Source organism: Ammospiza nelsoni, chromosome 6 (assembly GCF_027579445.1).
Source record: "Ammospiza nelsoni isolate bAmmNel1 chromosome 6, bAmmNel1.pri, whole genome shotgun sequence".
Classification (NCBI taxonomy): Eukaryota; Metazoa; Chordata; class Aves; order Passeriformes; family Passerellidae; genus Ammospiza; species Ammospiza nelsoni.
Genome location: NC_080638.1, coordinates 59260325 through 59323902, shown reverse-complemented (window position 1 = coordinate 59323902; position 63578 = coordinate 59260325). Strand labels below are relative to the sequence as shown.

The 63578-nt window shown below is 41.1% G+C and overlaps 1 protein-coding gene across 1 annotated transcript; it reads right to left on the bottom strand.

The window, feature by feature from the left end:
- Positions 1-34370: 34370 nt before the first annotated feature.
- C6H14orf39 (chromosome 6 C14orf39 homolog) lies at positions 34371-57191 on the bottom strand. Its single transcript, XM_059474918.1, has 17 exons — positions 57143-57191; positions 56792-56848; positions 53736-53862; positions 50044-50133; positions 46432-46619; positions 45941-45983; positions 45245-45365; positions 44001-44095; positions 41617-41756; positions 41068-41147; positions 38829-38917; positions 38671-38735; positions 37506-37573; positions 37071-37210; positions 36416-36551; positions 35210-35267; positions 34371-34573 (listed from the first exon to the last, which is right to left on the bottom strand). Exons 1-17 carry the CDS (start codon positions 57189-57191, stop codon positions 34371-34373), a joined length of 1749 nt encoding a protein of 582 aa, XP_059330901.1.
- Positions 57192-63578: the final 6387 nt, after the last annotated feature.

Below are 63578 nucleotides of genomic sequence, written 5' to 3'. Positions count from 1 at the left end.
ATTCTCACCCAGCTTTGCTCAGTGCTTTGCCTCTTTATGGTCTGGATTCTGCACACCCTCGGCAACAGAACTTGTCCCTGGAAGGTGCAATCTCTGCACCTCCTGCTCCTCCACTGCAGGAATCATCTTCCTGCCCTTACCAGTGCTTCCCAAACCCTTTCCTGTGCCTGTGAACCTTTAATTCACAGAAAAACCCAGAGAAGTGGGGGGGGGAGGGCTGAGGGAAGGGCCTCTCACCCCAGATGCATCCCCCCGACACGACTCAATGTACAGATGAGTGTTGGCACGAGGCAGTGCACATTGTCAGGATTTTAACATGCTCTTTACAAGGAGGCAAGCCCCTGTCTCTGCTGGGAGGGGTGGTGTGCACTTAGCAGGTTGCTGGTGTTATGTGACATGGACATGTACACATGGAGCTTGCATGGCTGAGCCTGTTGTGTCACAGGCCATCTCCTCAGCCCTGTGAGCAGCTGCAGAGCCACTTCACCGTCACAGCCATTAGCACTTCACTCCTTAAGAGCTTAATCTTGCAATCCTTCCTGCTGCTGCTAGCCCTTACTCACGTGAGTAAGCAGATCTTCCACCTCAGCCCTTGTAGCTGTAAGCTGCTCCCTGTTCCTAGAAAATCCTCGGTGCCAGGAGGCTTTCCAGCCACAGTGGTGTTGCTGTCATGCTCTTTACTATAATATTATTCCCTAAAAGCTGCCTCATCCCACCCTCTCTGGCCTGGCTCCTCAATGGAGATGTGGCACAGAACCTGCAGGTTTCAGTTCCATGGGCTCAGGGGCTGCATCCTGTGAAGTGCTGAACATCTTTGTAATATTTATTCCCTAAAAGCTGCCTCATCCCACCCTCTCTGGCCTGGCTCTTCAATGGAGATGGTGACACAGAACCTGCAGGTTTCAGTCCCGTGGGCTCAGGGGTTTTGTCCAAGGAGCTGCATCCTGTGAAGTGCTGAACATCCTTGTCAGGTCCTGGTAGGGGCTGAGCGCTGGCCAAAAGGGGAAGCACACACAGGAACCCCAGTGCCACTCCCTGAAAATCATTCCCATGCTGAATTCCTGCAGACAGCTGGAATTAGCTCTGGTCATCAATAATTTGGGGGATTATTTGGGAACCCTCCCAATTTAGTGGTTCTGTGCAGTCCCAAGTCCCTTAAATATCACCTCTGTATAAACCACATGCTCCAACCCTCTGAAAATTCCCATTCTTAGGGAAATCCAGCTTTAGAAAATGCAGGTGTTACAGCACCTGTTTTTACTCAGGAAACACATTAATGCAATTAACTTCCCAAAGCTTTACTGTATGGGGAGGGGTGTGCTTAGGAGCTGTGAGCAACAAGTGCCTCTTTTTCTTCTGCAGTCAGAATTAGGGGACAAAAAAAGTTCCATGGGTGGTCCACAGGGAAGGGAGGAATCTTTTCCTTTCTTTTTCTTTTCCCTCCTCCCCAAACAAGCAGCAAAGAATACACTGCCTTCAGCAGGCAGAATGTCTCTATTTACTTTTAATTGCACCTTTCAGCAAATTTACCAACTGCTCCTTTGCCATTTATTTGCCAGGAGCTGGGGTGTGAAGGGTGGTTATGCAAAGTGTGCTCTGGGAGGGTGGTGATGCCCAACCCTGGGGCTTGTTTGATTACATCCAAGTCCTGTGTGAGAGGGATGAAAATAAAGCCAGGAAGCCCTATGAGGTTTTGTTTTCTTGGTTCTTAGAGAGAGCAGCTGCCCACATTTGGTTGGGTTTGAAGGGAATTGAGTGTTTTGTGCCTGCAATACAAGGTCACAGGTTCACAGACCTTTATGTTTAATTGACCCCTTCCCATCTGAGGCCAAGTCTCCAGGCAGGTATCAGTGGTCACACCAGAGTTATTCCCAGTGCCAGCCCCTTTAGCTGTCCCCTAGAGCTGGGTCCCCACTGGAACAGGCTGCTGGATGACCTGGACACTGTGGGAGAGGTCTTTTTTGCACTCTGATATTTCAGAGCGCTCCCATGAACAGGGATGTCTGTGCCCAAGCCCAGGTGGATTTTGGCTCCACGTGAGGAGAGGAGCAGCTGGCCCAGGTCAGCCAGTGATGCTCTGTGGCTGGCACAGATGAGGATTGGGAACAGAGGTGGAGTTTCAGGGAGCTGGCTCACCCTTGACTTTGCTGCAGGCTCCCTTTGGGGTCTTGCCCATGGCACAGAGGTGTCTCTGCTGTGTCTGAGTGTCAGGTACCCCGACCTTCTCTGGGACATTTTGTGTCACCACTGCTTTAGAATAAGATGTGGGCAGAGGGGAGAGGTTCCTGCATCCCCTTCAATGTTCATCCCATCACAGATCAGAGGGGAGTGAGCTCCATCTCCCAGCTCTGCAGCAGAAGCAGATCCAGAGCCCCATGCCTTGTCCTGGGTTGGGGACACTGTGACATCCTGGACAGACTGACACCACAGACAGTGTGTGACACCCTGGACAGTGTGACACCATGGACAGACTGACACCACAGACAGTGTGTGACACCCTGGACAGTGTGACACCATGGACAGAGTGACACCATGGACAGTGTGACACCCTGGATAGAGTGACACCATGGACAGTGTGACACCATGGACAGAGTGACATGCTGGACAATGTAACATCCTGGATAGAGTGACACTCTGGACAGTGTGACACCATGGACAGTGTGACACCCTGGACAGACTGACACCATGGACAGTGTGACACCATGGACAGTGTGACACCCTGGACAGAGTGGCAACCTGGACAGTGTGACACCATGGACAATGTGACATCCTGGACACTGTTACATCCTGGACAGTGTGATACCCTGGACAAAGTGACATCCTGGACAGTGTGACATCCTGGACAGAGTGACATCCTGGACAGTGTGACATCCTGGACAGTGTGACACCATGGACAGTGTGACATCCTGAGCAGTGTGTGACATCCTGGACACTGCGACACCCTGGATGGGGTGACAACCACAGAGAGAGTGACACCATGGACAGTGTGACACCCTGGACAGAGTGACACCCTGGACAGTGTGACACCATGGACAGAGTGACATGCTGGACAATGTAACATCCTGGATAGAGTGACACGCTGGACAGTGTGTGACACCCTGGACAGGGTGACACCATGGACAGTGTGACATCCTGTACATCCTCTCTGCTTGCCCTGCTCGCAGCCTCCAGAGGAAGGAACCCCTGCCCTGCTCAGATAACACTGAGCCCTGTGAGCCACAGCTGAGGATGGGGATTGGGCCTTCCCAGGTCCCTTCCAGCCCAAACAATTCAAGGATTCTGTGAAACCCAACCTGTTGGGAGTGGAACCTGTTCAGAGGGGTAGCTCAGCTCTGAAGTGTTTCTACACATCACAATTACCATTAACTTTGCAACCATTTTGAAAGGGAATTTGCTGTTTTGGAGTGTTGGATTCACAACACCTTCAGGACTTGTGCTCCCAGTCTGAGTATGACTTGGACACACCTAAAAAAGTTATTTAACAAAATAGAAAAAGGCTGACAGGTTAAACTTATTTTTTACCACCAGATCAGCTGGATATTAATGTTGAAAATGTTTTCAGGTGTGTATTTCTTCCTGGGAAAGTAAAGCAGGTACAGGTGTGACTTTAGCAGAGCTGGCCAGAGATCCAAGGTAGGTTAAGGGCCAAAAAAGGTTTTAAGGGGCAGCCCCTGCCTCACCAGGACTGAGAGTGCATCTCTGAGTGAGCATCTCCAATAGAGTTCAAACTGCAGGGATGTTCTGGCAATCTAGTGTCCTTCTGGAACCTCACTACCTGAGAGAAAGCTGGTTAAAACCCTTCCCTGCCTTCTTTTTATATTCCTCCAATGGTACAAAATACAACTTCCTTGGCCAAATTTTTATATATGTTGCAATTCCATTTTAAAAATGTTAAATTTGATATGCTACAAATACAGGCTTGTATTTTACACATTGCTACTTTTTAAGCTAAGTTTTTTTCAATACTTTTTTTTTTTCCAATTTCTCCCGCCCTGGATGTGTGTTCAAATGTGCCATTTCCTCCCGAGTATTGTAAATTTTGCACTGTGGGCAAAGACGCCTCAAAAGAATAAGGTTTTTCAGGCAAAATATCCAGGGGACAATATCTGCTTTCATAAAGCTCTGAACATGCTGTTTGCCATCTCCTAATCTTATTCCTATTTTTTTTCCCCTTTTTTTTTTTTTTTTTTTTTTAATGCTGCTGGAGACCAACTTCTGGTGGCAAAGTCCTTGTACAGAAAAAAGTGACTATTTTAACCAATAGCCTGAAATCACACATTCTTTCATTGAAAACAGTTAATTAGGAATTGAGCTCTGAAGTTAATTTCACCAAGGTCATTCCCTGTTCTATTGGGCCCAGTGACCCTGTCTTAAGCAATCACAGCATTAACATACAAGGTTATAGCTTTCTTTTCAGTTGATGACATAATCTCTTTAATTGGTGTCAGGAGGCCTGCTTATGAAAGGACCATGGAAAACACCTATAGACTATAATTTTACTTTCCCCATTCACAGGGCAAATGAAACAAGCCTTAAGAATGTACTAGAGGCTCATTACATCCCCCAGCCTGTCAACACAAAGCCCCTCCGTTCCAGCCAGGGCATTAGCAATGATCAATTCTGTTTACCCCCAGCCCCAGCCCGTGAACTATTAACCTCTTCAGCAAAACTGGTGAATAGTAAATGTCAGATAATCCTCTCTGAGAAAGTTAAGAGGGTGGATAATGCATTTTAATTGATTAAAACTTGCACGGACAAAAGTTTAAAATATCAACAGGAGAATCCCTCGCCATTCCTATTTTTGGTCAGACGTGATCCAACTATTCTGGGTTGACCCTGGTGTCCACTTTAATTTTAGCTTTTCTGAGAGAAAACTTCTCTAAAAACTATACCTGAAAATTCATATCCTGCTTAGCAGAAATTCTGCTTTTAGGAGAAAAGATCCCCTTTGCAGCTTGTTTGCTTGGGCTACCCAGGGCTAAACCAGGGCAAGATTTACACTGGTTGTTATTGGAGGTGCATTTCAACAAATATCCCTGCAGACCATATTCAAAAAGCTCCAGAAACTGTGTGAAAATACTTTTTTCTGTGTTCTTTAAATTATTTATTTCTAGGAGTTATTGCTTTGTTTTTTTTCTTTTTTCTTCTTTCAGTAGTTTGGAACTCTTGCATGTTCTATGACAGATCCAGCTCCCTCACAGGGAATTTTCTTTGTCACATCTAGGAAATCTGTCTGAAGCACTCTCTGAATGACAATCTTAAATTCTATAGTAACCAACACTGTATTGTTTTTGAAGAAAACAAGGTGTATTTTCCCTGCACCACAATTATTCACATTTTTTTCCCTATTGCATTCCTCTAATCCTTCTGCTATTCCTGATTTTTATTTTCAGTGTCTCTTGAAGGGGTTCACAAAGCCTCCTTTCCTACTGCTGCTCATTACCTTCTGAACATTCCCAGCTCCTGAAGACCTCCCTTAAGTTCATATTTATCAGTTGAAATAAATTCTTGTATAATTTATGTTATATTTTCTGATTGAAAATAATTTTTATTCTTTTTTGAAAGGGGAGAAAATTTATTGAAAACAATCTGATTGTTTCTAAAGGAACAAAAGTTCTCTTTTAAGAGAGAGAACCTAAAAAATAAGAGTCTGTTTTTTCTTGGTTGTGTCTGAAGAACACATTCATGTCAGCCCTTCCCAATCCTTTAACTTGAATAGGCTTTGTTATATTCTGTGTTATATTCAGGGGGTTATAGATACAAGCAGGGAATGTGTTTTACCATCCCTGGAAATATGGAAATATGTAATTTATAGGGTAAATGATGGTCTTTGCCTTTCATGCCTTCCCTTTCTAGGAGAGCTGAGGGTGGAAACTGCTGAGCTTGAGCAAATTCCCAGTGGGTTTGTTTTCCTGGGATGAAGTTTTGTACCCACCAGCCTCACCCTGGCCAGCTACAATCTCCCAGTTATGCTGCTCTGTGAGCTTTATGTCATAAATCATACAAACACCTTTCCATTTTCTCTCAGTTGGAGCACCAAGGGGTTTTTTCAGTCTTTTGTGTGGCTTTTTTGGAGGAGAAATTGCACTGCTGCATTTCCTGGTGCACAGCCACCTCTCTGTTTTTTATATTGTGAACCAAAGGATGGTGACAAATTTTTTAGCAGGGGTGGTTTTAAACTAAAAGAGGGTCAAGTGAGATTGAATGTAAGGAGGAAGTTCTTGCAATGAGGATGGAGAAACACTGGCAAAAGGTGCTCAGAGCAGCTGTGGATGCCCCATCCCTGGAAGTGTTCAAGGCCAGGTTAGATGGGGCTCAGAGCCACCTGGTCTGGTGGAAGAACTCCAGAAGATTTTGGGCATTACCACTGGTTCATCCGGAGTTGCGCAGTTGCAGACTCAGCTGGTTGATGTCAGCAGAAGAGCTTGACATGATTTATTGCCATTTTCTGCTCTTGTGGAGCTCCCAGGATGTGGTAGGGTCCTTGGCTGTGGTAAGGTGGACAAGCTGCGCCCACTTCCACTCCAAAGAGCTGAATGTGCCCAATGAGACTCAGACTCCTCTTCAGGGGCTTGTTTACTTCTGCTGAGTTTGCTGTGGGCTGCATGGGGCTTTAGCTTCTCTGCCATTACCTTTTCTCATTCTGCTTCCTTCTGGACTCCAGATGAGACCTAACAATTATTCTCAGGAAGGCACTGCTGGTCCAGCTCCCTCAGCTGGGGCAGCCACTCTGTGAGCAACACTCACCCAAACTTCTGCCATGGGCCATAGTAGAGTTCTTTGTGTCCAAATTCAGATCTTTTAAACTCAGTCCTTTTTTATTCTTGGTATTTAGATAATTATTATCTCAGAGCATGGTCCTGACCTGGATGCAGAGGTGGGGATGTGTATGTCTGGGAATGCAGTCAGGGAGCCAGAGTAGGTTTAGCTTGGACATGAGGAAGAAGTTCTTGGCTGTGAGGGTGGTGAGGCACTGGCAAAGCTGCCCAGAGAAGCTGTGGCTGCCCCATGCCTGGGATAGCTCCAGGCCAGCCTGGAAGGGGCTTGGAGCAACCTGAACTAGTGGGTGACATCCCTGCCCTTGGCAGGGGGTTTGGAAAGGAATTATCCTTAAGATGCCCTCAAGCCCAGACCATTCTGTGATACTTGAGTTTGCTGATAACTTACTGTGTGGATTTGGGAATAAAACAACCCATTTCCTCAGACAGTGCTGCTCCTTAATCAGCCACAATTATAAAATACATTCTGCCCTCCACACCTCAGCTTCCATTCAGAAGTAAGGCACCTTCCCTTCAACACAGAGACACTCCACAATTTTCTTATTCATCTCCTCTTTTTTTTTTTTTTTTTTAAACTTGTTTAAGTCTTGAGGAGCCCATCTTGCCCATTCAGGCACAGAATGCGTGTGCGTGCATGCGTGCGTGTGTGTGCTCCCAGTGAAAGGAAGGGAAAAAAACCCCACAGGTTTGAGTTTGTACAATGTTTGCCCCTTTTCCCAGCAGGGATGGGTTTTGAGAGCCAGGAGACAAAAAGCGTGGCCTCAACAAGCTGAATTTAAAAAAGAACATCATTTTCGTTATGTAGTCAATCTCAATTACAAGCAAATGTTTTCTCTGTTGAGACTTTTCTCTTTTCAGAGCATTATGCAAGGCTCTTTTGTGGGTTGAGAGAAAGGATCAGTGGTCAATAGGGAGCAGAGTGTTGTGTACAGTGGATTTTTGTATCCTTTAGTCTACTACATAATGCGTTTTGTCAGGAGAACAGCCCAACATCCTGAGCAGATTTGCTGAATTAAAGAGCACAGCAGGGATAGGAAACTTGTTGCTAGGTGACTGACAACTGCTGCATGTCACTATCTCTGCGCCGGAGGTTACTCTTCCCTTTTCTTCCACCACTCAGCCTTGCCTTTTAATCTGCATCTATAATTAACTCTCTTAATACCACACAGCCATTTCTCTCCCTTTTGCTTCACGTGGTTCTCCCCATGTTATTTCATCTCAAAAGGGGAGGATGGAAACTGTTTAATTTTTGTGCTTTGCTTGGTGGGGAGAAGTTGGGCGCAGCGTCTCGTGTTGGGGCTGGGATGAGATGGCTCTTAAAAGGCATTTCAGGAGATGTATGCTCTTTGTTCATCCTAATGCCCAGTGAAACATTGCTGTGTTTACCATCCTCTCTAAAGCCTGTTTGTTTCAATTCATCTTAATTGAAACGTGATTGCTTTTAACTGTTTAGGTTTGGTGACCTTCCAAGCTCTCTCGCTTGTGTATTTTGCAAAATAGATTTTTCTTTATACGAGGCTCTTTCTTCAATGACTGGAAACCCAGGGCTGCATCTGGCCTAGATTTGTAGTGGCAGAAGTCAACCAAACAGCAAGGGTTTACCCTGCTTCTTTTCACTCTCATTTTTGCTCTTATTTTTCACCCGCTGATCAGCCATTAGCTGCATTTGTGAAGGTCCCTGTTGTTCTGAGGATGGATCTGTGTTAGAGAATTACACCCCATCAGTCACTCCAGAAATACATATATTTTAATTTTAGGTTTTATTCCAACAGCTAATTCAAAATACAGGGTTTTTTGATGAATGGTCTAATTGCAGATATGGGATTATTTTCTTGGGGTTTTTATTTAAAAAAAGAATGACAAGAAAATGTGCTCCACTGCTTTTTCCTTGCACTCTTTCAAACAGCACCTTTTTTTCTTCATTTTCTGTGCATGTGTTTTGGGGAGGCTCAATTCAGAAGTTCCAAGGAATTAAACCAACAAAAGCTCTTTTTTCCTCTCGCAGGTTTGCAATAAAGCTGCGATCATGGGAAGTGTGTACCTTGGACACTCTTTATACTGAAAATTAGACAGCAATTTAAGAAGAATGGCCAGGCAGATGGGAGAAGTGCTGCTGGTGAAATTAGGTGGCAGTTGTTGCTTCTGGGGGACTGTCCCCTCTTTGCTCAGTGGAGTGCTCGACTTGAGCAATTTAAAGGAAAAGGAAGGAAGAAAAATCCCAAAGACTCTTAAATAGCTGCTTCTAAGCAGGAGCTCTTTCCTCACCAGTGCAAAAGGTTTTACTGACAGCAGGAGCTGCAAATTGTGTCAGTCTCCATCAGCTTCTCTCAAAATGGTCCTGTGGGGGCAGCCTTGGTCACCAGGAGTGGGTGGATTAATGAGCACCACCTGATTAATGTCCATGAGGAAGATGTTCCACAAGGGCATGGAGTGATAGGACAAGGGAAAATGGCTTTAAACTGACAGGGGACGGGGTTAAATTAGAATTTAGGGAGAAATCCTTGACTATGAGGGCAGGGAGGCCCTGGCACAGATTGCCCAGAGAAGCTGTGGCTGCCCCAAGCTGGTCCAAGGCCAGGCTGGATGAGGCCTGGAACAACCTGGGATAGTGGAAGGTTGCAGAGATCATCTGCCAGGCATCATCTAGATCCAACCACCCCCTCAAATGATCCCTCCAGATCATCAATTTCTAACCCTCCTGTTGGAGCTGGGATGGTCTCTCAGGCCCCTTCCAACCAAACCATTCCACAATTCTGTGATTCCACGAGCTTGGACCTCAATTTGTATCTTGGGATGAGTGGAGTGACTTTCACCTATAATTGTTGGCAGAGCCTGAGTTGAAATATTCACAATCACAGATCAATATTGAAAACCTGGTGATTAAATTACATTCTGTTAGTGACAGGGTCAAGCTCACAGCACCACCCCAGCCTGGGGCTCACGCTCTGAGCACAGAACAAGTCCTTGCCTTTCCCTCCCTGCCTCTGAGGGCGATGGACACACAAATGTTCTGGCAAAGAAAAGGGAAGTTCTGCAAAGTATCTAAAATTGCAATTGTCCTGAGTGCAAGCTCTAACCCCAGAGAAAGCCCCTGCAGCATCCATTCATGTTTCCTCCTCACATCCTCAGCTTCCAGCTCCCTCTGAGTTTTTCCAGTTTTTAATGCAGCCCTTGTTGGAGATGCAGCTGCTGCCACAATCTGTCTCTGCAAAGCAGAGCCCATTCCAGGCACCAAATCCAGGCACGCATGGGAGAAGATCTGGGAAGGTGAAAGGAAAGGTTGAGGAGAAAGGTGACAATGACAGAGAGGGGCAGCTCCAGCCTGGTCCCTCTCACAGCACTGACCAGTCTCTGGACACAAAGTCTGCCCAAAGTGTTTTTGCCAGGTGTTGCACATAAAATGTGATAAAATCCATGACCCTGCTGCCCGTAGCTGTGCTGGAATTGCAGGAAGGTCATGAGAGAAATGGGAGATGTTCCTCAAGGCCAGGTCTGGTGTGCAGTGCAAGGTAATTATCAATTATCTTCCAGGCTTCTCCAGGAGGGTTCCTGCCATGCCTTGCCTGTGAAACACAGGGAGATGATGGAGAGCAGGAATTCAGATCATGGCATTATCTACCCTGAGGTGACACCTGCCCGTCTGCTCTGCCCCCAGGAAGATGAGATTCAGTTCCTCTCTCCAGTGAGGGGAGTGGATTCCCCATTCACATCCCACCTCTCTCTTTTCCCACCTTGCCACACAATGGCTGCAATTAATTGGCTGTGCCCTTCTTTGTGCAGAGGCAGAGCACTTCTCCTTGCTGTGGGTTTGTTTTCTAACCTGGAAAAATGGGGGAGAAACCTTCATGCCATAGCTGAGACAAAAAGTTAGGAATTGTGTGAGGAATGGGACTGAGCCACCACACCTGCTCTGCACAAAAATGCAGGTGTGGGATTCGAACACACTCCCAGGGACACAAAGGAAATGCTACTTACAAAAGATAAAATATAGAGATAAAAATACAGAAGTACTACTTATCCCCTGTCTCTGCTGGGAAAAGCAGGAATCCTAAGGGTACAAGGAGAAGCGTGGAGACCCAGGTCTGGAACAAGCAGGGGAAGCTTTTCTTCCTCCATGAAGGTTTTTTTTCATAGTTAAGAGCATAAATCCAGATTTAGAGATGTAAATTGGAGATTACAACATGTGTTTCATACCCCAAACTATCCTTGACCCAGAAAAAGGAGGAGCAGCTCTGCATCTCAGGGCTTGCTTCCTGACTCATCTTGATCTCACTTATTAATAAATTTATGGACTCTGAGATGAGTTGGCCAGACTGTGTTCTTGTCTAAATTTAGCAGTCAATTTGGTTTATTGCTTCAAGGCTGCACTGAAGAAGAATCAACAAAAAAAGCATCCTTTTTTTTTATCACTGGAGTTACAAGTGCATTTGTGTGAAAATGGATCTGAGCTTGGAAATAACAGCAATTAATTATTTATTAAGTGCACATTGGGGATGGGCTTTTTTAAAAAAAATCCACCACATTGCACCTCTTTTCCTCAGCATCTCTCATTTCTCCTTTGGCTGTTTGTTGCCCGTATTTTGCCCTGGTTTTTCCAACACCATTCCCTGGCCCCAAAAATGCTCCTGGAGGCTGTGGGGAGGAAGGGATATCCTCTGACAGAAGGAAAAGAGGTGCTCGTGGTGAGGGACTGATGCTGGAGCTTTTTCTGGGCAGGTTTCTGTCATTTCAGGGGCCTATAAAGCATCTCACATATTTTAATCTGCTCTGCTGAGAAATAAAATTAAATCGTGCAGTGAAATCAATAGGACCAAGTAAAAACATATCTGGAGCCATCTGCTGCCTAGTTAGAGCACAAAGAGAGACAGTTTCCCAAATTACTCTTTCAATGGAAAATGAGCAGCAGGTTTTATAACAGAATTTCATCTTGTGGGAAACCAATCAGAAATGCTTTTGTACCCGAATTTAGTGACTGGCTGCATCCCTCATCATCTCTCACTGAGGCTCCAGCTCTGGCAACTGTGAAAGAGTCTGCTGTTTTGTTTTGTTTTGTTTTGTTTTGTTTTGTTTTGTTGAAGGGAAAAAACCCAGTGGGAATTGGATTAAGATCTCCCCTCCTTGCCCCAGTTCTCAGTCATGTGAGGAGTTGTTGGTTCAGGGTCTCATTTTAACTCATTTCCAAGGCTGAGGTCTGTGGGAGTGATGAAAACTCTCCCTGTGTCTCCCCTGTGTGACCGTGCTCACAGGGGTCCCAGGGTGAAGGAAGAGATGAGGATTTGACTCCATGTTTCAGAAGGCTGATTTATTATTTTATGATATATATTACATTAAAACTATACTAAAAGAATAGAAGAAAAAGTTCTCCACAGAAGGCTGGCTAAGAATAGAAAAGAAAGAATTATTACAAAGGTTTGTGGCTGGGACTCTCTGAGCCAGCTGACTGTGATTGGCCATTAATTAGAAACAACCACACAAGACCAATCACAGATGCACCTGTTGCATTCCACAGCAGCAGATAATAATTGGTTACATTTTGTTCCTGAGGCCTCCCAGCTTCTCAGGAGGAAAAATCCTAAGGAAAGGATTTTCCATGAAAAATGTCTGCGACACCCCTGCAGCCTCTGGTCTCTCTTTTTGAGCTGCCAGGTTGCTCAAAGGCCCATCCAGGTGGGGTTTGGACATTCCCAGGGATGGGGCAGCCACAGCCTCTATGGGCACCTGTCCCTACCCTACAGTGAAAAAAAATCCTACCGTTTAATCTAAACCTGCCATTTGTCAGGTAAAGCCATTTTCCCTTGTCCTATCACTCCACACCCTCGTCAAAAGTCCCTCCCCAGCTCTCCTGGAGCCTCTCAAGGCTCTGGAAGGAGTTCTAAGGTCTCCTCAGGGCCTGGAATGTTCTGTTAAGCCCAGGGTTTTCCTGCTCTTTATTTCAAAACACTCAGGAATGGCAGAAATGCAGAAAATTATCAAAACTGGAATTTCCATTCATTATTTTCCCTGATCAAACATTAAATTCTTAAGAAATGTAACCAAACTTATGTTTGTTTATGCAGTGGGGAGCTCTGCTACCATTAAATTAGTTGTGACATTTTAATGTAATTAGACAACATTAGTGTCAGATAAGATTCATTAATGGACCTTGATCTTTGGTGGTTGTTCGAAACTGATTTTTGCAATGGAAATCTATGTTGGATGGAGGGAAAAAATCATAAATTCACCTTTCTGCTAAAATGCTCAGCTAATTGACATAAGTACATTAATGAGAGCAACACACACTAATAGGATTATGTCAATATTCCCCCTGCATCAGTTAGAGACCCAGCAGCAATGGTCATTAATTATTGCTTTACAGTAATCCTTGGCAGCTTTTGTAGGAGGTGGATTGCCCTCCCTTCAGAAGATCTTTCTGCTTTGTTATTTTCCACAGATTTGGGGCTTTGCTATTGTTTCTACCAATGGAGAAAATTTCAAAACTTCAAGGCTGGGTGCCTAAAATTGCTCTCCTAAATCTATGCTTTGATAACTGTCCAAAACAGAGTTGTGTTTTTCCTTCTCAGGCCTGAAATTCCAAGACATCAGGAGAAACATTTAAAATACTGATGTTTTTGAAATCAGAATGTAACTGTGTTTGAAGGGGATTTGCAAGACCAGGAAAGATATTGGTTCAATTCTCACTAAAAGTCAGATTTTCTAAAGAAATGTATATAAATCTGTTTTAACATATTCAGGCTGAAAATTTTGTCTAAAGATTTTAGCAGAATTACTTCGAATTTCTGCTAACACTTTAATATCCTTTGTCTGGCTGTATTAAACCAAAAGAAAATGTTTAAACCACTGAGCTTTAGATATGATCCAAAAGTGATAAAACCTTCCTGATATTTTAGAATGAACTTGGTTTTGTAATGTTAAAAGCAACAGTGATATTTTATCTTTAAACAGCATTCGTTTAGTGATCCTTGTTTATCTTTTTACACCAGGTTTTGTTTATCATGTCATTCCATTTATTTTTATTCCCAATAGTGTGAAATAAAGCAGCCAGCACACAGGGCTGCTCAGAGGGCAGAATTTTAGTCACATTTCTAAATGAGCAGAGAGTATCTATATTTATATAAACCAGCAGAGATAGGGACAATAATCCCACTGCTGTGTACTGAAATGTGCAGCAATTTCTCTCTACAGCTCCCAGAATCTCTCCTTCCAAGTTACAAGGGACAGGACAAGAGGAAACGGCCTCAATTTGTGCCAGGGGAGGTTTAGTTTGGATATTTGGGGAAATTTCTCCCTGAAGGGTTTGTCAGGCACTGGCACAGCTGCCAGGGAAGGGATGGAGCCACCATCCCTGGGGATGTGTAAAAGATTGTGGATGTGGCACTTGGGGACATGGGTTGGTGGTGGCCCTGGCAGGGCTGGGTTAACAGCTGGGCTGGGTGGGCTTGTAGGGCTTTTCCAAGCTGAATTATTCTGTGATTCACAATCCAGGAATTATGCAATGGTTTGTGTAATTAAATGCAGGTTAAAATGCAGCACAGGGTAATGGAGCAATGCTGTAACATCAGATTGTGGTGTCTCAGCTGCAGTTTCCTTGGTCCCCCAAATTTCTGCCCCCTCTGCCTCCCCCAGCTCACCTCTGCTCAGCTGAGGTGCTGCTTGGCCAGATGTTCACATCTGGACACGGGGAAGCAGCTGTGCCCTGCCTGTCCCTCCTCCCCCAGGGACTCACCTGCCTCCCCTGCTCCTCCTCAGCAGACCTGCAAAGAAATCAACATTTCAGATGTGATTGAAAGCAGCCAGTGGGGCCCAGAGCTGGGCCAAGCACTGTGTGGTTCCCTCAAAAACAAACCCAATGAAAAGGTGAGGTTTATCCTTCCAAAAATTAGAGTGAAGGGTCAGACATGCCCAAACATCAGCCTCAGTGCTGAGATTTTCACGAAACCAGCTCAGGTGTTTATTGTGCTGAGCCCTGAATGTGAGCTTTGAAGAGATGCTGGCGGTGAATGGCACAAGCTCAGAACAGATCTAAGAGAGAGCCAGATCCAGAGAGGGGAGGGGGAAAGCAAAATTTTGCTGCATTCCCAGTCTGCAAAAGAATTGGTATCCAACAAAATGTCTGGGTAGGCAGGTACTCAGATAGAATGCCAGGGGAGCCTGAGGGCCAGAAAGATTTGCTGCTAGGAGCATACAGATATTTGCTTTTGCTCTGTTTTGGGTGATGGCTCTAGTTAGAGCATCATCTCTGCAACCAATATAATGGCCAGTGGGGCTTTTTCTGTTGTCTTATAGCTTACACAAGTACCTTGCATGTGTGCAAGGGAGCATGAGGAGCAGCTGTCTGCCTTTAAAACCACTTTGAAATCCCCATGCAGGGGAGATCTCTGCTCCTTGCTGTCCCAGCTCACACAAACTGCTCTGCTCAGGCAGCTTCAGTAATTTGCCTGGTCAGAGGAAGGCAGGGAGTGAGTGGTGAACACTCTCCCATCAGGGGCTGCAGATCCTCAGGGATCTGTGTGTGATGCTTCAGAGACCCACCAAGGGCAATTAAGAAAAGCCAGCCTTTAAAAGGCATGAAATCTCAGTGCTTGCTCCTGCTGGAAAAAGAGACATTTATGAGTGAAAACAAGCTGAAAGTGGTTTTGCTGAAAGAGCTTCACTGAGGAGAGTCCCTGACTGTGACCGTGTTCACAGGGGTCTGAGGATGAGGGAAGAGAGGAGGATCTGACTCCATGTTTCAGAAGGCTGATTTATTATTTTATGATATATATTACATTAAAACTATACTTAAAGAATAGAAGAAAGGATTTCATCAGAAGGCCAGCTAAGAATAGAATAGAAAGGAATGACCACACAGGTTTGTGGCTCAGTTCTCTGTCCGAGCCAGCTGACTGTGATTGGCCATTAATTAGAAACAACCACATGAGACCAATCCCAGATGCACCTGTTGCATTCCACAGCAGCAGATAATCAATGTTTGCATTTTGTTCCTGAGGCCTCTCAACTTCTCAGGAGGAAAAATCCTAAGGAAAGGATTTTTCATAAAATGTGTCTCTGACGCCTGACCTCATGAGCCACATCCCAAAATTCTCCAGTGTCCAGGAGTCCCCAGGCACAAATCCTGTCCCATGGAGGTCTGTGAGCTGCTGATGGGACATTGAGGGCTTCCTGCTGGGGGCAGGGGACCAGGAACTGTCCCAGGCTGACCCAAACCCCATGGAATCAGAATGGTGTGGGTTGGAAGAGACCTCAAAGACCACCCAATCCCATTCCCTTTCCATGGGCAGGGGCAGCCTCCAGCAGACCAGGGTGCTCAGAGCCTCATTGGACCTGGATTGACCATTCCCAGGGATGGGGCATCCAGAGCTTCTCTGGGCAAGCTGGGCCAGTGCCTCACACTCTCACAGGGAAGAATTCTTCCTGAGCCCTAAATCATGGCTAATTCCTCTTCCAGAGTCCTAAATCATGGCTACCCCTCACCCTTTCCTAGCCTGATCCCCTCTCACCCACCATGCCCTGCTGCTGGAGTCAGAAACACCCAAATCTCCATTTTCTCCTCACAGGGTGGGTGAGACCCCTCTGTAATTTACCCACAGAGCCCAAAAATGACTCCACAGCAGGCACTGAGGTGGATGGGCTGGGAAATCAGGGACAAACAGCACTGGAGACCCACATTTGGACAGGATGATGCAGGGAGGAGCAGCAGTCCCCGTTGTCATGTGCTGAGCGGATGAAGGTACCAAGGGTTTTGTTTATTTAAGGTCATGGAAGAAAAGGGGTCTGCAAAAACTGCTGGAAGTCAGGGAGGGGATGACTCTGTGAAGCACCTGGGGAGGGCTGTGGGTGGTGGCAGGAGGGGAAAGTGCAGAGGAGCTGGTGCAGAGGGCATGGAAATGCGGGGAGAGCGGGAATGATGCAGGGCGCGGGGACAAGGACAAGGAGCTGGAATGAGATGCAGCAGAGAGAGGGGGAGTCAGTGAGGGGCTGTGAAAGGCTGGGCTGATCCTGGCAAAGACAGAAAAGGATTTCAGCAGCTCTGCTCTGACTGGGAGGGAGGATGGAGAAAAGGAACTTTTATTTAATAACTAATAAGTAAATCATCACTGTGGATTTTTATGAGTGCAGAGTTTAGCCCCTTCCTTTGGTTTCTCCACACACACAAATTTTGATTCTTGCCATTTTTGGGAACAGCTCTGGTATTTTATCCAGCTTTGCTGTCGTTTGTATTGAACTTTTCTTCCTCTGCCACCTGTGTGGTAAATGTCTTTATTTCATCTTGACTCAGAAATGCTCAGGGCTTACTCTGATGTCTCTTACTCCAGCTCTCTGTTGCTGCAAACCCATCAGTAACATTGTGGCTGCCCTCAGTTTTTTACAGATGTAAATGAAAGAAGAGTTAAGCCTTGTCTTTGGATCAGGAGGCCTGACTGCCTTTTAATAGAAGCATAATGAAACCATCAAGAGTTTTCATTCAATTAGACTTTTTCTCCCTCTGGCAAATGATTATAGCACATTTACAGAGTAATGGGCAATTACTTTGTACTCCTTGTCTGTTGACATGCTATTAAGCCTGCATTTTCTGTCCCTAACAAAGAGATCAGATGGAATTGTTAGGAACTACAAGGAATACATAAGAACTACCAGAATAAATTTAAGCACAATGAATATGGATCTGTTAGTGAGATGCATGATGTGCAGTGGCAGATTCCTCCACTCCTTTCTGCTCTGGGGAAATATCAGTTACACATTCTTCTATCCCTTCATACATTAACTTTAACTTTTCCTCCCGTGTCAAGAATGATCTCTGTGCTGAGTGGGTGTTGATTCTACATTGAATCCTGTGCTTGTGAACATGAGCCTGAGAGGCGCAGTGAGGACTCAGAGGGAAGTTTTGCCCCTGGAAGATTTGAAGGTGTGTATTGGTGGAGGATTTTTAAACCTGCAACTGGCAGGCAGGAGCAGGAACTGATGGAGTCACTTCACTTATGAAGCACAGAGGATGGCTTTAGCAATGCTGATATTTTCTTTAGCTCAATGACATTTCTTATCCAGCTTCTGGAGGACATGGAGCTTCTGCTGCCTTGGGATGTCCTGGCAGGCAGCAGGCAGATGAGTTCAGCTGGGTGGGTGTTGCTGAGTGCACATCCCTGAGAGTCAGCAAAGCTTTTACAGGGGGATTTCAACAGGAGAAATCCAACAGATTCTCCCTCAGGAGCAGCAGCCTGCAGCATCCACTCTGCCTGCACAAACTGCTGCTGCTGCTCTGGGGCTCTCCTCTCTCAGCACCAGAGATCCTGTAGGGATGGCAGCACCTCCCTAATCCTGCTCATCCTGCTGCAGGGCTCAGGTCCCAGGATGCTGTTAGCTGGGAGGTCAGGAAGCATCTCTGAGTTGCACCACCCCTGGTTGTGGTCATCAAATCTGCAGAATTACCCTGTCTGGAGATGCATTATACCAGTATTGGCTGAGTGAAATTCTGTGGGATATGAAATCGTGGGAAATTCTGTGGGACATGAAACTGTGAAATTCTGTGGGACATGTAATTGTGTGAAATTTTGTGGGACATGAAAATGTGAAATTCTGTGGGACAGGTACAGGTTTTTAGGTGGATCTTCACCTAAATGCTCCTCTCCCAGCCCTTGTGGTGCTCCAGCTCATTCCAGCTCCTGGCAGCAGCAGCGTGGTCATGTTGTCACTGACACTTAAAGGGTGACAAAGTGCACACAAAGCCCTTCTTCACCTGCCTGGCTTTGGGCTCTTTCAGTATCCCCTGTGATCACACACCCATGAGTGGGACAGGAGAAACAAAGCCACATCCTGTCATGGTCAGGAATTCGAGCACATGTTGGTAATTCCTGCCTGGGCATGCAACAGGATCAGTTCCCAGCTCAGGAACCACCTTACAAGGAGCAGCTCTGAGCACCAGGGATGGAGGAGTCACCCCAACAGAGACATTTCTCAGGTGCTCCATCCCCAGGCTCAGGGGAGTGGGACAGCTTGGTCTGGGACTATTCCCATGGCAGCAGAATCTCTGTCAGGACTGTGTGGGATCTGAGGAAGGTGGTGAGATCAGCAAGACAAAACCACAAAACCACAAAACCTGCAGGTCTGAAAGACCATTTCCAAGGCTCTGAGAGGATTTTTTTCCACAATTATTGACAGCTTTGGGTTTTGGGGATGTTTATCCACAGCTTCCTTTGAAACATCCACATGCGGATGGATTGTCATGCAGGTTGAGTTGTTGCCTCTGCTGATCTCCAGAAAGCTCTCAAGCAGTGGGGGATTTATCACAAAGTCAGGCTTAAACTGATGACAGGCTTGAGGCAAAGAAGGAATCTGGGCATAAATCTGGCAGACATGTGCCATTGGTTTAGGTCTACTAACTTTAACTGTTTTTTCTCTCTAACTTTCAACTTTTACCTGCAGAGTGTGGTAAAATATCCTCTCAGTGTCACCCAGGTCCTCACTGCCACACAATAAAGGTGTTAAACACACTGAAGGTGCAAATTTAACACCCTGGGGTGGTGTTAAAATCACTGTCAGTGCCACAGAGGCGGGCAGGGACAGTCCCTGGCGCTGTGTGCTGTGCTGGGTCTGTCACCACACTCACTGTGACCCCAGTGGGGGATTTTGGTGAAGTGGGGATCCCTTTCCATGCCTTCTCCCCCATATTTGTATGCACGTCTCTATAGAATAAGAGTGCAAACCTCTGTGCTTCTGCCTGCTGTTGGCTCTTGTCTCTTCTTCCCAAAGGTTTAAGCATGACTTTTTTTCATGTTCTGCCTAAATCATCCATTCCACAGCCATCTGTCACAGATTTCATTTCTAAGTCAATTACCTGGGTTTTCTGAAATCAAATACCTGTGTACCTTCTGTTTTCAGAGTAAATATGAATTTCATTGTATTTTATTACTGTTTAATAGCACCAGGGACACGATGTTTGGAGGCAGCCTGAACTTTGATTCAAAATGTCAGTTCTTTTTCTGAATAGCTCCATCAGCTGGAGACCTTCCCCATCAGCTCTTTCATAAAGCAAAAGGAGACAAATGGGCAGATAAGCTAACCAGGGAAGAAAGAGAGATTCCTTCCCTTGACCTAGAAGCCTGGCAGGACCTTTTCTCAATGCATTGCATTCTGTAGTGGTTTTCACTATTATGCATATATTTAGCAACAGCCCCTCACCAACCTGCAAAGGGAATAGGGTGGTGAAAGATGGAATTCAAGGGAGGAAAGAAGCACCAGGGATGTTTTGTCTCTGCTTTTATATTTCAAAGATTGCACTGGCATATACACAAGAATTTCTCTCCATTGTAACATGGGACTTCGTATATTTTAAAACCTTTGGCATCTCTCCATTAATTTACTTCCTGTGACATTTCTGAACAAAACTCACTTCAAATTGCTGTCAGGATCAACCCCAAATCAACTCTAATTATAAACACAATGAAGAATGTAACACAGTGCAATGAGGAATGCAGGGACCCACTGGAGAACACACACCTGAACATTCTCATCCTCCAACTAGAGAAAGATCAGGAAAGGCTTTGCCCAGAAGTTGAATTTTGTCATCTCTTAGGCAGGTTAATTTTGCTGGGTTCCTACCTTGCATTATTCTGGTTTACAAATATATTTCTGACATCTCGAGTGCTTGGCACCTGCTGGTGTTCAGATTCTCTAATTTAAACACCTGCTGGGGAAAAATGCCTATAACTGTCCATGTGTTGTCCTTTTGGTTCAGCCCCCATCTGGTCAAAGGCAGTTCATTCTGAATTTTGAAGTTTAGGTAGCAGAGAATTAATCCCTGGATTAACCTGAACCTCCAGGGAGTGTTTGATCTTCAGCCATCACCACCAGCCCTGACCTGGCAGGGTCCTCCTGCAGCTGCAGCATGAATTCCTGTGCAAGGGGACTGGAAACCCAGTTTGTGGACTCAGAGCTGGTGTTTCTGTAGCATAAGACAGGAGGCAGCCCCCGAGCAGCCAGACTCAGAGGGGAGCTGAAGTAGAGCCACATGAAAAGTTGGCATTTATGGTGTCTCATCACTGCATTCAGCACTGCACACATCACTGCAGATGAACACTCCTGTGAAAACTTCAATAAACGGAATAAACCAAGGCCTTACAGGTGCCCAACACAGACCCTGTCTGTGCTCTTGTGTTGTCCAGACCCTGAGCAGTGAGGAGAAGCCTCCAGGTGAGCCCCACACACCTCCCAAGTCCAACAGCTCCAACTGACATTGCTCCTTCAAGGAGTTTTGTATTAAAAAGAAAACCCAACTCATTTACAAGGTTTTCAGTCTCTTTTAACAACTTTTAGAAGCAAGAAGTGTGACTCAGGTTAATTCTGTCCTTGGCTCTGTATTAATCCCAGAAATGAGACCATTCCCTTGCTTATCTACAAGCTCTGTTTCAGCAGTGACTGAGAAGTCCAGAACACTTGGTAGATGGCGCATTCAGAGCCCAACCTTTCCACAGGGGAAGAAAAAAGAAAATCCAAACCTATTTTTCTTTGTCAAAGTGATTATTGATTGGCTTAAGGCAAAGCTGGGGAGGAACCATATGGGGATGTCTGTTATACGATTGGATTAGTGCTTGGACCTAACCCCTCTCCAGCTCTGTCTCCAGGATCAATGGAAGATGCTAAAGAATGATTAGCCTTGCAGCTGGGTTGTGTCTTGTGGTTCTTCAGCCACAGAGGGGAGAAAAAATGATAAACTGATCAGGGGATTTAGAAAAATTAACATCGTGTCTATAAAACACCATTTTATTGCTTCCTATACTGGGAATATTCAGCCTCTCACAAATATCAAACAAAGGTTCTTATTTAGTTCAGCTTGCTCTTCTAGCCTAGCAGATGCAAAATCTTAAATGTTTTGGCTGTAATTTTGCTTGTAAAAATTACCAGAGAAATAGATCAGGGTAATTGTTTTCTTAAATGATGGAGATGCACTGATTTTACTCAAAAAAACCACAAATCCATGAGAACATTATAAAGTTTTCTCTGTATTTTTTTTCCAAAATATACTACCTTTCCTTTATTCTGCTTTTAGAACACAGCACAGGGCTTTCCTGCTTGCAGATGAATGTGGAAAAATAGGGTTTAGCACAAAAGGACCCCCTACCTTCTAATACTAGGGATGGCTTGGGTTACTAATCCCTATTTCTAGGAGCAGATGCTGATTGTCCTATTAATCAAAGCAAATCATTAGGCATTAATTACACTTAGTAACAGAATAATTGCTTGGTTTACCTAAACTGTGGTAGGAATGGTTTGTTTTTTTTTCTTTCTGAGCAGGATAAGCCTATTTAAATGATGTCACAAGCACACACACAAAGCACAATGAAAGTAGAGCAGAGTCTGGTTTGTTTTGCACATGCAGGAGGTGAGCTGCTCTTGGAAACAGCATCTGTGGGGCAAAGAAAAGACCAGTTCAGAGATGTTCTGGCACAAGGGATGATTGTTGAGATGTAAGAGAAAATAGTCAATAAATATTATATCTTGATTGCTGAAAATTCTGGGAATTGGGGGTTTTTCTGCCTCCCCAGCTGAGGATTGGATGCTGGGTGATTCAGTCTTTCCATTAGAGCATGGGAAGGTGAGTGGCTCAAATACATCCCCAGTGTTAGCAAAATACCTTCCCTGATCAAATAAAGGAAACAAAGACCCAGGGGTATGGTCTGACAGTGATTATCATCTTTAGTGTGTTCTTTTATCAGAGTTTATTTGCTGGGGAGAGGGAGGCCCTTTCTGGGAGTTTGGGGCTGTGACAAAAGCTGATGTGACCAAACTCGTGCCCACAGCACCCACAGCAGCTCCAGGCGCTCAGAAAGGGAAGAGCCCCAGCATGAGTGCACACCTTAAACGTCCCAGTGAGCAGTGTTGGCTCTTCCTGCCAGCAGCTTTAGAAAGTCCATGTCCTCCCTGGAAAGAAGGACTGTGCTCCTGCTGAATAAAAATAAATAACAAAAAATAAATAAAACCCAAAATATTTTTCTCCACCAAAACTTAGAATTGCTTGCAGCAGATTTTCACTTAAAACTCCTGGAGCTAAAAGCTCAGCACAGCTTCACAGTATTTATTCCTCATAAATGTTCTATGATTGTGGCATTTCAGTGACGTATGGGTCTGTTTTCAGTGGAATCCTGGGGTGAATCATGTTTGTGCATTATTAAGATCATAATTCAGCTTTATCAGAGTCATGACTCCATGCTCAGAGGATAAGCCTTTATGTAAGAGGCACTCAGCTTGCTTCCAGGAAAAGATTTATTGTACCCTGTTCAATATGCACCTCAAACAACCAAAATACGCACCATCACAACTGAAATTACATCAAATTAACCACCTTAGCCTTTTCTCCCACTTGTTCAGTCTAATAAAAATATTGGAGCAGCCTGCCCAGGGAAGCTGTGGAATCACCATCCCTGGAAGTGTTCAAAAATGTGTGGGACCTTGTAGCACATAAAAATAACAATTATGGTGACAAAGCCATTATTAATACATTAATTTTTACACCCTTGGAAAACAACTGATAGTGGGAGACTGTCCAGAGACAGCCCAGCTCTCCAGAGGTTACATAAAACAAATAAATTTAGAGATTTGCCATTGACCTAAATAAAATAAGACTGGCCCCAGAAATGGTGACATGGTTGTTAATTATAAGTTAATTGAATGGCACTAGCACACCAGGATGTCAATGCCCCATCCCTTGAAGTGTTCCAGGCCAAGCTGGATGGGGCTTCCAACAACCTGCTCTAGTGAAAGGTGTCCCTGTCCATGGCAGGGCTGTTGGAATTGTCTTAGATCTTCTTTAAGGTCCCTTCCAGCCCAAGCCATTCTGGGGTCCTGTTAGAGGCTTAAATCCACCAGTTTATTCGGACTCTGCACTGATTCCACACCTTTCTGCACCCACATGTGCCTTGGGAAGCAGGAGCTGACAGCTGAAGTGGAACAGGGATTGTGCTGCTTCCATGTGCACACACCTCTGCTTGCACATATTCAGTTTATGAAAACAAAGTTCTTGTGCTCATAAGGACACAAATAGCCAGATCTGCCAGATAAAAGAGCGTGTGAGTGGTGCTTGTACCGGGCTGTAAGTAACAGCAAGGGGAACAAAGCTGAAAAGCAACTTGTGCTTTGTCCTTGCCCTGCTTTCCCTGGCTCTGGAGTGCAACCAGACTCAGTTAACATTTGACTTCTTATTAAACAAACTCTTCATACAAAACAAATTTATCACATTATAAATATTGCCACTTATGGATAGCTGTCTCAACAAAATCACTTGTTGGAGTTCAGCAGGTACTTTTGGCCGTCACAAAGAGATGGAGAAAGAAGTGAGCTCTGAGTTCAGGGATTTTGCTCCATCCTTTACAAGAATCCCACCACACTGACAGGGGCATCCTCCATTTGGTGTCCTTGCATTCCCAGGAGTGTATCCAAGACCAGGCCAGCTACAGGTGCTGTTCTGCAGCCCCTCATTCCCTGGAGCCTGCAGGGCTGGAGCAGTGCCTGGATTAAGTGCAGCCCACTTCACAAACCCGCTCGGGCCTGCCCAGGTCAGCCCTGCACAACAACAGGGCACGTTGTCAGCCAGCACAAATGAGAAGATACTTTATGCCTTGTCAGGCCAGGCCAGTGGCAGTGCTGAGTGCCAGGGCTGGCACTTTGCACAGCACAGGAGTTACATAAGTGGGAGCACAGAGAAACTCGGGCATTTCTGCACCAGGCTTTCCACATTTCCTTGCCCCTGACTATCTCAGCAATGGTTTTATTTGCTGAGCCTTTACTTCAGCATCTCCTCAGCTCACTGCCCATCTAAGCTGATGTAATCAGCCATTGAGGTCCTCACAATAAGCTGCAAAAGCAGGAGGAAGGCAGAGGTCTCTGCCTGGCAGGATTTGGGCACGGCCTCAGAGTGGTGCCCAGTGCTGCTGGAGCCAGCACACAGCAGGGAGGAGACACTGAGGAGATCAAGAATTTGGGTCAAAGAACAGTGACTCAGCTGGAATTGACAGGACCCATTTGGGGATCTATTTTCCCAGCCAGTGTTCCTTCTTCACGCTTCATGATCCTGTTCTCTTTCTCATATCCCGCTTCCTTGCTTATTTTGTGTTTTCCTGCTTGTCCTCCCCTGCTTGAGGCTCTGTCTCAATGCCCCTGCCTTCACTTCGTGTCTGTCATTCTGCTCCAGATCTTACAACACATGCAGGAACTAGGGCTGCATCCAAGTGTTTGGATCCAAATGATACTCCCAGCATCTTCAGAGCACACCAGCAGTGAGGCTGGAAGTGGCATTAATAAGTTTGGTGACACACACCTACTTGCCCAAAATGTATTTTTTCTCCCAGAGGATGGAAAAAAAAAATTAAATTGGTGGCCTAAAAGAGTGGTCCAAGTCTGCCTTCCTGCAGGTCCACCCTGGCTTCAGTCCCATTGTTTTGGCAGAGCAAGTGACAGCAGCACATGACCCCATGTTTTTCACAGTATCCCGTGCACATCTGTGACACTGCATATAATGTAATACAAACAGAATTACCAGGGATTAAGGTTTTGTTTCTGCTCCTACTAATAAATGCCAAAATCCCTATTGACTTTGCTGAACTAGAATCAGGCCTGAAGTGACCCACCAGTGACATTTGCAGGGATCTTCCCCAATGCCGAGGCACCTTTGGTCCGATGCTCTGGCCATATGGGCGCCCTCCTTTCCACCTCCCTCAGCAGCTGCCAGAGGCTGCAGGGCTGACTGGAGTGATGACAATAAAAATGGCCCCAACAGAGCCAGTATTTATGATAGGAAAAGCAAGGCTGGTTTCCCAGGCTGTCTGGAGTCCCTCATGCTGTGACTGACCCTGCCCTGCACAGGAGCTGTTGCTGCAGCCCCTGATAAAAGGAAATATGCCAAGGGCTGGGGATGTGCACCTGAGCCACAGATCCACCTTCCCTGCTTGAATCCACCTCTGAAAGCACTGAAATATGCAGACACTGATCAATCCTGCCTAAAATCTTATCACAGTCTTGGAGCAAGCAGGAGGAAATGTGTTACATCTCAGGCACTAATTGTCAGTCTGTCTCTTTTTTCTCCTACAACTTTTTCCTCCTTGCCATTTGCCTCTCTCTCCCTCATCAGATTTGTTCTTTCATCATCTTCCTGGACTGACAAGCACTTGAAAGGACACTCAACACTTTGAAAGCTGCTGTTTTTCAGATTTTATACATTTCTCCCAGCTTAAGTTCCTGGTGACAACTCTGCTCAGAGCACGGCTCGTCAGGAACATTGATCTGGTGGAAATGGCCTGGGTGGAATTTGGTGCACAGTGCCTTCCTGAAATATCCTAACAAAACCTGGCCAGTGAGAGGAATTCCATTTTATTTCCAACTAGCACCATTTCCAAAGGCTTAGAATTTAGTTTAAGACTTTCTCCCTTCTGCAAATGCTATGAAATTAGTGGGAATTGTTTATTCTTTACTATTTTAGTTGATACTTTCTTTTTAATGGATTCTACACATCTCAGACTGGTATTGCAAGGCACTGGTCATATTTGACTTCCAGTCAAGTTGCTTAGAACTTTTGGTTCTAAGAACTTCAGCATTTTATCATCCAGCCCTTCATTGTCTGCCAGTCTTTTTAAACTGTAAAATGTTTAAGGCCTGGACTCTTTCATTGTGTGTAAGACAATGAGGCCCTAAACGAAGCTGTGCCCTGTGGCACTCTAAAATAAATGATAATTGCTGCATGGCTCCCCCAGCTATAACTGCACAGTAATTCAGACACATCCCTACTTCCACTGATGGGGAATGGGAAGAATTGATCACAAAACAATCTGTCAATCATAACAGCAGTGATGTTTTTCCAATTAGGAGTATGCACACAAAATTTACCCAGTGATTCACCTGCAGTGATTAAAAAAGTCAGCTGATTATTTTATTTAGGAGTAGCTGATTGCATAAAACTAAGTTTTACTTAGTTTTTTTCTTTTTAGTTTTTTTATTACATGACTCCTGAAATCTCAGCCACATTTATCAATATGATCCAGCAGTGACTATAGTTTTCTCTTGCCCAGACCTCAGCCACACTGATTATACTTTACAACTGCACAGGTCTACATTCCAAATAAGCACAAGACAGTTAGTTGTATACCTTGATACTTATTTATCATTTTGTCATGTGAGTGAATTTTAGCTATTTTATTATTAGCTATTATTAGCTATTTTAGACTGCAATAATTAAAAATTTCTGTTCTCCCTCCCTATTTTTTTTTTCAATATAGAATTATAGAATAATGGAATGGAAAGAATTGGCTTGGAAGGAATCTTGAAGACCATCTAATTCCAACCCCCTGCCATGGGCAGGAACACCTTCCACTGTCCCAGGTAAGTCCCATCCCACCTGGCCTTGAACAACTCTAGGGAAGATGCTCCACAGCTGCTTCAGGCAAATTGTTCCAGTGCCTCACTAGGCACAGAGTAAAGAATTTCTTCCTAATACCTAATCAAAATCTACCCTCCTTCAGCTTAGGGCCCCTCCTCCTTGTCCCATCACTATGTGCCCTTGCACTATGCTGGTACATTGATTAAACTGTATTCATATTACAACCCTCAGTAACAGAACTGTCTATATAAGGAGCAGTGCTTCAGCTGGGGATATTTCATGTATAGTTAAATGTTACCTGGGTGGATCATTAGGTTATAAAGCTGCATTGGTGACAGAGTCATGTCACTGTCATATTTTCTGAAAAATCCCTTCGCCAGGATTTCTTCTCCTGGCAAGTTGAGAAACCTCAGAGAAAAATGCAAATAACAATTATCTGATTGCTTCTCCTGTGTTTGCTGCTTTGGAATGTGGTCTGGACATTGTTTACCAGCTCATCAATGTTTGATTGGTTTCATGTGAATTGTTTTTACTTAATGACCAATCACTATCAGCTATGTCAGACTCTCTGAGTCAGTCACGAGTTTTTATTATTCATTCTTGTAAAGCCTTCTGTCTGTATCCTTCTCTTTCTTTAGTATAGTTTTAGTATAACATTCATAACATAATATAATGTAATATAATATAATATAATATAATATAATATAATATAATATAATATAATATAATATAATATAATATAATATAATATAATATAATACAATATAATACAATATAATATCGTAACATATCATATCAGCCTTCTGAGAACATGGAGTCAGATTCTCATCTCTCACCTTGTCCTGGAGACCCTCACAAACTCAACAGAGTCACTGTACTGTGACATGTGGCAAAAAACAAGTAATAGAAGCCCAAAAACAGGTAATAGAAGCCCACACCTGTTTTAATAACAGCTTCCACTCAGGAACTTGTAGAGATCTAAATATTTCCATAACACTACAATATTATAATAGATATGCTCAGTGTAGAACTTTTATCTTCCCTGCCTAAAAACCAAAACAATAAAAAAGAAAACAAACTAAAAACCACCTATCAAACTCAAACAACATCTTATCTGAGGTTGTTCTGCACAACTTAACTACTACCAAAAATTTTACCAAGTCTGGATATAAGTAGATGGCAAATAATCCCATGGAATTAGCCTTGTAAAAGGGGAGACATGCATTTGCTGCTCCTAACTTCATTTTGTAATTTACAAAGGCAATATGTAAGCACTGACCGTCAACTGTCAGCCTTGATCTGATGATGATAACAGATAACTTCACTGTTTCTGAAGCTCTGGAAGAAATCACTAACCCAGCAGCACTCCCTTGTCAAAAGCATCACTGTAACTGACAGAGTAATCCACAAAAGACAGAAAACAGAAATCTGCATCATTATTTTACTCTATGCCAATACTTGCAAATGATAAAAGCACTCTGCCCAGCCTTTGACAATCTACTTTATTCCAGTAATGTCAGCTCAGATAAAACTCAACAGAGGAATCTGAAACATATACAGCATCCACTGGAGCATCCTTCTTTTTTTTTTCCCTTCCTTTTTGTGTTGTAAAGTGTTCTCTGATAAAATATTGACACTGCAATATGTGAGCTAGCTGTGATAAACATTCAGGGCAGCTTATGCTGCTGCCAGCTCTGCAGGGCTGGAAACAAGGCACTCACACACCAAAAAAAGATTTGTGCTTCCACACTCTGACCCTCTGCTTCTGCTCTGCATCACAGAGACTCCCAAGGTAATTCCAAGGAAATTCTGGCAACACAGAAATTTTTCTTCTTTAGAACAATCTAACCCCAAACTCTGTTCATTGTTATGTTAATGAGGATTATGGATGGTCAATGACTGATAATGTGGCAAAACTCACCTAAGGACTATATATAATTGTAATGTAACACAAGATAAATAATATAAGAGTCATATTGATAAGCAACAAGAATATCTCAGCACTATTTAAAAGAAAGATCTGGAGAATTCATCTCCTCTGTCCAAGAGCCAAGTATTGGCTCTTTCAACAGTTCTTCCAAAACTTGTCACTACAATTGAAAATTTTGACATCACTCTGTCTACAAGTGATAGAATCAAAAAAATCTACCCAAACATTGATCCCCCTGTTTAAGTGATTAGAATGTTTCTTCTGTGCTAGAAATTTATTAAGGATCTATTTTTTTGGAAAGCTGGGAAGAGCACAATCTAAGATGGAGTTTACATGAACTCATGACCTACTTCACAGAACCAGCTTCTGGATGGCCAGCCTGGGTTCAAAAGCACCCCTGAAGTTCAGTGGTGATTTCCATGTAAACTGTGATTGATATCCTTTTTTTTTAATCAGAACCCTACTGCTCTTTAGTTTCTGATGATGAATCACAAGTATTAGGTCAAGAAGAAAAAAATTTAGAAGTCAAAGAACCATGGATCTGGAAAAAAAATCACCTTGAGGAATGTATTGTGCCCAGGGACTTTTGAAGTCCCTGTAGCACAATTTGAAATTGTATTGTACAGCTTGGGTAATGGCTAGAGTGCTTCAGAGGCTTGGCAATTCCCTGAAATGCAATGGAAACAGCACTTCCAGGGGTTTTGTAATTGTTAAGATACATTTTTAACCACTTTTTACCTGTAACTTCTGTACAGGAGCTGTGGCAGTGAGCAACAGCACTGACCACAGCATGAGGAATTCTGTGGAAACAGTTAAAACTTGCCACATATGTGCCTCAAGAAAAAGAAGAGAGCAGCAAGAGACCACACTTAGCTCAAGGCAGTCCTGCTCTGGCAGAAGGGAGCAGATGAGAACTGCAGGCTCAAAACTGAGTTTCAGTCTGGACTGTCAGCTTCCAAGCTTCCCACCAGTCAGAGCAGCTGGTTCCCCACTAGCAAGAACTTTTTGTAACTCAGTCTTCTACTTCTTTCCCTTCCCCAAGCCAAGCCTCAAAGGTTTATGGATCAAGTCCTGTGCTGTATGAAATAATTTTATGGATGCTTTATGGACTGTGGTATGATACAGAAAATGAAGTCCATGTTATTAAAGTTTTTGACACACTTGACTCCATATTTCTCCTATGGAGTCATAACAGTCAAAGTATTTCACTTTTGTGTATGTCTAAACATTCTATTAGCATGGCATCAGCATCTTTTGATATTTCTTTCATACCCTTGCTTAATTCGAATGAAACCAAGTAGAAGCTATGTATTACTGCTGAATTCAAGTGATTCCTGAAAAGAAAAAATTCTGGGATGTAGCAAGGTGGGGGCAAAGATTTACCTTTCCAAAGGTAACGTGTTGCAAGTGCTAAAAAGAGCATCATCTTCACATCAAATCAAGCAAGGTACAGGATCCAAGAAACAACGTGCCAAGAGGCAATTTCTCAGCAAGATGTTAGCATCAGAACACAAAGTGAAGTGTCTGGAAGCAGAACTGCTGAGCTGCAAACAACCTGGGTGTGAGTCAGAGAATATTAGGACAGTGCCTGTCCACCAGGAATACAGACTTGATTGCATGTGACTTGTGTCAACTCTGGAGACATCAAGAGCAGAACATAAAAGCAAGGCAACAGAGATATTTCTAAATGAGCCATTCAGCCTCTAAGGCAACGAATCTGGCAACAACTCAAGTCTCAGGAGGAGAAAAGTCAGCATTCCAGGTTTGTTTTCCACCGTTACATCCTTCATTCATTTTTCTCAGGCAAAAGGTCACCGAAACATCATGTTTTAAATCCTTAAAATACACAATCAATCTCCTTTCAAACTAGCCCATAACTTTGAAACCAGAATCCAATTGCCTGTTCAGGCTCATTAGTGTCTTTGGATCCTAATGACCCACTCAGTTGCAGTAAATGAAAAACTAATCCTTGTTTTATGCCATTGGCCCAAAAGGATTAGCCAACTCTTGCTACCCCTGCAATCAGCCTTGCACTGGGGGGATTATGACCATCTAATACTGTAAGTCTACACATTCCAATCTGTTACAATATGTAGCACTTAAAGCTTATTTCCTTGAAATACTTAAACGAATTAATGCTGTAGTGTAAGATTGTTTTCTTAGGATGCAGTGATTCACCTGCCCCTGCCCCCAAAGCCTGCATTTACACACAAACATGCAGAGATGTCCTGTTGCTCCCAACACAAAGGTTTAATTATGTTCATGGTCTTGAAATGAAAAAGTTCAAACTATTTTTTTCTTTGCATAGAGCCCAGACTGGGGATGAAAGGATGGAGAGGATTTCTATGGGGTTCAGTGCTGTAGTTTAAGAGGTAGTTAGAAGTAAAGCCACTATTCTATACAACATCCTCTGATCTACTCTCTGGGTTGTAATTCCAGATTTTTACCATTTGTACCACTACAGTTTTTCCAACTCAGAATTCTGGTTTCTCTTGTTAATCAGTGAGCAATTAGATGACCCTACATTATCATGACATAAACTTTTTGTTTTCCTCAAAGTATTCACACACTGCCATTGACAATTCAGTGTGGTTGAGAGACAATTTTAACACTCTCAGTTGACCTATTCATCCAGTTTTTCTGTTATAAAATATAAATAACTTTTGTGGTTTTTTTCACCTTAAGTATTATACATAAAAGCACAACAACATTTGTCCTGCAGAGTGTTATGCTGGGTATATGCACTTTAGATTGATATTCTTGGACTGAAGTTACAGGAAATTCATAAATTGCTCTGAACATGAAACTTGATTTTTGAGTGACAACAGCTCGCAGAATGCCTTATTTCCTATTAAAAGTGGTGTCTGAAGACATAAAACAGCAGTACATGAAAATGAATCTTATATTCCATAACCCCTGGAAGTCATCACAGTAGTCTTTAACTCATAGTTTCTAAATTAATCTTTTAGAGTCAAACTTACCCAGCAGTTGCTTGTTTATCAGCCAAATATCCCTAACTGTTTATAAACATGCTTTACATTTACATATCAGTAAAATAGTAGATGGTGCTCCAGATGTTTTGTTACTTTAGAAATTAAAATCATTTTTTTACTGGAAGACCACTTTGCAGGACAAGGCAGATGTGTAGAAATGCTCTCTATGTTATTTCTGATCAGAAAAATGACATTTCCCTATAGCTGTTGTTTCTGTGGGAAAAAGAAAACCAAGGCATCCATGTCTTCCTCACCAATGCAGCAGAGCAGACTGCAAATTTCATTAGTAAACTTCTTCAGAGTTTTTTACTCTAGAGATTCAAAAGTTTATTTATTCAGGTATCATTGTATTTCCTACAAGGTTGGTGACACAAAATATTTATTATAATATTTATTTAACCTAATGGAGTGTGGCACATTAGCTTTTACAAGCAGTATTTTAAGTGAAGTGGTTTTCTGTCAAAAATATCATTAAAACCTAAGTGGAACAGCAAAGATACCAGGGCTCTAAATAAACATTTACCTTCTGGTTAGGATACACTTTTGAGATTCAAAGTCCAAATCCTGCCCTGCTTATTCAAGAGGAGTTTTTGCTGTTAGTACCTTTGGGCTTGGCTGTGAGCCTGAGCTCTGTTTTACTCCATGCAATCCAAGGAGGGAGCAAAAAGGCACCCCCACCTGCAAGGACTGCCAGCACCATGCACAGTGTCACCACGTTGTCACTCTGCTGACAGCTGCTCAGCTTTGAAGGGATTACAGCTCCCAGCTGCTGCTGCTTCTGCAGCTTCCTGGGCTCCAGCTCAGCTGCTCACGTGTGGGATACCTGCAGTACCTGGTGGTTGCCCTCCAGCAGCCCCTGCTACACTGACAAGGGGATCTCTCTCCACTCAGCTTTCAGGCTAGAAATGGGTGAAAATGTAATGGCTGGGTGTGTAAGGGGCAACCCAAAATGACACTGGGCAGTGAGAGGGGTACCAGTGTCAGCAACCCATCAACACAACTGCTATTGATTTATAGGCATAACCAGGGATCATTTCTAGGTGGAATTTGACAGGTACCAGTGAAAAAATGCCAGTGTGTATAAGCAGCTCATGGTCTTAGGCCTCAGAAAAGTATCCCAAATGCTGAGAGGTTGCCTCTTCTGAACCAGCTTTCTCTGCTTTGCTATTAATCAGCCTATCCAATTTGTGTCAGACCTAGGACTGAGGTTTCTCCCACTTCAACTGCAGCCTTGACTTCTACCCTGTAACATCTTAGGCATGGATAACAGAATTCATCAGGAAAGGTCTTTGGTTATGGAATAACTGAGCAAACAACATCAAACTTTTATGTTTCTAAATAATCTCAGAATATTTATCAGCAGTGTAAAATAAAAGGTAGAGAATCAAACTTGCCTCTACCTTGGGTTTTTCAGATTGACAGGTATGCAGGAGATTAGAAAAACTGTCTCACTTCTTAGTAGGTAGACCTCAGTAGGATTTCACTAAAACTTCCTGATTCACTTCCAGTTTAAAAAAATCAAATTTTCACAAATCTCTAAAATTTAGGATATTGGCATAAAAGAAACAGTGGCATAGATAACCAAGCTTTTGGTCATTAAGGGGTTTGCAGGGCAGCAGAGGGGAAGGGACTCTGGTCCCCTTGAAATTTTGTAAGAGGGAAAAGGAAAAGGAAAAAGAAAAGGAAAAGGAAAAGGAAAAGGAAAAGGAAAAGGAAAAGGAAAAGGAAAAGGAAAAGGAAAAGGAAAAGGAAAAGGAAAAGGAAAAGGAAAAGGAGAGGGGAAAGGGAATGAAATGTTAAATATTACAATTGCATCATTGTTCCACTTCAGATATTAAGAAATACCTACAAAACTTTAACATAACATTAATAAAAATGTTTATTTCAAATATTTTATGAATCAGCTGTTATACACAGAATACTCAAGAACATTGTCTTTAATTCAAATTCAGCTTTAACTGCTACAACAGTCATTCTTAATAACACAAGTAATTATATAAGAAAACACAAGTTTATATCAGAAGCTGAATGTTCTCACAGATATTGACTTAACACACTACCCTAAAATGATATTTGTGTTTGTGAGTGCCAATTTAGCAAGAGCATATAATAACAGTTTATGAACAAACACATTTCAAAGATAAGTAAGAAAATCTCAGAATGTGTGGTTGATGAACTCACTTTGCAGCAATTGCAATTATGTATTCTTATAAGAAATGGAAGGAGAAGAAATACTTTGTTCTTTAACTCAAGAAACTGGAAACATTTGTCAAGGCTAAGTAGGAAAATAATTTAAAGGAAGTCAAAGGTATTCAAAAGAATGTAAATGGCTTTGTATTTTGTGTGGAAGAATGAAAACCTTTCATAGAAGGAGACTGTGGTGATCTCTGATCCTGTCCAAATGCAAATGAAAAACTAACATCATCTTTTCCATCTCCAAATGCATGAGAAGTTGATTCCGAGGGGGAGGGAAAGGCAAATGCATCCTCATTTTCTGGTTTCCCAAAGAAGCTTCCTATATGGAATACAGATAATATTTGTTATTAGATTAAATCTGAGTGAATACTGCATTCAGCACATGCTTCTTTATTAACATATTGTGCCAAATATCCCACTGAGGATCACCCTACAGTTGTGTGTTTAGTGCTCCACCAGAGATGATATTTCCAGGGAGTTGTTATTAGAATTGACACGGGATAAAGTGTAGAGCACTTGAAGGGTTTAGAACAACAGAACACTTCTGCATGATACATTTTGCAACAGAGGTGTTTGTAAATAGAATCTGCAAAAGTGTTTACTTAGAGAAAAATGTGATGACTCATTGAAATACTTGGACTTTGTCCTCTCCCTTGCAAATCCTCTCATTTTGCTTCAAACACACCTAACACTACCCCTACTTCTTTCTTTCTTTCTTTCTCATACCTTTTCTTTTCCATGATCCATCAGATGTTTAGAGCCCAACATGCAAGGGAAGATTTAAGCTAAAGGTTTAGTTAAAACACAAATAAACCACTGAGCTACATTATCACAGCTGAACATCCTTTCAGACAACCAAAGGAGCTCTATTAAGCTGGATCATGAGCCTGTCAGTCATGGGAGCACAAGCAGAAAAGAGCTGATATACACAAGTACATCTGAGTTTCAGACTTACCAATATCTTCATGTGAGGATAGAGAGTTCAGGTTTCCCACAGGATAATTTTCCTCTGTCTGAAATGTAAACAGATTTTTTTATTTAACAAATGAGAAAGGCAAAAGTAAACTTTAATGCTGATATGTATCTGCTTTTAGTGAGAAAAACACTGTCTCAGTGAATGTTAGCAGCTTTACAAAATCTGGATTTAAAGGTATTTATTAGTCCCTAAAGTTGTAAGGCGAGTTCTTTGATCAAATGGGTTTTATGATATTTACATACAGCTGCAAACACTCTTCCTCCATTCTTCTAGGAAAAAAACAGACTGATAACAGTCCAAAAGCTGACCTGACTTAATGCTGATTTTTAAATCAAAACTATTCAAAACTATTCAAATTGTGACATTTTATAAAATCTGCAAGCAACAACACAAATACTTCCTACTGAATAGAGCCTCATATTGCCAGAAAGAGTAGCAGGATAACCACTTGTCACTCTTAAAATGAGTTCTTAGATTTCAAATAGATGCTGAAATTCTTCAAAACTCCCATCTAACTTTAAAGAACCCCAGATCTGCTACAGCCTGGTAAATTCTTGGTTTCTGCTGCTAAGCAGGCACAACATATTGTGGGTTCTGAGAGCATTGGGTGATTTTAAACACACCTCATTCCTAAACAATTCAGAAACCACACACCAGTGTGCTCTCTCCTACACACAGGCGATGCTAAGCCCTGTCCTATGCATCTATCCTGGATCCCCAGTTATCTACCTAAGAGCCCAGGAGAGGAAAAATTACTCTGCAGCACTGCAAAGAAAATGGAAGACCTTGATTCCATTCCCTGCTCCATTTAATTGCCTGCCTAGCTCCTCCATTTGAGTATGGCTAATCCATTTTTGCTGTTCAGTAACCCTAATAGACTCTCCTTTCTTCCCTTCTCACTGTTCTTCACTTCAAGACAAAACCACACAGGAGAAGCATGTGAGTTGTGAATTCTGCTAGAGGACTTGAGTTTTGCACTGTAACACTCAACCAGAAGCCTTTTGGTGAATTGAGTCACTGTATATTTGTACATGATCCATGTGAGAGAGATTCATAACCTAGACATTAAAAAAATGTTTGCTGCAAAGATAACCACTCTGAAAAATCTCATTCAGTGTCAACGCTGTTTTGTTCACCATATTTGCTTTGTGGAAATGTAATGTTCACAATTAATCATTTTTTTACCTCATCAGATGAATTTTGTGCTCCAAACAGAGAAGAATCAAACAAATTAAAGCCAGGTGACTTCTGGGTGAAGTTCATGTGAGAAAAGAAAGCAGGAGATTTTGATGTTCCTTCTTCACAACCTAAATTTTGAATGCTGTAAATACAGAAATGTAGAAACTATATTAATAGCTTTTTAAGTGGTGTAGATGGCTTTTTCCCTTCTATTTTTTTCCTTTTCCTCTTTTTTCACTGTTTTACATCCCCATAGCTTTTATCAATAATTGTTTTTTTGCATCACAGAACAGACAACACAATTATTTAAAGTAATGGGAGGTGATGTTCTTACAAACTCCCTGCCCTCTTCACAAAAAAAAACTAAAAGCCTATTAAAGATTGAAATCAGAGTGACAAATATTACTGCAGGAAAAGACAATGTGTATAATATGTTTTTAAGCAAAGTACTGATCTTTCAAAACAGCTTCAACTGGAAATGATACTGTAGGAAGAAAACTTAATAAATATCAAGCATAAATCAGGAAAAAGTTCTAAATATTTTTAGAAGAGCTTTCTAGAAAATTATTTCATTACTATCTTTCAAAAACAGTAAAAATATTTATACAATAAGTGTGAGAACAAATTTTGCTTATAATCAAAATAAAAGCTGAAATCATACGAGTCAAATAGAGGTGTTTTTGAGAAGTATGGGTTTTTCCCCTTTAAGTCAGGTGTTTTAGGTGCTCTTAAGAAAGGTTCTGCACTTTCTTCTTCTATGGCAGGATTATCTTCATTTGGCTTAAAACCTGTGTGCACATCCTGTTAAAAAGAAACAAATAATGATGTTTATAACATACAACATTTCCCAAAATACCATTAGTCCTTTTAACTGTAAATATGTTCTCAGTGGAGCCAGCACTGAGCCTGTTTCTGTGCAAGAAATGAATTTTAAATGCAGACTTTTTTCAAAACATTTCACCAGCTCACATTGGTGAAAATGTTATACACCAATTGACACTTTACCAGTTTCTTGCCAACTGAATCAAGTATGTCAAAATACTTAGACTATTCTAAATAAACTTCTTACTCATGACACAAGAAAGGTTTTTCTTACTTGAGGTACATACAAACAGTCCATGTGCTCATCTGCTTCTTCATCAACATGTTTGGCCTCCTGGCTTGCTGCACAAAAAAGACAGCACTGCCTGTATTATAACAGCATTTTAACCAGACTCATAAAAATGACATTGTGGGAAAGAATTCTTGAGAAAAGTTCACTAGCTTGGCATTGCTATTGGTAAGGAAGTGTTCTGACTCTGGTTTTCTCAACAACCCATTTTGTGGCTCTGTCCATAACAATTACCTCTTGTTCTGCCACTCGTTGCTGTCAAAGCATTACTCAGGCTGCTGCTTGTGGTTTGGTGCGTTCTTCAAACCTGCCCATTGTTCCTGAGAGTGCTGTGTTTGTCTACTCCAGCTATTACCCTCTGAGAGGGCTAATAGTCAATAGAAACAGGTGGGAACAATATAAAAAGCACATCCCTGTGACAGTGATGAAGTGTAGTTTAAAGAACTGGGCAAGAGTCAGGAGGAGAAATGAGAAGAAACATTATCAGACTTGCTGCTGTCAGAGTTTCTGCTCTAAATTTCAGACTGTGCAATGTCTCAGGCACTGTGGGTTAAGGTCCTATATTCTCTTTGTAAAAAAAATCTAGGCTATAATCTTTTACATGCATCTGAATTAGAAGTTCAATTAGAAAAACAAATATTTAAACTGAAGTTCAGTTCCTTGTGATTTCGAAAACTACAGGTGTATTTGTAAGTACCCTGGCTTTTTTCTGCAAGCATTCTGCATGTTTTTCTCCAGTTAATTTTCATCTTTAATAATCTTGATCTGATTCTTCAAGATACCTAAATTACTGGGTTTATTATATTTCACTTTGCATTTTCTTGTGCCTTCTGGCTAGATGTTAAGACTGGATTTCATTTTACCCAAGTAATTTGAAATTCAGGTGTGAATTTAAAAGAGATGTTGGACAGATCCTTTCCCTCACAATGGTCAGTGCAGACTAAATCCCACATTACTGAGCAGTTAAGTCTCCATTTAAATTAGGACTCTGCCTGTCTGCTATACTCAAATTTTGAGCTAAACAATCAAGGTGGAAAAGAAATGCAAATGGTGGCCCTCTCAATGCCAGAGTTAAAATTTGGTGCCTAGAATTTCCTAGTTTATAACTATATGATCCAACCTTATTAAAAACATTACAGTAATACTTTACCCATTCTTGCATTTCCACTCTCAAACTGTTGATAGGAAGTCAACTGCTTTGGAAGATCTGACAGTCTAAAAGACAAAGTTTAATATTTGCTAAAATGTGAATTATTTCCATAAACCCCAGCCTCAGGAATGAAAGCTATTTTGTTAAAGAAAATTTACCTGAATTTCACTTGGTTTTTCATGCTTACTGTTGATGGAACTTGGGCAATTTCTGGGTGATTAGTCCCTGCAGTCTCAATAACCATTGTCTAAAAAACAGAAAAAACTCACATGAGGCAGCAAGTGAAATTTGCATTTCAACAGTATCACTCTGATTTCTCCTTAAGCTGTGGAAATCCCTTCTTTTAACCAGAAATTAAGTATCAGACAACATTAAAACTTTTTCTTTGTTTTACCTACATTTTGACAGCATGATACCTTACATTCTGTAATTTTCTAATATTTAGTCACAGCTCTGCTAACTAGATGTGATTAATTAACTTTTCACTGTAACACCAATAGTGCTGTGCCATTTACAAACTTCCTGCAAGTTGGCTGCTGCTGCAGCCTGGTTGCTTGCGCTTGAGAACACAGAAAGGGCTGGGGCCAAAAAGTCACTCTGATTCCTCCTTATACTGTGAAAATCCCTTCTTTTAACCAGAAACTAAGGATCAGACAATGTAAAAACTTTTTCTTTGTTTTACCTGCAGTTTGACAACATGATGCCCTGTATTCTGTAAATTTTTAATACTTAGTCACAGCACTGATGTGATTAACTTTTTACTGTAAGTGCTGTGCCATTTACAAACTTCCAGCAGGTTTGCTGCTGCTGCAGCCTGGTTGCTTGTGCTTGAGAACACAGAAAGGGCTGGGGCCAGAAATCCCTCTGATTTCTCAGAAATCACTCTGATTTCTCCTGAGACTGTGGAAATCCCTTCTTTTAAACAGAAAGGGCTGGGGCCAGGCCTGGCTCTGCCTCTGGAGGCCAACTGAGCATCCACATCAGCCTCAGCTAGCACAGGTCTCATGTGGAGATTGAAAAACTGCAGAAAATATGGAAATACTCCCAACCTCACAGACTTTCATCAGAGCAGAAGCCATCACTCTTCTCTGTAGCATGTATTTGTGCCTGCAGGGCAGGGTGAGGAATCTATGCCTCAGCATCAAATAACACATTATTTTACAGGGAGTGTCTAGTTCTTGTTTCTTTTTAATTATCAAAATGTATCAAACTGATTTCTATTCAGGGTAGGGTACAAAAGAGCTGATTCTGCAGAATCTGCCTGCCATTGGACTCCTGTAGTGTACAGCACACCTTTGCTGAAGCATAGCAACCTTCTTTCTTCCAATCTTTTTATTTTTCCTCAGGCTTCATCTTCTTTTCCTTGTTGCCATCACCCTTTCTTAAAGTTCTCTTAACCTTGACTTACTGCTTCCTACAATTGTCTAAGTGCAATTCTAGGTCCCAGATTCCCAGCCTCATCTCTAGATTACCCTGGCAACAGCCCTGCCATCATCCTCATCATCTCCAACTCCCTAAGCCAGTCACAAATCAGAACTGCTTGAAATTTCTTCTGGTCTTGCCCCACTCAGTCCTGTCACTGTCCTTCATCTTGTTTTGTGTTATGAAGGCTTTGTCTTCTACACAGACTTCATTCTAAACCATTTAGTGATTGCTCACCTCATTCTTCAGTTCCCTTGAAATTCTTAAGAAAATCACAGCTGATTATGCTAACTTTTTTTAACTGATTTTTTGTTGTTCATTAAATTTTGTTGTTCATCAAATTGGTGTTCAATTCACTCCACCATTTCAAAAATGTCATAGTAACTACAGTCTTATGGGTGAGAGATAGAAAATGGAGTTGTGGGCTCTTGCAGTGCACCAAGGATGTTGTTCATGGTTTTATCCCTCTCAGCCCAGATTTCTGTTTCTGGTCAAACCTCAGAATGGAGTTGTTAGCTGTGGGCTGTCCTGTACACTCAGTCCTTTATGAAACCCTTCATTATGGGGTGGATGGCTCATGATTCACCGTTAACAGAAGGGTTTGATCCTCCTTTAGAGTTCCAAATATTTGCTACATACAGAATCTACAGAGGTGATTTTAAATTATAAAAACTGTGATACAAAATGAGTTGCTAAGATGATCCACCTCGATTTTGGCATTAGAATGCACTTTTTAAGAACAGAGATATTTTCAGAATGCAAAGGCACCAAAGAAAGATTTTTGCTGTGATTACCAAGAAATTGCAGATTACCATGATTAGCAATTTACAGTGCTAACAGGTTTTATGTAAGATATAATACCATGATGTATATTTGAAGTGTTTTAAATTTAAACAACCACATAAAACAGATTATAACAACCACATAAAACAGATTATATAACTTCATATTTTTACCAGTGGGAGAGCAACACACCTGTGATAAATTTTTTGCAAGGTTAGAGGAACTGCTGGTGGCCACTGAAAGTTCCACTGATTTCTCTTTTTCTTCTTTCCCTAAATTTACAAATATTACATAATATTGTCAGTAAGATTAAGTATCTAAAGTATGGCATTGTCAAACTTGGGAACAAACCTTATAAATTTTCCTTTTAATAGAGAGCAAAAAGAAACTTTCTCACAAAGTATGAAAGTATAAAACAAATAACAGCTGTTTAATATTTACTGTACTAATGCAAACAGTGTTAAAGGTATTCTAGATTTGAGCTTAAATTCTTTTCAGATGTTTCTGACACCACACATTGGGTATATCTGTCATGTTACTTTACTCATTGCACAGATAAGGGAAAAATCAGACACACAAGATTCACAGAACATAAAAAAAGGTAAGCACCCAACTTTCATTGAAAGCCTGGCTTCAAATATAAGTAGTTGAGCAGCTCACTAGATTTGTTATCATCACTTACCCATTCTTTTGCACAAAAATAACCCAAAATGCTCACTGAAGTCATTAAACACACTGCACCTGTTTCTGGTCTTTGCTTTGAGAATCGAAAACTCTGTACAGACTGGACAAATTTCTGAGGAATACATGGGACATGCAATGTTTTAAACAGCTGATGTTTCCCCTTTGGCAAAGATGGGCATTCATGCTCTTCAAACACCCTAAACAAATTTAAAAAGAAAAATTACTCATTGCAAAAGAAAAGAAATCATAAAATATAGCTGCTTCAAATAAGTGGAATTCTGAAGGGCATTGGATGTTGTCAAGGAAGTTCTACCACTTTCAGCACCAGTAGTTGACAAAAATGAAGTTTTCTTTAAATAATATAAGGGAGAGAGAATATCTCTGGAAAAGAAGCCATGAAGAGTAATAAGCCAATCATAAGAACATAGTTGGCCTAAATTTTGTCAGTATCAAAGAAAAGAATAAATATTGTGGAGTTTTACACTTTAATCAAAGTGCCTCATCATTATAGTTCTGAAATCACATTTTCACATTTAAAACCACTTTTTCTCTCTCTGAGATTGTCTGAAATACTCACACTACACATACACAAAAGAGAAAACTGCAGCAAGTGTTTTCACTTGTGGGGTAATTATCTGTGTAGGGTAAAGAGCCCTTTACAGTGCAGAAAGACAAAGGTTAGCAGAACAATGAAGAGTAAAGTGGCTGTTTGGCAAAGGAACATTTACTATTTCTTAGAATAATGAGTTCTATTTTATTTTCTCTTTGGCATTCCTGCTTAGTGCATCTGTGCTTCTAGCTACAACATCTGGTTTCTAGTTGACTGAACAATGCTGTTCAGAACAAATGAAGAACTGAGTCAGTCTTTTTGTTCCTCTTGAAATTCTCCATAAACAAGAATAAGATGAAATGTAGGATACAATTTTTAAGATAGTGTGGAGTAAAATTAGCAACACTAATTAAAAAATACCACTGAGAAGATCTGGCTAAATATAAGGACCTAACATACTAAACTCATATGCATACATGTGAGCTGTGTGAACTGTGCTGTCATAAAACCCTGAAAGCACCTCAGCCAAGCATCTCTGATGAAAAGGACTATTTTGTCTTGCAGTTACATTTATACCTGGTGCTGTGCTGGACTGAGACTGAACAAACTGTACAAAACATCTACCACCTAAAAAACTAAAATCCAGAGTAAATCTTTCAGTTACATTAGCTCTAGATAAACCTGTGTCAAGAATGAATGCTACAGAAAGCAAGATGTGTGGGGCTGGTGTATCTGTAAATTCAGATGCAGGGAGTCAAAAGCAAGGAGAAATCAAAACAGAGCCAACACACACCACTGAGGGATTCTCACCCCTCCACACCCGGAGCATGAATCTCTGCCTCTTACAACAGGTCTTTAACTGCTGTTTTGTGTTCTGCAGACTCAACACACATGGGTTTCTTTGAAAATTCAGAGTGCTTTCCATCTTTTTTTTTACCTTGCCTTGAAACTAGGGGGATTTCTTGCTTCCCCATGTTTCCGTTTTTGCCAGTTACAAAATTCTTACATGAAAAGGTAAAATGGGTGCAAAGGCTACACCACAAAGAAATGTTCATCTCAATGATTCATAGGTCTGTAAGAAGATACTAAAGACTTAAAAGGTCCCTGTGAAAAAAATCTTAGGAATTACTAAAATGACACTTTTTTATAGATATGTTCCACTAAATGCCTATTTAAAACCCTAAAAGGATTCTTTTTCAAGAACACCATAATATAAAATCACTTAGACAAAGTCTTTCAGACATATTTTTGCTTTAAAATGGATTTTGGTCTAAAAATGCCAGATCAACAGGAGATGTTTTAACATTCCCAAGGACTCCAGATAAGTGCAAGATAGTCCTCATGGTGATTTTCAGTCATTGTAATTGAGCTCAAAATAAAGTGAGTCCCAGCTGTAAATGATCACTGACTAATTTACTAAGCCATTAATCCTGTCTATGAAACTTTCACTCATGCTTGTTTTAAGTGCTAAATTAAGAGTTAAATTTCTTAAGTAGTTCAGAGGTGAAGACAACTGACATGTGGAACCCTGACTCCTTTTCCAAATACATATATTTAGTAGAGTTAGTGTTATTTTATCTCTGCACAGTCCCTGTAGTTCTATTCAAAGCTACTCACACAGATCTCTCAGCAGTAGCTGAGGAGAAAATGCTTCTACCAAATAGTATAGAAAATGTGTCCAGATACATTGAGCTTCCAAGAATCAAAAGTTGTCACTATCTTAACCCTCAGAAATATAAAACTTTTAAAATTACATAATTAAATCACATGACCAGGATTAGAGAAGCTTTCCAGTCCTTACTGAACAGCAATCTGTGTTTTGTAGCAGTCTTTGTGTAAATTCTGACACAGTATCCCGGATAAAAGTAAGGGCAAAAAATATTTTTTTTACCTTTCTTTAAACAGTTCTGGCTTCTCAAGACTTTTCTGATTTTTTCCTTCAATCTTTTCGGAATTATTTTGATCTTCTTTAGTCTCTTTGAAGCTCTTAAAAGATAAAGAACAAATGGCATAAAAACTGACAAAACTTGAACTATTTTAGCTACATGCTGCAAAAGTTTTCTAAACTTCATGAATCAGTGCTCATGAACTAATACTAAATAGTAGTAGTTTCTGTAGCCAAGAGGTTCTGAAGAAATGGGGAGAACAAGGTTAAAAAGAGGAAATTTTTTTATTGGGTCAACTGTAACAACTGGAATAAACAGAGAAGTTTTGGAGCATGGGTGTAAATGTCAGAACCTGGAGCTCTTTGCATGGTCTCCTTCAAGAAATTCTCCCTTCTCCCTGTGTGTTTACACAGCACAAAACACATTGGGAACTTCAGTCTGGAACCAGGAGTGTCAAACAGGATGACAGAATATAAACAGAAAAAGCACCTGTGCAAAATGTGCTGCTATCAGCACTAGGCAGTGAATGGAGTCCTTGATCTGCTCCAGACAGATGGGTAAAAGCACCCAGATGCAATTCCCATAAAAAGTTATTAAACCTTTACAAGACTGGGCTACTCAGGCTTAGAAGAGACCTTTTACAGAGGAGTAGGTCCAAAATCTGTACTGATAAAACCCCTTTGATTATTTTGAAGATTCTCCCTTTGGAATCAGCATTTCTCCTGGTCAATCAGCCAGTTTTACTTCTGGGTGTTACATACCCACACATGCATTTTGGTGAAAAAAATAAGGAGAGAAGGAATTTCCATTATTCTTATTGTAAAGCATGCTTAGTTAAATGCAAACCTTTAAAAACCCAGTAGGAAAAAGAGTGTGCAGCTTTCACCCAGTGTGTGACAGCTACACACTCAAACCCTGGGGCTCCCTGAGGAGTGGCCCTGATCTGTTTTCAAGTGTATTCTCCTGAGCTGACACCAAAGTCATCGTGACACGGTGCCTTGGCAGAAACTGTGGCACAAACTGAGGTCAGCAGAAAGGAAACTGTAAAAACCTTCACATCCATGGCCCCTTCTTCTCTAAGAAAACACATGTGATGCTATAGAAATGTAATTATAAGGCTGGGATCATCCTGTTGGTCTGTGAGCTTGAAAATACACTACTTTTTTGATGTTTCAGAAAATGTAACTGCACTATGTATGACCACATATATAACACATATTTATATAAAATAAAATTAGGATACAGTTACCTTTGTTAAACAGTCAAATTTCATTTGTAATTCTTCAGCTTCTTTTTCCAGTTTGATGGTTTCCTGTGCAGCAGCTTCAGCAAGCTGCAGGGTTTCCTGTGTTTTTTTCCTCATAGAGGCACTTCCAAGTCATGGAATATATTTTACAACAATATATGGAATATATTTTACAACAATATATGGAATATATTTTGCAATATATTTCCTCAAGCAAGGGATGCCACCAGATCCCTGACCTCTCTATGCCATAACACAAATGCTAGAGGTGCAGGAAGCCCTGATAAATCTGCATTTTCTTGGCAAATTTTCAACTGTAACATCTATTAAGCTTCTCCTAAATGAAGCATTTTGATGGATATGTTATTAAATGAAATTTTGTATTCTTTACCCAAAATGCTCCCATAAATTCAAATTGAATAGCTGACTTTGACCTCCAGTTTTCTCAGAGAGAAATGTTAATGCTGCCACTCTAAACATAAATATATAAATATATAAATATATTTATATATAAATATATATAAATATATAAATATATAAATATATAAATATATAAATATATAAATATATAAATATATAAATATATAAATATATAAATATATATATAAATAATTACTATCTTTTCTAATAGAAAGTTTTGAAAGGTGAATATAAAACTTCTTTCCTGACAACTGAGCAAACACTAGAAATCAAGGATACATGTGTACAGCCCAATTATTTATGGATGCAAAAGGAACAGCCTCTGCAAAAATAAAATTTACCTTCAGATCATTAACTAACAAATCAATTTTCTTAAGCAAATACAAGATAAATTAATAGATCATGAGCATTTATCCTGGCTTGGTACAGATAACAAAAATTGCAGTATAACAGCACTACAATGTGATGAAAATTAAATTTATAATTTTGAGAGGCTCGATCTAAAGAAATCTTAGAACTTTTTCACCCCAAGAAGTTCAATGACAAATCTCTCCCCATTACATTTATGGGTTGTAGGAAGCAGTATCAATATGTATAATCTAAATTCTTATTTGCTACAGATTTTTTTTTCTAAAAATGGTGTGACAAAGAGAATATATTTTATTAGTGTAAAGGAAACTTTGGAAAATTGGAGGTTTTCTGTATGACACCTTTAATGTGCAGTGCACTGCCAAAAGGCTTTATTGCAAAAGCATTGACAATAGCAGTACCCAGAATATCCAAGCAAGCATCTTCTTTCCATTTGTATTTTTCAAGGTATTTCAAAACTCCCTTTTGAATTTCTTCAACTTCTTCCTTTATTTGGTAATACTTCTGGGCCAGAGCAGTTTCTGTATATTTTTTGTGGTGTTCCTCCAAATTCATCCTACACTGGGTTATGGAATCCTCATATATTTTCCTATAAAAATACATGTAATTTAATTTTTTTTCACAGGAAACCATTGTTTGTAAGGAAAAAAAACCTATAAATTCTGGCATCAGCTCAGTTAATTTGCTGCTGTCATAGGGAGAAAAGTCAGTTTATATATATATAGCAATATTTGGGTTGATTTTTTTTTTTTCCAGTTATATTCAAGGAAGACTATGCTGTATGTAACAAAGGATATGATGTAAAAAGCAGGCAAATCTCCCTGTTCTGAGGGCAATGTGGACCATACCATATTCAAAGGCAGCCTGGCAGATGACAAATGTGGTTTTGGCTGTGTAATTATCATGAAACTCACTGCAGGCCAAAGTCTGTGCTGGTGCATTTGGCACAATTCCATCAGTTTTGGTGGAGCTGGATCAAAGTTACAGGGGGAGAGAATTTGGCCAAACTTCCCATATTTAGAGCAGCCTGGGGCACCACTGGACTGACTGAGAGCTGCCTCCAAGGAGATGCTGAGTAATCTTGGGGAAGCCTTAAACACACACACCAGTCACACTGAAACAACAGGACTATTCACACTTAGGGCTAAGCAAACACTTAAATGTTTAAGTGGCCAAGAGCCAGAATGCTCAGCTTCTTGTGGGGCTGCCCTGTAAATTAATGTTACTCTAAATGTAACTTCACTGACACCATGTGAGCACATAGCTATGAATTAATGAAGTAGGTCACATCAATTAATGCAGGAAAAGCTCATGTGACGGTAGAGCTTTCTACCTCAATGCAGAAGTAAATTTTAAAATATTAAGTTATTAGTACACTTAAAGATTAGCAAGAAAATCCTTTATGGGAAGAACTAGGGTGCATAAAAGCAATGAAAGCCAGAATCCCATTTCTTAACCTGTCCCTACATTAAGGACACAGCTCTCACCACTTGCACAGCTCACAGGACTTCCCTTTAAGGAACATTTTATCTCCAACTGCTATTTATCATTTCATGGCAGCATGACTGAAAGGCTGCATTTGAGAGTTCTGGCTGCCCACTGGCTGTGCCAGGCAATGGCAGAGAGAAAAACTCATGTCTGCATTCAATACCAGAATCTTCTGCTCTTACAGAAGGAAAACAAATTCACAAGGCAAAACACAGTCAGATTCTAATTTTCAAATCAAACTGCACTCCAGGCAAGTGTTCCTGTTGAACTGACTGTTAAAATGTAGGGGAGAGAAGCTGTAGGTCAACACTGTGAATCAAACCTAGAAACTGATATTTCCCAAACTTCACATAGAAAATGACACTAATCTATGTGCTTTTCTACACAGGTGGTCTCAGGAATTTAAGGTTTTTTATTTGCTTAATGTTTCTGTATACTGTACAAAATTTTTCAGGTATGAAAGATGAAAAATATTCAGTTCTGTTTAATTAAATAGATGTTACAGCAATCACTGATCAAAAATAAATTTGCTGATAAACTTAGAATGCATTACAAATAGATTAAAATAATATAAATAAGTAAAAGAATTTGTTTTAGCAGGTACATGTTAAGCCTGTGAATATAATCCTAAAACTTTATATTCTTTTCCCAAAATCTATTTTTCACAGACAATATTTATGGCCATATGTAGTTTAGAAGTCTTGAGTAATCACCACTATTTTTAATATTTTCTCTGAGTAATTTACATCCTGCAGTTCTTGCAGATAACACAGACTATTTAGAATTCACCACTGTTCACATTAATCAGAAAAAGTTTTAATCTAATTACAACAGGAAAAGGGCAGCACTCACAACCCCCTGAACATTATGTGGATAGCAATTTATTACTTTTTCCTTTTCATATCACTTATTTTCAGGATTAACTTCCAGTTCATAAATGCATTCTTATATGTTCTTGAAACCAATAAAAACAAAAAAATGTTGAACATTTTATAAACCTCCATTATAAGTGCCTAATTAAACATGAACTGATCTGCCCATCTTTAAAACACGTCTTTCCATCTAAAGCAGCATGTCCTCAGTGCCCCCAAAAGTCAGATTAAAAAGAACATTCAGCTCATAAAGTTCTAAAAACACTTCTTTTTCTTCCTAATTTAAATATTTAGAATTTACTGAATGCACGTCTTGCTGACTTGAACATATCATCAAATGCTTTGGTGCAGAGAGACTATATTTGGGGCACAGTTTTGAAAAATGCATGAATGAAATTGATTATGTGATTTATACTCATGATGTCTCACAATTAAGCTCAGGAAAACAGATCAAACACTTTCATGTTGGAACTGAAACTAGTTATCTAAAGAAGCAATTTAAAAGTAATGCTTCTTTGGCTTGTCAGCTCAAATTAGTGAAAGCCAAAAAAGCTTAATCATATACTCATAGAAAGCCAATTTAGCCTTATTTTTCACCAAATTTAGAGCTCTGAACAGGAAGAAGAAAGATAAGCTACTAAGTGAGTTAATTAAAGGCTCTCAGGCATGCTGTTTCTGCTGTCTTGGACAACTGGCAAAAAGAATTATTGCAAAAAACACAAAGTCAATATTTTAAATTACTTAAATTTACAAATTTTAACTGGTATGTAGGTATTTGGAGGGGTTTGCCATGACTTCTGCACCACAGAGCAGCAGCCTCCACCCCCTCAGAGGCAGAGCAGGGCAGGTGAGCAGCCCCCCCAGACTGCAGATCAGTTTTACTTTGTTCAGTGGAACTTTGCAGGGTTTCCTTGGCACAGCATTTTTGGCACAGCATATTCTCATTTCTGTGAGAATCTTCAGGGTCTGCTCTTTATTTCATTGACTGTAGGCAGCTACATCACACAATTATTAATTTCTTTTAAATGCTGAGTCTAATTAATGAAGATTAAACACCTGAGATGCCCCTCACTGAACAGAATTGAATTTGCAATTAATGCTGACTAGAAGCTTGCGCACAACAAGTCTTAAAATTATTTTAGACCAGGCTTTTCTGAGCCACTTTCTCATTTTTCAGGACCTAAGACTGAGTTTGCATGTTTTGTGGTTATTTTGAAGAATATACAACAGTATACAAAAACTTGATTTGTATATTCTGATAATGCCATGCAATTCATATTCAAAAATAAGGAAAAGTATAAAATTATCTAAATGCTTCTTACTGTTACTTGAAAACATTAATTATTTTTATGTATTGGGCTTTTCTTGATACAGTAGGCAATCATACAATTCTCTGAAAAATTATAATAGGCATTACAATGGGAAGCAACTGATTTTCAAGAATTCATATTTTATCATATTTCTTTAGCAATTAAAAAATAGCATATGATCTCATAGTAATGTACACAAAAATTCTTTCCATTATTTGGTCTCTTCTAAGTGACTATAAGCTGAAAAGTTTGCAACAATTTTTTCTTGCAGACAGCACTAGTTTTGCTGATCAGTTTAGTCAGTACTACTGCTGGAAACCTCATCTTATGTGATCATAGATACCTCTCAGTTTCTGTGGCTTCCTCTAAAGCTTTCATTTCATTGTTCAAATATTCTCCATGCTTTTTAAGAATTACATAGGTGGACTTCCAGCTGTGAACAAAGTAAACAAAAAATAAAAGCATATTAGTGGTCTTTCTTAGTAAAAAAACATTCAGAAAAGAAAACACCTAGATACTTTAGCTAGCTTGCAAATGATTTATTAATTTTTCGAAAGTTAAATATAAATGAAGTCTTTTGCAGGCATACATTTATTTTGTTAATATTTTAAACCTGCAAATTCAAGAAGAAATAAAAATATATATATATTTAGAATTAAGAAACATTACAAAGCACTTTTTAAGAAATTAATGGAATGAACTTCACAAATTTTTGGAGCTAATGCTAAGTAATGACGCATCTAAATCCACATTTTGGTCCTCAACACATCACCATCAATAAATCCTTTAGATATGCTGAATCTTCTTGTTGGAGACACCCACAAGTTCATTCTCACCAGTATCACCAGCACCCATCTCACACCCAAATGCACTCAGAATTTCCCCATTTGCCAAGCAAGTCCTGCTCAGAAGGCATCAAAGTGATTTTCCTGCAGCAGGAGGCTCTAGGTGGTACTGAGAGCAGAGCAGCTTCACAAAATTCTTGGCACTATTGAAAGAGCAGGACTTTCTCAACATCCAGGCATTAGAGATAGCTCTGCCTTGGATATGGGAATACCAGAAAAACAGGCAGATAGACTTTCTGATTCAAGTGAAATTCTGATGTCATCTTTAGGAGAGGAATATTAAAAAGTTTTAGAAAAGAAAGAATCTTGTCGGGGGAAAAAAATTGGTATAAGAAGCAGGAACCATCCAGCACTCCTGGCACAAATTGTTGGACATCACTGGTGATTAAAAGTGGAACTACAAAATGTTACTTCACCATTCCTCCTGCAAATTCAGCAGAAAGCTGAATTTCAAAAGGGTCAGATTTTTTTCAAAAGCAGAAACCAATATACTTATATCAAAATGTGCTTGCACACCAGACACTATTATGTTCTTTTACTCAGAAAACGCCATTACTTACTTTGTAGGGAAAAAAATAAGATGTAAAATTCATAGAGATTTTATTAATCAGAGCACAAGCCATGCTGTGAGTTACATTTTTTTATTCACATCTATTCTGTGGACATGAAAAAACATGTGGTACAAGAACAGTGGTTTGTGAACACAGCCAGGCATGCAGGATTCAAGCAGCTCATTTACTGGTTTGCAAAATGCATCACTGCCTCATGGATGTCCTTGGTAGCCATCACATTTATTTGTCCTTCCTTTCATCAGCCAGGGTATAGAAAAGATCTTTAACCACACTACTCTGAAAGCAATAAAATTATCCTGCAGTTTGTCTTGGGACAGGACAACAATTTTCCTAACTAACAACATTTTGAGTTCATGTGGCTTTTTTTGAAATTATCTTCTATTTCCAAATCCCACCATCTTGCATCCAAATTTAAAAATTGTATAGAGAAACAATAAAATTGGAATAGGTTCCATCAGCAGCATTTCACCCTTTCTTACTGCTCTGGGATCAACATTTCTAGTTTGAATCCTTCAAGAAACTAAATATTAGCAAAATGTCATCACTTGTCTAAAAATATGTTTCGTTTGGGTCATTTTCTGCCTTCAGGTCTTTTTTACATAGACCAATATGGATTTCTTCAGAAAACACAGTATTATCCCAATACATCTCTCCCATAAATCATATTTTCTCTAGACTTGCTGAATATAAGAAACTTGTATTTTGTTCAAAATCTTCAAAACTGCTTCAATGGACTCAGAATGTCTTGTAACCCAGACAAAATGTTGCTTCTCTGAGAGCTCTGTTGAGCTCTATCACTGGCAATTAGTCAGCTGTGAGGGTGATTGTGACTCCAAAACAGTATCTGAATTTACAAAACCAACATCAGAATCATGTCCAGTATAGATGGAGTGTCAACTAGAATAAATTTTAGAAGTTTGGGGTGATTCTACTGTGTAAGTGCTCTAATTGTCTGATCTTATAGCCAGGGCTTGTTTATTGCAGTTTTCAGTCTGTCGTTAAATGACATTTCCAATAATTTAAGACACAAAGTCTCTACTCTTCTGCAAGCATTGTCCTTCTATGAATACATGTATTCATTAATGAGTCACTTCTCATTTTCAGTCTCTTTACACTAATGCCATTAATTATTCTTTGTAGGACTTGAGCCAAAACCCATTGAATTCAATGATTAAAATTTAGATCAGATCCTTAGTCCTACCCTTAATTTTTTACTCCTTCATTTGCATCACTTAACAGTTTGTCATTTGCAAACAGATTTGCAGCCTCAAAAAGATATCAAGGGAAGCAATGTGGATAGTTTCATAAACTTGTGTAAGAGTCCATTTTATACTACATTGGAGGCAAGAACTTAATGTGATGGAAAAATAGAATTTATTTACCAAGGTCAGATCTTTTCCCAACTTATTTAATGGTAAAGCTACAAATCAGTATTGAATGGCAACTCATTCAAATAAGCCAGCCACTATACCAACTTTATTCACTAATGATTCCATTCTTGCTTTTTCTTTCTGAGAGTTCAAAATAAACCTAGAAAGGACCCCAATGCCATCTTTACTTTTATCTTTATTCTCAGAAACACCCACACTCTCCATTCATATTGCAAAAAAAATTTTAAATGTATCTCATAGATATTTTTATTGAAGTATATCATAGATATTTTTATTGAAGTACTTACCTTTAGATATAGAATTGTAAGGAAACAAAATAGAATTTGCCAAAAAAATCCTCACTCCAGCTTCTGAGGAACTAGTCAGATTGTGGAGTAATGGAAAACTCTGGTGGATTTTATCAGCTGGGAAAAATTCCCTGTATTGTCAAATATAGATTTGCCTTTCCAGCTACCCTTGACAAACACCTGAGGTTTTAATTTTTAAAAGTTACGTGTCAGGAAGACGAAATTCCTTGTAGCTAAATTTTGTCTTGAAAAGCTTCTAATTACTAAGATCCAAAAGTGATCAGCATTTAAAATTTGAACTACTTATCTGATACAAACATTTATGTAAGGAAAACTGTGAATAGCAGCCCATTGCATTCATCAAAGGATTGTGCCCTGAAGGCAAATTTTGCAGTCTGGAGCAAAACTGATACTGGAATCTGCCAGCAGAAGCATACCCATGTGTGGAGAGGCAGTTATGGCACATCTTGTGTAAAAATCTGTATAGGAGAAAAAGTAACTTGAAACATGTTATGAAGAAAGGATAGAAGGATGTTCAATTTTAGGAAGTTTTTTTTTTTTTAACAGGATTCTTAATATTGGTCAAATTGGACAAAACTCAGGTGCATCCAAGTGTAGAAAAATTATTCTTCTGTTACCTTACTACATGAATACTTTAGCATGCTGCAAAGATAGTACCTTCTAAAAACTGGGGATCTAAATAAAAAAACCAACCCGAAATCAAATGTAGTCTGCTTTTCTATAATTCTTCTTCAGCAGATGGTTAATACCGAAATTTTTACACCTAAAATTTGCAGTTTAAAATAAACAGGAGAATACTGAAGTTTTTTTTTTTAACATCACTGCTGTCAGAACACACCCACATTTATTTTTCCCTTCCTTCCTCAGTGACTTCCTTAGTGGCAGCCCCAGCTCAGAGCTCAGGCTCTCCCATACTCACGCATCACAGTGCCTCTTGCTGTTCTCGTTGTGCTTTTGCAAATCAGCAATTGCCTCATTGCTTTTCTTTATCTTTTCCTCCAACCAAGCAATTTCATTCTTTTTTTCTGTGATTTCTGCAGTGTACGCTGGAATTTAAAAAATAAATTTAAAAGTATATTCATGCATTTTCAACAAATCCATGAAGCAAAATTCTATATTTAGAATGATTGAAAATTCCTTCCTAAAAAAAATTTAATCTTCATTAATGCCAGGTGAGTGGACAGCCTGCAGTTAAGCAAGGTAACAACAAAGTGAGCCAAAACATAGGGATTTTCAGCTGTGTGGTGAGAACTTTAATTATCATCTAATATTGTGAGACTGCCATGGTTTGTGCTGTTTCTGAGTCCCAGTCTGTACAGAACTGAAATAACTGTTAGTGATATTCTCCAGTTCTGTGCTCCCACTGAAACACTCCTCACTCTCTAGCCAGAACCAGGACCCTCTTTCAAACATTTGTATTCTTTTGCAGAAGCCCAGAATGTCAAATATTCTGAGTGGGAAAGCTGACTACAATAAAGAAAAAAATAAAAAACACCACAAAAGGCATATAAGCAATTAGTGGAAAACAGAAAGAGAAAAAATAAAATAAAAAGGAATTTTACTCCATGTAGGAATGTGTAATGTATGATAAATTGGTATAGGACACAGGTTAATTAATTAAAAAGTGCATTATAGTGACAGGTTCTCAAGGACTATGATATTTGTGAAGATTCTTAAGGCAAATTTAATTCTGCCTCTTCTGACAGCAGACAGCTGATAGCACTTTCTGAATGAGTGGCTAGAGGAGAATCCATGTTGTTGAAAATGATCAGTATTTTCTTCACAAATAAAAGCTGTGAGAGCTGTCATGCATGCTCACCTTGCAATGCAAGGCATAACTTGGTGAATGCTTTTTCTCTGCATTTTTAAATTCTTTTTTTCTATGCAAGATTTCAGATTTATCAGTGCTAAACCATCCCTTGCTATCACTGCTTCCCTGAAGCACTAAATGCCAGAGCAGGTGGCCCAGCACAGAAGTCAATCACATCCTGCACTTCTCTCATCTACTCCATTGGGAAGAGCATCTTAGTGATGCAAGATGGGTCTGGAGTTGTTGGAATTACTGCCCTGAAACTTCAATTTTCCTGAATTTTGGCTCTGGTTTTGCATTATTTGCTGTATATTAATTTTCAGCAGCATCTGCATTTATAGCAGAAAATAAACCACTTCTCACAGAGAAATGTCAGTCAGTGAAAAGCAAAAATTTCTCAATTTAATGTCATTTAATATCTTGGGTTATCCTTGGGTTATCTTCAGTCCCTTAATATTTTCAATATCTAAAGTCAATAACTTGTCTTTACTCAGCATGAAGCATAAATATTGGACAACTGACATGGCTTCATTTCTGTAAATAAACAGCTGAGTATGGCAGAACTCTGTAGATGACTTTTTGAGATTTATCAAAACATAACATTATTAATAGAATAAACACTTCACATCTCATTTAGTATTTTTTACAGATAAGCACTTCTGTGAGCTGTCCAACTCACCCTGTGCTTTCCCAAGGACCTGGTGGGTGAGATCCATCTCACCCCAAAGTGCAGGGACCCTCTTCAGAACAGCTCCCCCATGGCTGCAGCTACACCCAGCTGAGAGAAGCTGGCATTTTAAAAGTTTACTTTATCTAACCCACTTTAAACTGTTTCTTCAGGATAAGGTAAATCACATCCTAAAAGTGCCTGTTTCCCTCCACTGGTAAGAAAGGGACTGTAGCCAAATAGCCTGATGGATCTCACACCAAAAGTCCAAGGCTGAATGCTACAGCTGTTCATCTGCCAAGTAATACTCACACTGAGAAAAAATTACATCAGTGTCACTATTTTTTGCTGAGTTTTTGGAAGACTTAACCCAAACTGCTAAAAGCCTGAGTGTTGGCTGTGTGTTTACACATATTTAGGTGTTGCTGAACACAAAAGCAGCTATGCCATGTTACTACACAGCCCTTGGATTTTCCCTAAGAGCATTTACCCTAAGCCTGCATAAATGTTAAGGAAAGCCTTATCTCTGAGGTTCAGTTGTGTGACTGGAGAGTTAAACCAGAATCCAAGGTGTGCCAGATTTAGTGTTACAGATGTTTTCATGTTTAAGGTGCTTCAGTTCAATTGTGATAATCTTCTCAATGTACTTGGACATATCAGTGAAGATTATTAGAAAAGTTGTAATCAAAAAGAACACCAATTAGACCAGAATTTTCCCTTCTGCTTTTTTTTTTTTTTTTTTTTAATAGAGGTTTTATGGAGGTTATGTGCTTGAATATCTACTATGAAGTACCAGAGGTGAGCACAGATGTTCTCAGATTGTTTGTGGTAGAGAAACTATTCTTCAGGCTTCATGAAATGATTCCACTTAGTAATATGGTTAAAAAAAATCAGTCCAGACATAAGTCCATAGTATTGTGTTGTCTGGAAGCTCTGGGACAGAGCAAATTTGATGCAGAGCAAGACTTTCTCTTTGGGTTTACTGTTTTGAATTTCAAATAAAGTAACCAGCTGCTTGATAGCAAAAAAAGAAGAACAAGGCTTGAGTACGTAGCAGCAACTGAGAGAACTTTCATTATGTCAAGAAAACAGAAAGGGAGAAGATGCAGTGAGGCAGAGGTCCAAATCTGGAAAGAACAAAAACTATGAAGAAAGAAAGGGAGGCAAGTGGCAGATGCATTGAGCAAGCACAGCTGAATCAAAGGCTGCCAGTGACTGTGAGGAGCTGCAGAGTCAGAGCAGGAAATGGCGCAGCATGAAGCTGCCTGTCCATGAGGCAGCTGAGCAGCCTCGGCTGAAAGTGTTGAGCAAAAGCAAAGTGTGCTGGGGAGAATGAGCGAGTATTGATGGCTAAAGACGAGGCAGGGTGAGAGCAGGACACGGGACAGCTTCCATTGTTTATCCCGCTTCCGCCCCCGAGACACGGAGCATGTCCCAGGATTAACCAAACAAAATCGGTGTTCAGCATCCAGTAAAATGATCATTTATCACTACTCACAATTTATCTGATGGTCCACATGTTCCTTAGCACTGTGATTCTTTTCTATCTGGGAAGCTAAAGAAGAAATTAACCCTTCATTATATACATATATACGAGTGGAGCTGTGAAACAAACATCCTGTGCAGCATTAATTGCACAAACTCTGATTAACAATTATTTTAGCAAAATATCTAAATAGAAATTTTACTATTATTAACCTCCCAGCTAACATTATGTAGCCAAAGAACAAAAGCTTAATATTATACATTTATTTGAAGTTAATATAACTGTTTAAAGCAGAAAATAAAGCAGACTGTATGCAGTGCATAAGTAATTGTTAATAAAAAAATGTATGATATAATGACCTACCAAACTTGACCAGAATTTTGTCCAAGCTGATCGAAACCTTGCCACTCATTTCTTAAACTTCAAAAGAAAAATGCAATTCAAGGATTTACACAGTCAAAAGCCTTGTTGACACAATAAACAAGTAAAAATTGCAAGACAATACCACACATTGTAACATAAAAGGGAGAAAAGTAGTTTTAGCTGCATTTGAATTACTATCTAGTGGAACCAAATTTCTCACTAATGGTATAAGGGAGTTGTAAGAGTCTAAACCACACTTAGGGAAACAGGACATTTATAATTTAGGTTAAACGTTGCTCCTGGAGCAGTTGTGTTTGAGAGGTTTAATGTTCTCAGAAGGCAATGAAGAAAGCAAGGAGAGATGTTTGTGTACAAGATGTATAACCTGTACTCCAGCTGGTTACTGAGCCTTTGGACTGCAGTGCTGCTGATGGAAAAGCTCCTCCAGCATCCTGCACACTCCTCCTGTCCAACCACCAAGTCCATTTAAATCAAAGGTGTGGGAATGCTAGGTGTGATTAAAGACACAATTCTCACTAAATGGAAAACGGAGTGTTATAAATCCTTTCTTCTGTTTGTACCGTGCTGCTACGTGCAGAAATTCAGTTTTCGGAGCTGGGGGGTGATGGCGATCCCTAAAAGGGCTGCAAACACCGCTCATCAGGACGCTCCGGGCACAGCTCGTCATTCAGGTGCATTAACAACGAGCAAAGTTGGGCTTTGACTGTCCCACCGCGGCTTCCCCATCACACGGCGAGAGGAGCAAAGCCACGGCAAACCGGTGCTGAGGATGAGACCCTAATCCAGGATCAAGGGGAATAGAAAACAACCGCAGAATTGGACTAAAGTGGCATTAGGGCTCCATCCTGCAGCACTGGGGCAGCGGGAGCGGGAGGGGCGAGGCAGCGTTTCAACGCTGGGTGTTTGACAGAAATGAATTTGTCTCATCGCTAAGGGGGGATCAGAACACCTAATCCAAGGGACTGGATTAGCACAGGCTGCGGTAAAAACTCCGAGAAAGAGATAATAGTTTTACCAAATGTATTTAAAGGATTTAAATCCTCGTGCCTGAAAACACTTAAGGTAGCGAATTTTTAAAAATCTTCTGAAAATAATAAGAAAAATACGAGGAAATACTACCTCAAGCCGCAGATCAAGGCAGAATATTTTTGCTTTCTCACCATGTGAAAAAAAAATTCCAAAGTAATTCCTTAGAATAAAAAAAAAAAAAATGAAGCATATATTAAAAAGGTGAAAAAGGTGTTCTCAAGAAACTATTTAATAGTGTTTATTAGCTGGTTTTCTGAAACTTCCCATAAAAACTGTAAGAGATTAGGTAAAGAAATTTTATTTACTGTTATTTATAAACTGCAGCACAAATTTCATCAATAGACCAGACTGTATAGCTATATATTATTGAGATAGAGACTACTGTATTATCACAAAAAAATACAAATAATTTTACCTTTTGAATATTTTTGTAGAAGAGTGCTAATGATTTTGTAGAGAGAACGAAAGTGTTTATTTTCTTTTACTGTAGTTTTACAATAAAATTCATAAAAATTGTAAAGTTGCAGAAAATCGTGGTTCTGAAAGCATGAATATGTAAAATATTTATTTTTCTGGTATTGTTAAAAAGCAGTCGTGTAACTGCAAATGTCAAATGTTATTCTGTGCTGTGAATTATGAGGATACAGGTGTCACCAGTAGAAAACGCTGAGAAATTCAATGGCACTGGTAATATATATGGTGTTTGCAGACTTTTAAAACAGTAGATAACACCAGCCTGTAACAAACTTTTGACATCTGATGTCTTCCAGGATATGACTGCAGCAAAGACTGGTTCTTGGACACACTGCAGAAAAGTAGCATCAAACCATCAGCCAGCTCAGAATTTTGGCTGATTCAGAGGAAATTCTCCTATGTGACTGATATTTTTGTTAAAGATAAATATGTAACACACGTGACCGGGTAAAGCAGCTTCAGACTTCATCTGTTCTTTCTAATGGGGCTATTCAGAATGCTGCCAGGAGGAAAGTATTGTTGTGCATTTTGCATTTTTGCACTGCATTAATGTAATTACAAGGAATTCAATCATGGCAATAAAGTTTGGTATATTAAGAGATTGTATTGGGTGCAGAATCCACAAACAAACTGCCTGATGTGGTCTCAAGCCATTATAGCACTAACATTAAAAATGTCACTTCTCAGAAACTCATCTGGCAACAGCCAGGTTCTTCATTAAAAGGTGGAAAATACCCATAACCTGTGAGGTAAATATCTTCCTTAAAATCACATCTCGATTCTACCAGCTGTAAACTGTGAAACAGTATTAATTCCAGCTGACTCTATATTAATAATTTTCATTTTAGGGAGGCTCTTTTGGGAGCAAACCTGTGCTTCTCCCGTGCTATTCATTATTGTAAAGGGGCTGGTTGTGTGAATCTTCTTGAAATTTAGAAGAGCTTACATTTCGTGACTTTTTATCTCTGCTGATAAAATACAATTAAAATGTGCCTCTCCTTGTGTTGTTTATGCTCCTTTGCCCTTCTTTTACCACACTGTTTTAGGAAACCTTGGAGAAGAGCTGAACTCCATGAGGAGACCTGAACCAAGAACCCATTGGATTGCCACAATTTACTTAGTCAGGACATACCAAACAGAAGGCTTTTACTGCAGATGATTCCCTAAAGTCTTGAGGTTTAAAAATTAAAACTATTTTTCTTAAAAGATAAAAAAATTAGGGGAACCCCCCATACTGTGGGACAGGAGCGCCACAAAATGGCGGCGTGAGAACCGGGGCCCGAGTCCCTCAGGGCGGAGAGCGCGGCCGGGGCGCTCAGGGGACCCTCTGCCTTTGGGGGGCCATCAGCACCGGGAAAGCGACCAGAACGCGGCGGCTCCGCATCGTCTCGGGCGCTGCCTGAAGGGAAAGGGCGAGGAGCCTCCAGAGACTCACCCAAGGAGGAAGCTGCCAAATCCCCCCCTCACCGCCGAACGCGACCCCTCAGCGCCGGCCGCGCCCCGCGGGGCAGCCCCCGCGGCCCGGGGCACCCCAGCCCCGCCGAAAGGTGCGGAGAGTGCGGCAGGTGCCACCTGCCCGCCGCGCTCCGGGCAGGGGCGACGGGAGCCGGGGTAGCCGGGCAAACCCGAAGCAGCTTCGGCTGTCAGGAGAAGGGGCTGAGCCCGTTCACCCAGCGGGAACAACCGGGCCGCGGCGCTCCGCTCCCCCAGAGACACATCGGCGGGGCGGATGTGCCCTCCAAAGCACCCGTTTGCCTGAACAGCGGGACTTATGAGGGAAAGAGCAACATTTCTGAGGGCTTCGGGCGAAAAGCGATGAGGATGCTCCATCTACCGGGGGCAGCGCGCAGGTGGGCGGTGGCCGGGCGGGGAGAGGAGGCAGCGCCGCCAGAACGGGACATCGTCTGGAAGCCTACTGGGGGTTATTTACACACATACACGCTCTGGGATGTGGCACAAAAGCAAGGAGCTGCAGAATGTAATGTGCTTTATCCAACCCTCCAGGTCCTACTCGTGTTGCTGACCCAGCTGGTGGAAATCAGCCTAAATCCTCCTTCCCTCAATCCCTCACAGGCCCGGCCCTCAGATAGTTTTAAAAGGCATTAAAGCACCTCCCTTCTCATCCCGGAGTAGTGCTTCACACTAAGGATGCTGTGGAATGCTGCCCCTTGCCTCAACACAGGTTGTGTGTTTGTTTGTTTATGGAACAGCAGCATTATAAGGCAAAAAAACCCCGGGTGTGAAAGAATTTAGAACATGATGCCTCCATCTACACTTGGTTGGTTTTTACTCCCAGTTGAGATTACTGAGGCAGAGGATGAATTTAAGATTATCAGTAAGGAAAGGAAAATAAATTTGGGGTAGGGTACATGCTGGAGGGGGGAAGAAACCCATCAGCTTTCTTCAGAAAGAAGAAAAGATAGAGAAATAGAAACAGGACTGAAGAGAGAGACACACAGAATTTCCCCATTTTCTGTGAATTTTCACACAGAAAATTCTCTGCCAACGGCAGCCCAGGTGACAGTCAGATGCGATGCTGCTTTCAGAACAGTCAGCTCAAACAACAAGAAATTCAGCTTCAAAGAGAAATAGCTAAGCTTCTTGGCTTCTGGTCAGCCACGAGGAATGGAAATAAAAAAGATAAGAATATGGAAAGAGGCGTGTTCTTTTGGAAGGTCTGCGGCCTCTGCTCCGTGGTGAGGCTCAGTCCTTCCCAAAACGTCTCCCCTTATCTCCCTGCCTGTCCTGGAGAGTGAGAGCCTCCTCCTTGCCCTGCTCCCTAGGGACATTCTAATTCCTAGATGCCTCTGGAGCTCTGCATTTCCCCAAGGAGAAACGGCTTCAAAGCTTAACCTGCCTTAAGCAATTCCTTAAAGACCCTCTAAACTTCTCGATTGAATGGGAGCTCAGCAGCAGAGCAGCAGGTATAACTACTGATACCACGTTCATGAACACCTGGCCGTGTCCCGGTCGTTTCAGTAGTGCCAAGGGAGGCTGAGGTTCCCACAGACCCCAGTTCACCCGGAAGGTGCTCAGTCAGTTCAACAGGCTTTGGATAAAACCGGCAGCGACTTCCCGGTTAATTCCTCCTAGGGCCTGTTCCCACCGGGGCTTGGCGGGGCCCGGGAGCTCCTTTACCCATTTGTTTATTGTAAGGACTCTCAAACCGAAGTTATCACTCTGTTCCCACCAAAAAAAAAAAAAAAAAAACCCTTCTGAAGCTGCAGAAAGGGGGATTTTGTGTGCTGCTTGTTCTGACTTTTTTTTCTCTTGTTTCCCAGCAGAATCCCTCTAAAAAGTCCCCAGCTAACCCCAAAGCCGTAAACAACCACTTTCATTACCGATGGCAAGAAGGAAGGGCTCTTTCATAGTTATCATCTCTAATCAATGATGAATGGGCTGTATTGCTCTGAAAAGGAACCTAGTCAAGTCAGGGCTCACAAAAGGCTCCCAAACCTTCTCCCCACTGCTGGCAGACTCCTAAATCCATCATCCTGTTCTTGGACGGCCCCGTTGCTGCCTCTCGTTGAGCTCCTTGCCCCTCTCCTGTGCTCTGGCTGCGCGTCCCGGTCCTGATTGCTCCCCTTCCAGCTGATGGAAACCCAGGACCTTCCCCGCACAGGGCACCCAGTGCCCCCAGCAGTGATCGAGTTCGGGAAGGTCTCTGGGGACACCCAGCCAAATACCTCCAGGAGAAAACAGGGAAGTCGCTGTCTGGTAAGGGATGGAAGATTGCTGTCCTCATTAAGCTGCTCCGAGATAAATTTTCTCCTTGAAGCAGCCCTGTAATGCTGGAGCTCAGGCAGCGTGGCCCCAAACCTGTGCAGCCGTGGCCCCAAACCTGTTTCCAAGCCCGGGATGGCCCCTGACTCTCACATGGTACCCAAAGCTGCGGAGGAGCTCCCTCCCAAGAAAAGAGCGACCCCAATTCCTGAGCAATTCAACCACAGCGAGTCACCTCCAGGAGGGGCTGGAATCCAGCTCAGTGCCAGCCGGGACACGGGATTTCTCCCAGAAACATTTAGACACCCCAGGGTATCTGAACGTGGGTCTCCATCTTCCCCAAACCCGCGAATTGTCCTCATTCCTGCTTTCTGCTAAATGTTTTTGTGACAACCCTCGTCCCTATCCTGGGAGGACTTGTAATATTTAAAGGACGAGGAGAGGAGGAGAGGAGAGGAGAGGAGAGGAGAGGAGAGGAGAGGAGAGGAGAGGAGAGGAGAGGAGAGGAGAGGAGAGGAGAGGAGAGGAGAGGAGAGGAGAGGAGAGGAGAGGAGAGGAGAGGAGAGGAGAGGAGAGGAGAGGAGAGGAGAGGAGAGGAGAGGAGAGGAGAGGAGAGGAGAGGAGAGGAGAGGAGAGGAGAGGAGAGGAGAGGAGAGGAGAGGAGAGGAGAGGAGAGGAGAGGAGAGGAGAGGAGAGGAGAGGAGAGGAGAGGAGAGACTTAATGTGAGACAAAAGCACGATCAATCAAAAAAATCTATTTATTTGAATACTTGAATATTTGAATACTTCGTGATTTTGTTGCTCTTGTTGAAATTTTCAGTGAAATCCTGATGGAAGCAGATTGAAGATTGTACAGGAACATCTCAATGTAGAAGGAGATTTGGCAGTGTGCGTATTTACCTGCAGGTGAAGGCAGCAGCCAAACAAACCCCAAAGGATTCAAAACTTTAAAACCAGGTTCACACAGACCCAAAAAACCTTTCACACAACCAAAAGAAAATTAAAGATTAATCTTGGGCAGTAGATCCTTTCTGTCTGCAGCTATGGCCTTGACCAGAGGCCTGTACAAGGAATGCCTTTCCTTACCAATCTCAAAATAATTTCGATATTTTGTGTTTTCAGTGCATCTTTATTTTAACTTCAGATATACCAGCCATGGCCTGATACTTCTTTTTTGACAAGTAACTTA

Bases quoted from the DNA above. Each gene is read 5' to 3' on its own strand.
- C6H14orf39 (XM_059474918.1), bottom strand. From the start codon at position 57,191: ATGAGTGGCAAGGTTTCGATCAGCTTGGACAAAATTCTGGTCAAGTTT. The intron at 38,918-41,067 runs GTGTGTTGCTCT...TCTGTTTTTTAG, and splicing joins TTGCAAAAAATTTATCACAG to ACAATGGTTATTGAGACTGC. The intron at 34,574-35,209 runs GTAAGTCTGAAA...TATTCCATATAG, and splicing joins ATCCTCACATGAAGATATTG to GAAGCTTCTTTGGGAAACCA.